This window comes from Loxodonta africana, chromosome 9 (genome assembly GCF_030014295.1).
Source record: "Loxodonta africana isolate mLoxAfr1 chromosome 9, mLoxAfr1.hap2, whole genome shotgun sequence".
NCBI classification, from domain to species: Eukaryota; Metazoa; Chordata; class Mammalia; order Proboscidea; family Elephantidae; genus Loxodonta; species Loxodonta africana.
In genome coordinates this window covers 37931078-38003166 of record NC_087350.1, presented here as the reverse complement: position 1 = coordinate 38003166, position 72089 = coordinate 37931078, and the positions used below count along the sequence as shown (strand labels likewise).

Below are 72089 nucleotides of genomic sequence, written 5' to 3'. Positions count from 1 at the left end.
AGGAGCTTCTCAGGTGCAGGGACCCTAGGTCCAAAGGACACCCTCTGCTCCTGGTGCTGCTTTTTTGGTGGTATGAGGTCCTCAACTCTCTGCCTTGCTTCCCTTTCTTTTCATCTCTTGAGAGATAAAAGGTGGTGCAGGCCACATCCGAGGGAAACTCCCTTTACATTGAATCAGAGATGTGACCTGGTAAGGCTGTTACAATCCCACCTTAATCCTCTTTAACATAAAATTGCAATCAGAAAATGGAGGACAACCACAGAATACTGGGAATAATGGCCTAACCAAATTGATACACACATATCTGGGGGGACTTAATTCAATCCATGACAAAGGGGATACTGAGTGGTTTAAAATCAGGAAAGGTGTGCATCAAGGTTGTAGCCTTTCACCACACTTACTCAATCTGTATGCCGAGCAAAATAATACAAGAAGCTGAACTATATGAAGAAGAATGGGACAACAGGATTGGAGGAAGGCTCATTAACAACCTGCTATGTACAGATGACACAGCCTTCTTGCTGCAAGTGAAGAGGACTTGAAACACTTACTGATGACAATCAAACACTACAGCCTTCAGTATGGATTATACCTCAACATAAAGAAAGAAAAACTGCTCACAACTAGACCAATAAGCAACATCATGATAAACAGAGAAAATATTGAAATTGTCAAGGATTTCATTTTACTTGGATCCACAATCAACACCTGTGGAAGCAGTTGTCAATAAATCAAATGATATATTGCATTGAACAAGTCTGCTACAAATCACCTCTTTAAAGTGTTAAAAAGTAAAGATGTCACCTTGAGGAATAAAATGCTCCTGACCTGACTGATGGTATTCTCAATCACCTCGTATCCATGCAAAAGCTGGACAGTGAACAAAGAAGACTGAAGAAGAATTGATTCCTTGGGATTATAGTGTTTGGCAAGGAATATTGAATGTACCATGGACTGGCAGAACAAACAAATTTGTCTTGGAGGAAGTACAGCCAGAATGCTCCTTAGAAGCAAGGATGGCAAGACTTTGTCTCACGTACTTTGGATATGTTATCAGGAGGAACCTGTCCCTGGAGAAAGACATCATGCTTGGTAAAGTAGAAGGTTAGCAAAAACGAGGAAGACCCTCAGTAAGATGGACTGACACAGTGGCTGCAAAAATGCACTCAAACATAGCAAAGATTATGAGGCTGTCGCAGGACCAGGCAGTATGTTGTCCTGTTGTACATGGGGTCACAATGAGTTGGAATTGACTTGATGGCACCTAACAACAACAACATGCTTTAGTCTACTTTTCCTTTTAGTGTCTTTACTAATCAGTTAGTGTTCTGATTATATCAGATAAGAGGTACATCTGACACATTTTAGCATCACAAAACCAAAAACCCAAACCCACCACTGTAGAGTCGGCTCCGACTCATAGTGATCCTATAGGACAGAATAGAGCTGCCCCGTACGGTTTTCGGGGCTGTAAATCTTATCGGAAGTAGACTGTCTCATCTTTCTGCTGTGGAGCAGCAGGTGGGTTCGAACTGCCGACTTCTTCAGTTAGCAACCAAGCACTTTAACCACTGTTCCTCCAGGGAGCCTTTAGTATCACAAGACAAGGAGAAAAACAGTGATAGAATATGTGAAGAACAGGAGAAACCAGAGGTGAGGAAATTTTGCTGATTGGAGAAGAGCGGCAGATGAACTGTAGTTAGCCCACAAATAGACGTGTTCACATACTTGGCGTCCTCAAATTCTGCCTTCTACCTCCACCTTCGGCACTGACTTGCCAACCAAGCACGGATTCTCTTATCACGTACAAGATTCACTTCATCCAAAGTATTAAAACCCAAGTAGGGAGAAGAGCGACACAGTATCTTCTAAAGTTGTAGTGATTGCGTTCAAAGGGATATATCCATTGCTGGGTTAAAGAGCAGACAGACTAATCCAGCCATGTTTAATGTCACCGGGAAATAGAAGAGTACGAGGAGAGATAGAGGAGATATGACTGAGAGGGACAGAAACTCAACTTCAATAATTTACCGAGGACTTTGAAATCAGGAAAGGTTAAAAAAAAAAAAAAGTTTTTTTTTTTTACATCAGTATACAAGTGGTTGTATTAACAAATTTGAGTTATTTTTATCTCAGTTACTCATGTGGGTGGGAGAAGGTTAGTCCCCGTTATCTTTTCAGCGACTTGTGGTTGATTCACATCCTGGAGAAGTTCCTTGTGAAAGTGAGAGAGTATTTCAACAACAGATAAAGTCATGGTCTATACGTTTCTTGGTAGGATGACAGCTTTCACCATCGAAGGGCTGGAAAATTTCACAGATTCAAGAGATGAATAAACTATTCTCTTATCTCTCTCTCTAAACACGTGTGTGCATATATATAATATATATAAAATATAAATATACCATATATATATATATACACTCGTGTGTGTGTGTGTGGAATTTAGCTTGTCTTTAAGAAGGAAAGGAACATTAAACATTCTTCACCTATTTAACCAATCACTTAACCAGCTGCCACCAATTCATGGTGACCCCATGTGTGTCAGAATGGAATGTGCTCCACACGGTTTTCAATGGCTGATTTCTCAGAAGTAAATTGTCAGAATTTTTGTCCAAGGTGTCTGTGGGTGGACTTGAACTTTCAACATTTCAATTATCAGTCGAGTGTGTTAACCATTTGTACCAACAATTTGTACCTCACCTATTACCCCAAGTTCAAGTTCCAGCCCTTTTATTGGTGCATAATGACTCTGGGTTACAATAAAAATAAACAACTCTTCATCAAATCTTCAAGCATGTGAACCGCTGTGACCCCTGTGCTCTCACAAAGTTTTTTTTCCCCTCTGTAAAGGAAGGGAAGCAATCAGATAAAGGCTTTAGCCCATGCAACTGTTCCCAGGAATATACTCCACGAATAAAGTTCTAGGGACAGGGTGACGCTTACCTCAAAAATTAAATCTCGGGAGGTCATAAAATCATGGTGGTTTGGGGCAGAAAGGCACCCCCTTCAGATGAAGCGAAGGTTAGGGAATTGCTGGTTCTCTAATCCCAGTGCCTTGCCTGTAAAAACTGCCTGGGAAATATTTGTTGAAACGAAATGGGCAGATGTGGTAACCTGTTCCCTAGGCTGCGCCTTTTGCCTACGTTCAATAGTGCCTGGTGTAAGGAAATGGACTTGTCCTTCCATAATTACCCAATAAAATGAGATCAAGGATGAGCATAGAGGGGTGAAACAACATGCCAATTGTATTACAAAGCCTTGAGCTTTCACTGCTTGGGCATCAAAAAGCTAGTGTTTAAATGCAGAAACAACAGTGAAGCTGGGAGGAGAAGAAAGCAGCAAAACACAGCTGTCTGGGCAGGGCCAAAGCACCACTCTGTGAGTTATGTAACAGGTGTTGTGTAATTGTGCATTTAACTCAACATTATGCTGAGCAAAAGGACAAATACTGTATGAGCTCACTTATATAAAAAGACAAAAAAAAAAAAAAAGGCAAATGTACAGAGACCAAAGTTTATTAGTGGTTATCAGGGGCAGGAGGTAGGGGAAAAGGGGGAGTGTTGAAAAAATCACACTGATTAAGGGTAGGGTTACACAACTGATTATTGTAACTGCTATCAATAAGTTGTACGCCTGTAAAAAGTTGAATTGGCAAAAGCTGTGTGATATGTTTACAACAGTGACAAAAAAAAAGTGTAGCTGCTGATGCTGCTTATGTACAACCAAACACCTCATAGGATTCGGTTCCTTGGTTTGGATGTTTATGGTCATGGCTTCCTGGGATATCCCAATTAATTGGTGTAATGATGTATTTAGTGCTTCTATTCTACCCCCTAGCTTGTTGGCATGGTGCCTGGGGTCTTAAAAGCTTTCAAGCAGCCATCCAAGTCACAGTGGTTGGTCTCTATTCACCTGGAGCAACAGAAGAAGAAGGGGAGTCAGGAATAGGAGGAGGATATGAAATACGTGGCTAATTGCGTCCATGAACAACTGCCCCCTTTACCATGAGAGCAGAACTGGGTGGTGCCTGGCTATCTTGACCATTTGGTCAAAGATCCCATAGAAGAATCCTGATCAAGAAGGGACAAAATGTAGAACAGAATTTCAAATCCTTGTAGACTCTCGAATTTCTGGTTAAATGGAGGGTGGATGAACCCCTGAAACTATTGCCCTGAGATAATCTTTAAACCTTAAACCAAAAATATACCCTGAAGCCAAAACACATTTTTGAAAGAGAAAAAAACTAGATTGTCAGAGAGTAAGAGAAAAGGAAAGAAAAGAAGGAAAGAGAGGAAGGAAGGAAGAAGGGAAGGAGAGAGGGAAGGAGGGAGGGAAAGAGAGTGAGAAAGAAAGAAAGAAGCTGCAGTAGAAATAACATGGAAGTTTCTAGCAGGCCTTCATGCATGAGACACAGGAGAATCAAGAACCTGGGGATGGCATTGCCTTAGAATCTAGGGCGGTTGGCAAACTACAGGCCATGGGACAAATCTGGCTTGCTACCTGTTTTTGCAAATAAATACTTATCAGAACATGCCTATACCCATTCATTAACCTATTGTCTATAATTTCATTCACGCTACTGCTGCAGAGTCCAGTAGTTGTATTAGGGACCATTTGGCCCAGAAACCAGAAAAATTTATTATTTGTCCATTTATAGAAAATGTTTGCCAACCCCTGCCTTAAATGAATAAAAGATTAAGCTTAAGTACTTGTGACGGTGACTATTCACTTAGAGACCCAAAGCAGCCAATTCTTGATCCTACTGGGGAATTCTATCATGGAGATGAGGGCAAGGAGAATAAATAGGAATAAGAACCAGAATTTGGAGTCAGAATGGCCTGAGGTCAAATTCTGGTCTTGCACTGACTAGTTCTGTGATTATGAACAACTTCTTTACCCTCCTCACATCTGTAAACTGGGGGTCCCAGGTGAGGATGGACAGAAAAGTCAGGCTCCTGCACCTGAGTTGGAGTAACTATTCAATAAATCTTAGTTCCCCTATTTAAATCCACTATTCAGTGGAGCTGGGTATTTTCACTGGGGGAAAAAATGCTATTCTTAATAAACAGAGTTAAGAGCATCCAAAGTTTTTTTGGCTTTGTTTTCATCTTGTTCCCATTGTACCCTTTTACTTCGATGCAGTAAAATAAAAAAAAAAATATATTGCACATAAAATGAGAGTAATGTAGTTAAAATTTTTTTCTTTTTAATGTTCCCAGCTTGAAGCATTCATTTTAAGAATTTGTATCATTTGGGAATTCTGCTGAAACGCGTTTTTTGTACAGTTGCCTATATCAATAGCAACAAATACACGCAAATTCCGTAACGAGATGACGAGTTTTAACAGATGCTAATTGTGGTAGTTTTGTATGACAGAGCACCTCCGAGTACCCTGGAAATCCTACTGACAGTTGTTATAAAATAAGATATAAAATAAAATTAAGTTAGAGCTTCTGAAATCACAGTAGGTCTGCTTATCTAGCACTGAAATACGCTTCATTGATCTGACTTTTTTTTTTAAGCTGACTTGGGGTAGGGTCTAGAAAGAGGGCCTTTCTTTCCCAGGCAACACCCTGGCCAAGGTCCTGTCTTCATCAGCTTCTTCTGAGAACAAGTGCCCTTTTAGTCTTTTTTAATCCTTATAGTCTCAGATTCCAAGTCTGTCAGAGAATGGAAAGTTACATAGTAGCATGAAAAGACAAAATGAAATAAAATAACAATAATAATAACTGGCCTTGGAGGCCAGTGCAGCTGCACAGCATACCCTTATGGCAGGATTCAGTTTTGTAAATTAATTTGTCTCCAAATAGTGCAGTGTCTCCAGGTGCAGTGTCAGTGCTACAGCGCTGGTTTCTTAAAGGTTTAAGTTTAAAGTCAAAGGCTTCCTGCCCTAGGTGTTACAAATAAGCAGTGTCCTTTGCTTTTAGCTCTAAGTTTGTTCATCCAATCATATCCCAGTATGCAAATTAACCATAGCCCGTTGAGATAAAAAGGAACAAATAAAGCCAAACCCTCCATCAGGACAAATCTCTGAGCCTGCCACCTGTATTCCAAGAACCGGACCAGAAATGCTGTCCTCAGACGTGCCTGACTTACCTGCCCCACTCACCAATTTGAAGATTCAGTACACCAAGGTAAGTGCACTTTACAGTTGCTGCTTTGCCTCGGGTTTATGAAAACTACATTTATTTAAAGCATCAAAGGTCAGTTTAAGTAAACTTGTGTAGAAAAACCTTTGGAAATACAGAAATGAAAGGCTTACAAAATGCAGGTGTAGGTTTTGTGTTTTGCTCAAATAGTGAATTGTAATCATATCAGACAACTTCTCATGAATTCATTTCTTAAAATGTTTCCAAGTGATAGGAATTCTTTTCTGAGTTGAAGGTTCTAGTGCAGGGCTCAGTGGATTTTACTAAGCAGTTCTATTAACTTCGGTGTAGCCTGGGGGACATGTTTGATTAGAGAGGCAAATATTTAATTCATTTGAAAGAGCCACACAAGTAGGAAATAATAAAAAAGAAGAAATACAGCATGCTGTAATAACACGACTTTGTTAGATGCATGATTTAAACTAGCGTCAAAATAGAATGACCTAAGTCTGATAATTGGATGAAAGCTTCTGTTTCCAAAAACCTCAAATGAACTCAAATCGTTTAGTGCATTTTGGGAAAGAAAGCATTCTTATTTAGTTCTTCAGATACCTTTGTTTCCATTGGGTGCAGATGGTGTCATTGTTAACAGATAAATATTTACAGAAACAAGAGCAGGAACCAGGTCCACACTTGCAAATCCACAGCTAGAGAGAACTAGGAAATGGATCCTGCTTGAGGCGTTCTGAGATTATCTCTGAACTTTGCCTCTTTCTCATTGTTGCATGTCTGCCTTCCTGCCAGAATCTAGAACACACACACACACACACACACACACACACAGACACACACACAGACACACACAGACACACACACACACAGACACACACACAGACACACACAGACACACACACACACAGACACACACACACAGACACACACACACACAGACACACACACACACACGTAGCCAGAGTCACTTTATCAAAGTTAGCTTTACGGTCTGATGCAGGAGGCAAGGTAAGACATGAACTGTTGCAACTCAGGAGAGAGCCATTTTGCTTTCTGAATTAAAAAAAAAAAAAAAGCAATGAAAAATCAGGAGCCTTAGGGTTTAATGGTAAAGGAGAAGTCCCCAGTGCTATTTACTCTTTTCCTTACTTGAAAGTGTGGCTGGTTTTGAAAACCTAAGGTCTGTTATATCTTCATTTTCATAAGTGCAGCGAATGTGGAAGTTATTCAGCTGACTGGCTGTTTTCCTCAGGAAAGTGTCAGCAGAGATCAGATTGTGCCTTTAACATGACTGACCAGAGCTACAACGTTTATACAGAGGAATGCTATAAGGTTTATTAGAGGAATGTTTTTCCACTTAATTTGGTTACAAACAGGAACATGAAAAATGAGGTGAGTCCGTACTTCCAAACAAGGAACACTTGGCAAAGGTGTGCCCAAAAGATGACAAGACTCCAGTCTCCCCCACTTGCTTACCCAAGGGTTGTCCTTCATAAGAAATGACAATTTAAAGTACAAACATTTAAATAACATACAAAGATCAAAATTGGTGGCAATGGTTGGATTACTGCATTACTATTATTACGGAGAGTCTTTTTGGGGGGAGGTTATACTGCGTGGGAAGATCTTTGGTAGACTGGACATCACTGTTTTAAAAAATGTGGCTTTGCAGAAGTTTACAACATCTCCTTGCTTGTGCATCTAAGGCACCTTTAATGGGAATATATTTTCTGCTGAATTAAGCCTCATTTAATATTTATTAAGCATGTAATGAACAGTACTAGACCAATAAGATAGTCCTTAAAATTTCACAGGCACATGAATAATGTGGTCCTTTTACACAGAGAGATGTTTTCCAGTTTGAAATCTCCTGTCCACTCAAAAGTCATTGCCCAAGAATGCCCCTCTAGGGAAACTGACTCGCCAAAGTGTTCAAAAGAAGGCAAGATTCAAAGAGCAGGCATTTGCTCTTGATTTTAAGGATATTTCTGGGTAAAAAGACCCAGTGCAAGTCAGTGAATTTTTACTGCTCACATATCTATATAAATGTTTTGCTCAGATAGCATTTTATTGTTTGATTTGTTGGCTTCAGCATTTTCGCACTTGGAAGGCCACCAGTTATTTATGTAATTAAATCTAAACGGTTGAGCTTTTTCAGATGTCAGGCGCTTTGCATTTTCTCTTTACTGTGTCCCACCAAAAGAATTGCTGTGAACTTGCACTTGCAAGACGAGTTGGAAAAGTGATGGTTATTAACTGAGTTTCCTGGTTGCAAACCAAGCAAGCAAGGATTTTAGAGTGTCTAAGAAATTCCCGTTTCTGGTCACCCCCTAAACTAAATCCTAAATTATTTTTCTCTTTTTATTTTAATGTCATTCTTTATTTTTGCTAGAACACAGTTGGTGGACAATGGGGCAGGAAGAGACAAGCAGGATTGAGTAAAAAAAAAATATATATATATATATATATTACAATGGGGTAGAAGAGCTATAGGTTCTCAACTTTAAACTGCTTTTCACCCAAACAAAAGAAGTCATTGGTGCTTTCCTTGGTGTGACTTATTCTCTTTTTTTTTTTTTTTTTTTTACTGTCTCATTATTTCTTTATTGGAGTGGATAAAACAGAGATCAAAGTTTTAAAACACTTTCTAAAATGATACTAGAGTTTTTGACATTTAAAGGCTCAGTGACATCATTATAATCAAGGACGGATTACCCACTAAGCAAGGTATGCGTAGGTTTACTTGTCTTTATTTACTAATCTGTAGTGCGTAATTTCACATGGATTTCACCGCATTTTTGATGTGAAGAACAGGTGAATTTGTGCACTACAGATTAGTAAGTAAGCACAAGAAAATTTGTGCGTACCTCGCTTGTTGGTTAATTCACCCTCCCGATTATAATCCATGTAAACTGGGCTCCATCCCAATCCTTGTTATTTCCCCCATTCCAATTCTAAATGGGGGCTCTGGTGGCACAGTGGCTAAGCGTTTGGCTGCTAACCAAAAGGTTGACAGTTCGAATCCACCAGCTGTTCCTTGAAAACCCTATGGGGAAGTTCTACTCTGTCCTATAAAGGGCCGCTATAAATCGGAATTGACTAAACAACAACAGGTTTGGTTTGGTTTTTTATAATCCTTGTTCTATTTATTTTTCAGAATTCTATCCTGTTTTTCCAGGATTTTGTCTTTTGTCCAACCTTTCCCGGACTGGTTTCCCATAAATGTTCCTCTCGTCTCTCTTCTCCTAATTTTTTGTCACTCTTTCTTGCACAGTCATGTCCTATATAATAAGGATTGCACTGCTGGAGTGAAGTTCCTAAGGTTTAGCCAGGATTTTAGGGATCAAGAATCTTCTCTTACAGGATTTGGTAACTTTATTTATTTTTCATTCTCCCTTTACAACATTGTCTTTTGCCTTAAAAAGAAAAGAAAAGAAATAAGGAAATCCAAGAAGACAAGCTTTCCCAGACAGGGTTCAACCCCTAAAAATGTTAACTCTTTAAACTTAACTCTGAAACTTAACTCATTGAACAATAGTTTGTTCATGCTGGTATAGGTCTTCATCAGCTAATGGCATTTCACACACACACACACACACACACAGGAAATATATTTTGTATTGTAGCTAAAATTCATTGTTTTATTCTGTACCATGGACCACATTAAATTCTTTACAATGATTTTATTTCATCTTCCCAATAACCCTGTGAGGAGGCTGCCATTCCCATTTCATAAATGAGGAAACCGAGGAGCAGAATCGCTTCACCACCAAGGGCTCCTTTGAATACCTAAGTAATTTGTCTAAAGTTGGAGTCCTGGTGGCACAGTGGTTAAGAGCTCGGCTGCTAACCAAAAGGCTGGCAGTTCGAATCCATCAGCTGCTCTTTGGAAACCCTATGGGGTGGTTCTACTCTGTCCTACTCTGTGTCAGAATCGACTCAACGACAATGAGTTTTTTTTTTTATTTTCTTGCTTAGCAAGTCGTTGAATGGCTGTTCTGTGCTAGGACCCATATCAGAAGGCAAATATATCTCTTGCCTCTTGGGGCTTATACCCTAGAAGCATGTAGGGGGAGGCATGGGACAGAAAACAAGCAAGTAAGTGAGTACTTTAATCACATGTTCTGACCCATACTAAAAAGAAGAACATTGAAAGCTTGGAAAATATGAAGGCAAGAGCGTACTGTTGATGAGGTTGTAATGGAGGCTGTCTTTGGGGAAGGGACATTTCAGGTGAAGCTGAGGGATGCAGAAAATAAGATGGTCATGTAGACTGGGGAAAGCCACAAAGACTCAGAGCGGATAATAACACGTGTGAAGACCCTGAGGACAATAGCTTGGTGTGTTCAAGGAACTATCAAAAGGCTAATATGGTTGGAGTGAGTAAGAGAGAGACTGGGTGAGATGAGACTGAAGATGGAGGCAAGGGCCAGGTTAGTTGATGGATTTTATCTGAGGGAAACCACTGAGGAATATCAGGACAGGATTTATGTTCAAGGCAAAGCTGATTGTGCTGGGCACTGCTTTATTTTGGGACACCTTCTCAACTCCCTTCTGAGGGAAGAAAATTCTCTTTGCTTCTGGCTTGGAAACAGTTGAACAAATAGAAGGATGACCGCATGGTGCAGTAGTTTAGTAAGATAAACCTGGCCTTGATTCCCTGCTCTTCTACTTCATGTTATAACCTTGGCTGAGATTATAATCTCCTTGAGTTTCAGCTCTCTTATATGTCACCAGGGAAAAATAATGACTGCATTGGACAGTGGCTGTGAGGATTAGATGAGGTAGTTTGTGGAAAGTGCCTGACTACTACTTCTCTTCTCCCTTTAACCTTCTCCTTCCCAAAATGACTCCATGAATTCTAAAATGATTCGATTCCCAGTGGTAGATGGGACTTGTATTGTCACAGTTCAAAGCTGCTTTCATATAAAGTAAAATCTGTGAAAACGGAACCTGTGTAAGGCCGAAACTTATCAGAGAAGGAAAACTAAAATATTTTCCATTAACTAGAGAGTGATAGAAAAGTGGTGACTGCAGCCTGTCAAAGGCAGAAAGCTTGTGAGACCCAGGAAGACAAGGCAGTCCCATCAAGTTCCACTCTCACAGGTTTCACTGTATTTATCTCATTTGGGGCCCATAATGACCTGCTAGGAGGGAGCTAGAGAAAATGTTATTAGTATCCCATTTTAAAGCTGAGGAAACTGAGCCCAGAGAATGTGAGTGGCTTTGTCAAGTTCACAAAACTCCTAAGAGGGAACTGGATTCTGAATCTTCTCGTTTCAGATCTGATACTTTTCCATGTGATATCATATTTTTTCCCCTAAATACTAAAATTAGTGGTACTGAAATGTCATCAGTTGTCTCTAACGAGGGCTTTCACACCTATTACTTCACTCGTATCATCCATTCCTTACTCTAACTGAGGGAATGAAGTTTGGATGATGGGAGAGAATAAGATGATTTGGGTAGTGGCTCCCCGGACTGGATGGACCAACAGAAGAAGGCACTCTGGAGTAGAACTCACATTTGAATGTACATATGAGCCCTTTAGGGGTCTTGTTGAAATGTAGGTTCTGACTCTGTAGGTCTGGGAGGAGGTCTGAAATTCTGAATTGCTAATTAACTGCTGTAGGTTGTAGGTTTTACTGATGCTACTGAAGAAGTGGTGTGCTCACCAGCAGCAATGGTCTAAAAGTTTGGGGTCAGCCTTTTAATTTTCCTGCAGCGACCACTACCCCGTTATTTAGGGAAATGGTTTCTGGTTCCTCCCAGGAACTCAACCACACGCAGCCAGATTAGGACCATTTACCTTTCCCTTCAGAAAATGCGAGATCATAGTCACAAATGGGAGACCTCTGGAGTCATTCATTGATTTATCTCCTGGGAGATAATTATTCACTATGAATTTAATATTTTAATGATAGAAAAGCCTGTCTGTGATGTAGAATAGTTTTTATTTTAAGGACGAGCCTCTTAGAAGATTTTACATCAACACATATCTGAGGACTGCTGTCTTGGCAAGTTGTTTCGTTCTCAGGGACCTGCCTGGCTTCATGAAAATCTAATCAACAAATATCCTAGAATAAATAACATACATCCTAAGAGAGGGTATCATCCACATTTCATAAGGACTCTGGGTACTAACCGTGTTCAAATGGTTTCTTTAATATGAACTTCTCCCAGGGCTTTGAACTGGCTCATTCTGGTTCAAATCCTGCTGAGAGTTTGCATTTTTACCCCAGGTATACTGAATCAGAATCTACAGTTTAACAAGATCCCCAGGTGATTCTTCTATATACACGTAATAATTTTAACAACATCCCAATTTAAAACAAATTCTTGTTGAAATGTAGATTCTGATTCAGTATATCTGGGGTGGAAATGCAAATTCCCAGCAGAGGTTAGAACTGGAATGAACCGGTTCAGAGCCCTGACTTCACCTAAAAGCTTTGTCACTAACTGCTTGCCAGAATGGGATGGCTGGGAGAGAAAACTCTTCAGAAGAGCGTTAGAAATAACACTTTGGAAGAACGATCCAAAGTTAAGGGTTTTGTTTTTTTTTTTAAGTTGTCGCCAAGTCATTTCCGACTCATTGTGACCCCTTGTGTGCTGTCAGAGGAGGGCTGCGCCCCATAGTTCTCAACGGATGCTGTTTCAGAAGTAGGTCACCAGATCTTCCTTCTGACATGCCTCTGGGTGGACTGACTTCCAACTTTTTCACGGACACATGATTACCGTTTGTGTAATGCCTTACAGAATGGCCTGGTTAGTCTATAGGATGATGTAATACCAGTCAGCATAAAAGAAACCTCATGGATTTCTGATCAGCGCCTGATCTCTAAAATCTACATAATACTGCAAAAACTCAACTGCAAAAGACACATAACCCAATTAAAAAATGGGCAAAAGATATGAATAGACACTTCACTAAAGAAGACATTCAGGTAGCTCACAGATATATGAGGAAATGTTCACAATCATTAGCCATCAGAGAAATGCAGATCAAAACTACAATGAGATTTCATCTCACTCCAACAAGGCTGGCATTAATCCAAAAAGCACAAAATAATAAATGTTGGAGAGGCTGTGGAGAGATCGGAACACTTCCACACTGCTGGTGGGAATGCCAAATGGTACAACCACTTTGGAAATCGATGTGATGCTTCCTTAAAAAGCTAGAAATAGAACTACCATACAATCCAGCAATCCCACTCCTTGGAATATACCCTAGAGAAATAAGAGCCTTTACACGTGCAGATATATGCACACCCATGTTTATTGCAGCACTGTTTACAATAGCAAAAAGATGGAAGCAACCAAGGTGCCCATCAATGGATGAATGGATAAATAATGATATATTCACACAATGGAATACTACGCATTGATAAAGAACAGTGAGGAATCTGTGAAACATTTCATAACATGGAGGAACCTGGAAGGCATTATGCTGAGTGAAATTAGTCAGTTGCAAAAAGACAAATATTGTATAAGACCACTATCATAAGAACTTGACAAATAGTTCAAACTGAGAAGAAAACATTCTTTTGTGGTTATGGGGGTGGGGAGGGAGGGTGGGAGACAGGTATTCACTAACTAGATAGTAGATAAGAACTACTTTGTGTGAAGGGAAGGACAGCACACAGTACAGGGGAGGTCAGCACAATTGGGCTAAGCCAAAAGCAAAGAAGTTTCCTGAATGAACTGAATGCTCTGAGGGCCAGCATAGCGGGGGTAGGGGTCTGGGGACCATGGTTTCAGGGGACATCTTAGACAAATGGCATAATAAAATCTATTAACAAAAAAACATTCTGCATCCCACTTTAAAGGGTGGCATCTGGGGTCTTAAACACTAGCAAGCAGCCGTCTTAGATGCATCAATTGGTCTAAACACACCTGGCTCAAAGGAGAATGAAGAACACCAAGGACACAAGGTGATTATGAGCCCAAAAGACAGAAAGGGCCACATGAACCAACAACTACATCATCCTGAGACCAAAAGAACTAGATGGTGCCCAGCTACAACAGATGACTGCCCTGACAGGGAACACAACAGAGAACCCCTGAGGGAATAGGAGAGCAGTGGGATGCAGACCCCAAAATTCTCATAAGACCAGACTTAATGGTCTGACGGAGACTGGAGGACCCCAGTGGTCATGCCCCCAGACCTTCTGTTGGCCCAGGACAGAACCATTCCTGAAGCCAACTCTTCAGACATGGATTGGACTGGACAATGGGTTGGGGAGGGATGCTGGTGAGGAGTGAGCTTCTTGGATCAGGTTGTCACTTGAGACTATGTTGGCATCTCCTGCCTGGAGGAGAGATGAGAGGGTGGAGAGGGTTAGAAGCTGGTGAAAAGGACATGAAAAGAGAGGGTGGAGGGAGAAAGTAGGCTGTCTCATTAGAGGGAGAGTAATTGGGAGTGCGTAGCAAGGTGTGTATGGGTTTTTGTGTGAGAGACTGACTTGATTTGTAAACTTTCACTTAAAGCACAATAAAAAGTATAAAAAAAAAAAAAGAAAGAAACCTCATGGGAATACAGGCAGATTAGACAGAGCCCTGTTCAAAAGAACTTGAGCAATGATTGCTTCATAATCAAATATTCAATTAAAATTCTCTATTGAAAAAAAGAATAAGAAAATTAAATATTTGCATAAATCTGGATTTTATAACACTGGTATGTTTTGAGTGTGTGTATGGGGTTAGCATCTGACCTCCTCTAACTTCACAAGGGGGAAGGAGAATCAAGATCAACACCCCAAGGCTGATTCCTGTGAGGTGAAAGTCAGACCTAACTCCTCTCTCCACCATCTCTACCAATTCTGACACCAACTGTCCCTCCCACAGCACTCTTTACTTCTCTGCTGGGTTCGATAATTCATTGCAATGGCCCCACAGAACTCACACACCATGCTCACAGTTATGAGGCTTATTACAAAAGTAACCGTCTACAGTTTAGATTCAGAAACACTTAGGATACAGTTCTTTGATCACTACAGCCTCTTCTCACGTGTGCCTCTGGCAGGTATCTGTGTGGCCCTCGGCACCTCGGCCCCTCAGCCAACCTCTACCCTGCTCAGGAAAGTGTTACAAAGCTCTTTTAGCTCTGCCGATAAGTGCCCAGAGGCAACCCACTCCATCAGTAAGCTTCGACCCAGAGTTGCTCAGCTCTAGCTCTGCAGGTTAGCAGGCCTAGCTCTCTCTACCAAGTTCCCGGAAGCACCCTACTCAGCCAGCAAGCCTTCTGTCCCAAGATGTTCAGATTTCTTGTTCTGTGGGCCGGGAAGTCCACTGCACTCTCCTGCTGGTCTCCTACCTCTGCTGCTTGTTGTCTTCGGTGTTACAGCTCTCTCTCAGTCTCCTACTTCCAGGAGCTTCTCAATGCAGGGATCCTGGTTCCAAAGGATGCACTTCACTCCTGTCTCTTCTTTCTTGGTGGTGAAGAGATCCTCCCTTCCTACCTCTGGGATTGCTCATTTTAAGCCTAGAGGGATGGGAAAACTGACCAATCCTTTTGTTAGGGTTTCATATGCCTTATTTGCATGGTCCCACCTCCACAGGGTGCCATGGGCCTTATTTGCATTATTAGCAAGCTATCCAGTCCCCTGGTGGGCCACAAGTACCTCATTTGCATAGTCTCATCCAGTTATTTGGTGGGAGTTACATAGACTATACTAGAAGGGCTATAATTAGTAATTCACTGCACCACAATGTATGTGTCAAAAACTCCCCCAAATTATAGGCATAGATTGTAAAGGATATAAGCTGTTGCTACTATTAGGGTTTCTAATACTGTAATATTTCTATCTGATACTTTTATTATAATGCTGGACTACTTAATGGAAATTTGTTTGGTGGGAATTTGTGCAAATATTGCAGCTCTCAAAACTATCCCTGAACAGCCACCTCCGCCACCTCAGGGCTCATCAGACTATTTCAACTCCTTCTCCAATACTTTGTAAGAAGCTGAAGGAATATAAATAACAAGCAACTGAATTATCCTCTACATTTGACATTTTCATTAGAAGGAAGACAATTTACATGCAAGCTATTGTACTATTGGGTTTTGATACCAGTAAATATTCAATATGCACAGAACTTTCTAGCACTCCTATATCTTACCACTTTGATACAAGGTATATATTTATATTGAATATACCAAAGTTGTTGACAGTTATTCCTGTTATCTGTGGTACAAAGTGAAAATGTGGCTCAGAACTGAAATCCTTTGACATCTTTTCTTTTTCCCTGACTAAGTTGAAAAGGCTGGAGAGGTTCTTCAAACGACAAGAAAAAAAGGGCATACGCTCATATTACTGAAGTCAGGCTATAATATATAATATAAAACAGATATGAAAGGAAAGTTATATTTCTCCTATTTTGTTTGGTCACTCTATCGTTTTGTTTTTATTCCTTTGACTGCCGTTAAATATTTTTCCTCCCATCGGTTATTTCCTCCTTAATTTCCTTTTATATTTCTCTACGTTGAGTCCAGGTGTTTTCCTTAGCTGCCTCAGATTTTGTTGAGAGTAGTTCCAGTGATGTCCAAGGCTGTCCTTCCAAAGATGTCATGGATTGAATTATGTCCCCCCAAAAAGTGTGTATCAATTTATCTGGGCCATGACATCCAGTATTGTGTAGTGTTCCTCCATTTTGTGATGGTAATTTTATGTTAAAGAGTATTAGGTGGATTGGAACACCCTTACCCAGGTCACCTTCCTGATTCAATGTAAAGGGAGTTTCCCTGGAATGTGGCCTGCACCACCTTTTATCTCTCAAGAGATAAAAAAGGAAAAGGAAACAAGTAGAGAGTGGGGGACCTCATACCACCAAGAAAATGCAGGGAGCAGAGCGTGTCCTTGAACTTGAGGTTCCTGCGCTGAGATGCTCCCAGACCAAGGGAAGAGTGATGTATCACAAGGACCTTCCTCCAGAGCCGACAGGGAAAGAAAATCTTCCCTTGGACCAGTGCCCTGAATATGGACTTCTAGCCTACTGGACTGTGAGAGAATGAACTTCTCTTTGCCAAAGCCATCCACTTGGGATATTTCTGTTATAGCAGCACTAGATGACTAAGACAAAAGATATAGCTTTGACTCCTTTAAATGTTTAATACCTTACCTGACTTTTGTTCAGAAATTCTTTTATTATTCGTCTTTCGTTCCCCACCCCCCAGGATCTTTGGCACCTTGGTGGGCTCCTAATGCTGAGAAGAGGAGTCCTGGTGATGCAGTGCTTAAACCGCTTGCCTGCTAAACAAAAGGTTCATGGTTTAAACTCACCAGCCTCTTCTGAGAAAGATGTGGCAGTCTGCTCCCAAAAAGATTTCAGCCTTGGAAACCCTATGGGGCAGTTCTACTCTGTTCTGTAGGGTTCCTATGAGTTGGAATCGACTTGATGGCAATGGATTTTGGGGTTTACACTGAGAAAAGACCTACACATTTACAATACTTACCACTTAGTACCAATGGAGCTCCTGGCTTGTACAAATTGTTAACAAACGTGGCTGCTAACCAAAAAGCTGGAGGTTTGAGTCCAATCAGAGGTGCCTTGAAAGAAAGCCATGCTAATCAACTTGCAAGAAAAGCAGCCATTGAAAATCCTATGGAACGGTTCTACACTGACATACGTAGGATTGCCATGAGTCAGAATCAACTAGATGGCAACTGGCTTTTTTTTGTTTTTCAGTCACCCTCTATTTAGCATCCTGGTCTCTTACGTTTAGAAATTCACATGGGTGACAAAAAAGGGAGAATCTCATCAGGCCCCTTCTCACTTGGCATATCTTAAAAGAAACACTTTGTACATTGAAAATGTGATCTGTGAAGATCTCTCTGCCACCAAGAAAGTGTTAGCTCCTCTTATAGGATCTAGAACAACTGGCCCAGGTGTGGCCCTGTGGAGGTAACGTGAACTTGAGGCTCCCACAGTATCTGTTGGAGGGATTCAAGGATTCTGCTTTTTAGCCAACGGGCTCCAAAATCCAGTATCAGAAGATACAGTCTTTATTTTGCCTGTTAGCCAAATCTAGCTTAATCCAAGCCAGAAATGTTTTGAGGGAAGCGCTTATTTTATTTAGAATTGTAGCTTTATACCAAAGACATTAAGGCATATTAACTTTTACTTTGGAAAGGCTATTTTTTAAAAAAAATTGTGACTTATTCTTGAGCACTAAACTGCAACCAGCAAAGGGCTGCGTGTTTATCAAATGTAATGTGATGCATCTTTTAAAATGCAGCATATCTAAAATTTACAGAGTAAAAATCACTTTTTAAGTTATCCCCACATTCCCATTAATCGTTTTGCAACATAAGAAATGCTTGGAGTCCAAGAATATACAGCCAATTCCAACTCATGGCAGCCGCATGTATGTCAGAGTAGAACTTTGCTCCATATGGTTTTCAAGGGCTTATTTTTCAGAAGTAGATCTCCAGGCCTTTCTTCCAAGATGCCTCTGGGTATACTTAAACTTCCAGTCTTTCCATTAACAGCGAATGTGTTAACCTTTTGCCTGCCTGGGGACACCAAAGTGTGCATAAACCAGTCGCCATTGAGTGGACTTCGACTCATGGGACCCCATGTGTGCTGAGTACAACTGCCCTCCATAGAGTTTTCATGCTTGACCTTTCAGAAGCGGGTTGCCAAGCCTTTCTTCTGAGGTGCCTCTTGGAGGCTTTGAACCACTGAGCTTTCAGTCAGTAGCCAAGAGCTGAAGTATTTGTGCCACCCAGGGACTCCTAGAGTATGCATAAATCCACTGCCATTGAGTCAATTTCTGACTCACAGAGACCTATAGGACAGAATGGAACTTCACCACAGGATTTCCAAGGAGCGCCTGGTGGATTTGAACTGCAGATCTCTTGGTTACGAGCTATAGCACTTAACCACAATGCCACCAGGGTTTCCCCTATAGGCATAATGCATCTATAATTTCAGATCGATACTGTGAACTTTAAATTCATGTCTATTGTAAATGGGTAATATTCAAAAGCATCCTAGGTCCAAAATTCATAATTAGAATATAATCAATATAATGACTAAAAAGGACAGAAGAATTTTTGGTTTTATAGTTCAGTGTCTTTTCCCCAAAACTCAAAGGCAAACAGCAGATAGAAAATGAATGTTGTCACCAGTGTAGATCATTCCCCAGGGCCTAAAACAGGTTTTACAATTATTATCATAAACATCTGTTAGCCTACACTTCTCCATGTAACCATTTTATATGACTACAGTAACGATGATTATCAAAAACATTGGGTTGCATGGTTAGCTGGAAGACAGATACCAAAAGTGAAGCTAATAAAATTAAAACAGAAAAAGAAAATTAAGGTAGTTTCAACCAATAAATTCTCTATAAGAAAGAAAAGAAAAGAAAAGAGCAACACTTGCCATTCTAGCTCAGTATGTGTGCTGAGCTGTGTTTTTATGCTGAAAGCTTTCTGTTTGTGGGAGAACATACCACACTTTGTGATTTGAAGACTGCGGTCCTGTGTCTCTCTAAAGCCTTCTTCCCTCATGGCTGGATTATTAAAATTGTCTGCAGACAAACCTCCTGAACTCCTTCACATCAATTTTGGGTACTTTTTCTGTACTCCTGAAACACTTATTTGATTGTTTTACTCTCTTACTGTGTCCAGAATTAAGTAAGCCTAAACTTCTCACTATGGGAGTCAACATCCACCACAAACTGACTTTGTTTTCTTTGTCTGACCTTATCTAAAACTTTCTTCCACTGGAACTTTGTCTTTAGGGCTTATCTTTGACTGTGTTACAAATATCCTAAAATTGTTCTCTTCCTTTGCTCATTGTTCTTTTCCACTAATCCAAATCCCATTCTGCAGGCTGCATTCTCCCAACCCACATCTCTCTCTTCCATGAGTTCCTCTACACAATGAATTGACTGAATTACTGCCTCAGTCGTTTTAGTCTACAACCTTCTATTCTTTTACAGGTTGGTCTTGATAGAAACATGTTCTTCTCTTAGACTGTAAGCCCCTGGAGAACAGCCATGGCTAATTAATCTTGACATTTCCCTTGGTACCGTCTTGAGTACATCTCCTATTTCCCATCGATTGATACACAACTTTCTGATAACACAAAAGTGACCGTGTGGGATTATGTGAACATAAGCACAAATTCAAACAAAAGCTAGGTATCAGTGTTGTATATTAAAGGTTAAAATTAAATAATGCAAAACAGTTCCTGGTAATTTGGAATCCTTTGCAACCAATTTTTTCAGTTACCTTAAGGCTTGCCTTAATAATAATAATAACCTTGCCTTATTACTTTTGGTTAATGTTCATTTGCAAAACCTTCACTAGTGTTCATCTGAGGGGGGGTTATAGGTACAGTTTAGATGCAAGATTAATAATGAAGATAGATAGTGTGTACATATTGTAATGTAACTAGCCATTTTTTTTCTAAGCAAGTTTCTTTTTAAATTCTCCTCAAAGTTTCCTTCAAGCAGTGAAATAAAGTACCAGAAAACAGTCACTTATGATACCAAATTATTCAGTAGCCCTAAATGAGCCTGTTCAGAATCTGAAGTGGAAACTAGAGAAAGTGATTCATAAGTATCCAGGCCTCCAAACTTTGACTCTTGCCTCAAATTTATGGCTATTTCAGATAAAAGCAACTTATTTGAGATTATTTCCTTCAGTCTGTATTTTCAAGTACTGAAATAATCTCATACTTTAATGAAACTTAAAAGTGTTACCTTATTTCAGTGTATGTGAGTGTGTGCACGCGTGCCCGCATGTGTGTGTGTGTGTGTGTGTAAGTAAAATGTCTTCAACTACCAAACACAATTGGGGAGAAAGGGAAGAAGTTGTAATGCTTGGGTTTGTTAAAAAAACAGTTGCGTCAAGTTGATTCCTGCTCATGGGGACCCACGTGTGTCAGAGGAGAACTGCGCTCTGCAGGGTTTTCAATGGCTGGTTTCTCAGAAGCAGGTCACCAGAACTTTCTTCCAAGGTGCTGTGGGGTAGACTTGAACCTCCGACGTTTCAGTTAGCAGCGGAGACTATTAACCATTTGCACCATCCAGGGACTCCTGTGGCTTGTTAGACATTTTGTGATGCTAGCTCTGTAAACCATTTTAAAATAGCTCGCATATTTAAATTCCTTTCTATTTATTTTCTCTCCTCCTGGCAGATCTTCATAAACAATGAATGGCATAATTCAGTGAGTGGCAAGAAATTTCCCGTCTTCAATCCAGCAACCGAGGAAAAACTCTGTGATGTAGAAGAAGGGGATAAGGTGAGTTTCCTAGCACTGGTTCCATTTTATGCCAGGTTTCTTTGTCTCTCTCCATCCTGAGGCCCCAAGCTCCACTACCAGTTTAAGTAGGCATGTCATTTAAAATATGGCTTCTGGGGCTGTCTAAAGAAATTTTCTAAATTGTGCTTGGAGCATAGAGGGCCCTCAGTAGCCATTTAATGGTGATGAGCCTATGTTCTGGGGTGCTCCGTTTGATTCTTTTAGTGCTCATTTTTCTTGCTGGTTTTTTGATTGAAAGAGTATCCAGGTTCACTGTACCAACTGCACAAGAAATGACTAATCATAGATTTCAAAAGAAACCCTTTATTCCTATTAAATTGTTCTTTTTAAGTTGCTAGATGGAACTGAAACCAAAAGTTAACATGGGATTTTAAAAAGAATATATTGCTAAAATTATTTCATTAAAATCATTGAATTCATACTGATCAATACCTTTAAAACTGCATTTGAAATGATTTAAAATAAATAAGAAGTGTTGTCGTTCTCTAGCTAACAATAATAACAAAAACCAACTTCTGTTTAGTAATAGCTAAAAAACAAAACAAAAAAGCTCTAAATACTGTTTTAATTTAATTCTCAAAAAAAAAAAAAATTCTCAAAGCAACCCTAAAAAGAAGATACTATTCTTTACACTTTTTAGGAATGATGAAGAAAAAGCAGAATAGAAGGGTTGCTTACCTCACTCAAGGTGACTGTTAATAAGTAATGAAATCAGCATTCAAATGCTTCCTTCTGACACCAGAGCCTGTGCCTGGCAGGGCTACTGGCTTACCTTGTGATTACTGTAGAAATAAGGTCATATTAAATGACCTCTGGGGAAAGGCAAGTAAAAGTCTACAGAAATTTTATCTGAAACATACCTTAAAAGTGTATGTGTTCCTAAATCTAACTTAATATATTTTTTCTAGCTTTTAGTTATCCAGATGTTACCAAGCGTCAAGTCGCCACAACATAAAATACGGTCAGGTCAATTTCTTTTTTGTGTGTGAAAAGACCATTGGAAGATGAAGTCAGCAAAGCCTAAGGATCATACCATTCATTACACTATGTTTTAATTCGTTGTAGCAGTCACATGTTCTGGGCCTGTCTCTATTGTTTTCACTACTGTCCCCCCAATAATGAAACTACTAATTTTAATGCGAGGAGCACTGGGGTGGCCCAAACAGTTAAGTGCTTGGCTGCTAACTGAAAGGTTGGTGGCTCCAACTCATCCAGCGGCTCCCAGAAAGAAAGTCCTAGTCATCTGATTTGGGAAGATTCCAGCCTTGAAAACCCTGCGGGGCGGTTCTACCCTGTCACCTGGGGTTGCTATGAGTCCACGCACCTAACAACAACAATCTTCATGCATTAAGCCATACAGACCTATTCCGTGATAGCAATAGACCAAAGGAGCTCTTCTGGGTTTGGGGAAGGCCACCAGATTCATGGTGCAGTATGATCAGAATGAAGTAAGACTGATTTCTGAGGGGGCAGGAGTGCAGAGTTCAGCCGCAAGAGTCAACAGATGGAGAAACAGAAACAAAATAGAATTGAGTCAAGTGTCACTTGCTTACATACTTCATTTTTTGTATATACCAAAGAGTTCATCAGGGCATAAATTCTTCAAGGGTTTCTCACTACTTTCAGAAAAAAAAAAAAAATCCATGTGCAGTGTTCCTTATAATATTATTCAACCCTTGTCCCATCCACACCCCGCCAATCTGAGGTCCAGCTGCACCCTGTCCAGTGCTGTCCCCCAAACATTGCATGCTGGTCATCACCTCTCTGCTAGGTGCCCTGCACGGTCCTCAAGGCCTAGTTCATATCATCATCTGTAGTAAGAAAACAGAGGTCCCACATTTTTACTTACCCCCTTTCAGTTTCTGTCCCTTTTCGTGTAAAATGAGGACATAGGAAAACTTTGGGAAGTAAATAAAAAATATGCAGAAGTCTTTAACAGTGCTGAGCACGTAAGAAAGCCTCAATCATTACCGGGTCTTACGTTTCTAAAGCCATCTTTAATATTCCCAGTTAGAATTGTTCTGCTTTGTAACATTATAGAACATGTCGTTGGCCTCTATTATAACCCTTGTATTTCATAGCTATTGGCTAATTTGACTGAGGCAGTATGCTTTGTATGGCGATCAACACTAAAAACAGTTATCATCAACCCCAACTCATGTCAACCCCACGAGTGTCAGGGCAGAACTGTGCGCCAAAGAATTTTCGATGGCTTATTTTTCAGAAGTACATGGCTGAACCTTTCTTCTGAGGTGCTTCTGGGTAGACTGGAACCTCCAACGTTTTGGTTAGCAGCTGAGCATATTAATCATTTGCACCACCCAGAGATCAACACTACACCTCACATTTATGTCCTCAGTACTTGGTGCACTATAGATTCTGAATCAATGTAACATTCTTCTCCACCAAGCTTTGAATTTCCATACACCCCACACACTTGGGAAGACACTTCGGAATCCAGTACAAAACTTACTATTAACTAAGGCAGTGACTGTCAAAATTTAGCTTGCATCAGAACCTCTTAGAAAGCTTGTTAAAACACAGTTCACTGTACTCCACCCTCAGAGTTTGTTTTAATAATTGTTGAATGGGACCCCAAATTTTCACTTCTAACAAATTCTCAAGCGATGCAGATGTTTCTGGGTGGGAGGGGACTATACTCTGAGAAGCAGTGAACTGAGATATTGAGCCACACGTTGAATCTCTTCTCAAATGCTAGCATTTCATAAGGTTTATGGACTTTAACAAGGAAGGAAGTTGATGACCAGAAAATGTTATGGCAGTAACTCTGCACCTCTATGAAAGGTTCTAAGCCCAAACTTGGGCAGAAAAATATTGCTCATACCTGGCAAAATGACATAAGAAATGCAGAAACTTGTGTCCTACAAGCCATTGCCAAAAATAAGAAAAATAAATAAATAAATAAACCAAACCCGTGCTGTCGAGTTGATTCCGACTCAGAGCGACCCTATAGGACAGAGTAGAACTGCGCCATAGTGTTTCCAAGGATCGCCGGGTGGATTCAAACTGCCAACCTTTTGGTTAGCAGCCATAGCTCTTAACCAGGGTTTCCACCAAGAATAAGAGGAACATTTATTCTTCACATTCAACCTTTTATCAGGGACTTGTAGAGATCCACACATTACATGAGCTCAAATGTCCCTCTAGTTTCTTGAGTGGCTCTGGCAAGCCTGGGAAATATGTGGGAAGCTTTAATAAAGGGCAAGGTGAGGACAGAGTAAGACACTGACAGGTGTCTGCTCTTTCCACTCAGGAGGGAGCCTGTGGATCTCTTTTCAGTTTGCAACTAAAAGAAAAAAATATTCTTAATGTTTGAACTCAGGGGTCTTGAGCACCTAGCTCTGCCACTGGCTTCGGGGATTAGTTTCATCAGTGAAAGGACTCTGAGCCTGGAGTTTCAGATGAAATCATGGAAGGTAGCACGAGGACATCGTTGACACTTAGGGGATCTGCCTCCTTTCTCAAGGGTAGAAAGGAAAAGCTGATGATCGCACCCGAAGCTTCGAAATGTTTGTCATTTATTTGCTCTGTGCTTATTGACAAATTATTCCTGCTCAGAAAAGAGCAGGGCTGTCTGCCCAAATGTAAATTAAGCACACTCATTTATATACCGTAAAGCTACGGTTGGCAGGATATTTGATCACTGGGATTAAATTGCTCACGGTATAAACTGCCCATGGAAAGCCACAGTGTGCTTAACATTCGGCACTCCTGTTGCAGCCCGTTCCTTTTGGAGTGATCTACTAACTGTTCTTTTCAAATAATCGTTGCTGTTCTCACAGTTTTGCCGACAAATGTGCAGTAACCTCCAACAACGCTGCTCAGTGAAAGGTACAAATCTTGTAAATTACATGGTCACAGTAAACCCGATATTCTAGAACTGACGCTTAGAGAATGAGCCAAGAGGGTTTAGGGATTTAATTTAGGAGTAGAATGGTGCGAACAATGGGCTGTATACCGCCTTTCAGTGGTATTAGAAAGAAAGGAGGAGGGGCAAGAACAAATGGAGGTTACAAAGCAAAGCCCAGATGTGGGTGGGAACTGTTTTCTTTTCACTTCAGTGATTCTTTTAGGCTATATTGACTAATCCTGAAAACTGCTTTTAATACCAAAGCATGACCTAGCAAATGATGGTTGGGATTAAAAGCAAGAGTCCATTTAAGTAAGTGCCTATGACAGGTGTAAAACTAAAACTGGTCTGATAGCTACTTTCTCCATTTCTGAATGAATTTAATATGGAAGTGTACAATCTAGGAGTAACTGAATAGTTAAGTAAGTGGTACTTTCTTCGTTATGCTTCAAAGGCATTGGGTGTTTCATCATCGTTTGAATTGTCTTCATACATTCAAGCTTGTGGTTCCTTACTTAAAAAAAAAAAAAGTTTTAAACATTATAAGGCAAAAGTGTTATTGATGATGGAAAATCTGAGTTAATGTACCTGATTGTTTTCTGGTTAATTCACAAATTGTTATCCCTGGAAATACCAGACCTGAAATAAAAATGTTAGTTCTAGAATAATAAAAAAAAAACCCTTATACCTAATAATTTTGATTAATATAAAAACTCTTTGTCATATAATGGAATATATTAAAATAAAATTTGCTATATAAATATCAATATGATTTATATCACCTTTATTATAATCATATAAAGTCAATGAGTTTATAAGATAGTAAACAAAATTATTAAGTGTTTATTACCTGCTATTTTTAGGCCCAGAACAGTGAGAAATATTATAGCTTATAACACAGACAGCAGTAAATATTCCCTGCAAAGAAGAGATCATTGTTAGGAAACAACCTTGCACAGCTGTAAGAGCTGGATTTTGGGATCAGATATAGGATCACACCCTGACTCTACCAGCTACTCGCTCAGACATTCAATATCAATGAGCCACAGTTTATTCACCACGAAATAAGATCCATAGTACTTAACTATAGTGGTAACTTTGGGATTTGATGAGCTAATAGCTGTAAAGAGCTTAGCTTAGTGGCTGGAGCTTAGTAGACCCTCAACTAGTAGCTATTATCAAGCTGGATTAGTTTGGAAAGAGTTTAGGTAGATTGTAATATTTGAGGTGGGTCTTGAACAACGTGTAGGATTTTGAAAGGAAAGCGGTACACTGGAAGAGACTTCTAGGGAAGGAGAATTATGGGAACATAAACCGAAAACCAAACCCACTGGCATCGAGTCAATTCCAACTCATAGCAACCCTATAGAACAGAGTAGAACTGCTCCATAGAGTTTCCAAGGAGTGCCTGGCAGATTCGAACTGCTGACCTTTTGGTTAGCAGCAGTCGCACTTAACCACTACGCCACCAGGGTTGCCCATGGGAACATACGGGAGAATAAGCTTTGGTAGGTGAGGTGGGGCCCAGACACCTTGAAGTTTGCCTGGAATTCTTGGTGTCCCAATCTCCAAAGAGTAGTGGTGAGAGAGCAAGGGCTCTACACAAACTCAGTTCTGCTACGTTTACCTATTGACCTTGGGCAAATCTCTTCTCTCCCTTGCTTCAGTTTCTTCATCTGTAAAATAAGGAGCATATTATCTCATAAAACTATTGAGAATTAAATGAGTTGATGTATAGGGAGTTATTACAACATTATTGGACACATAGTAAGCACTCCACTGATAAGCAGCTATTAAAAATAATTATTTGTTCTAGGAAATCAACCGCAGCCTGCATTCATGGGCTCATCATTCTATAGATAAGGCATTGGGCTTAATTTCAACATACTGACTTTGTAAATGTGCTAGACTTTGGCCTAATGAAGATACAGTGACCACTTATAAGACGCTCCAGTCTATTTTATAGGGTCATTGCCATTGGATTTGCTGATACGTTTAGCCTACTGAATTGAATTACCATTTTTCTTCCAGGCAGATGTTGACAAAGCAGTGAAGGCTGCAAGACAAGCTTTTCAGATTGGCTCTCCATGGCGTACTATGGATGCTTCCGAAAGGGGACGGCTACTATGCAAGTTGGCTGATTTAATTGAAAGGGATCGTCTGCTGTTGGCAGTGAGTATTAGCCACGTTAGACAGGTAGTAAGAGCTTTAGAAAACATTTACTGTTCGAATTGGAAAGTCATTAGGTTTTTGTGGTTACTGTGTGTGCTGTACAAACAAAATATAAAACATTTCAACTTCTAGATTTTATACAGAAACGGTAATATTGAGCTTATTCTCAAATAATAATCTGTACTCTAGGGTGATGTAGTTTCTGCCTCCATAATAGATTGCAGAGTCCAAACTCTGCAAACACTGAGTTAAACCAAATTTCACAGGTGTCTTTCCTTTACTCTAGAACTTGTCAGAGCCTTTAACAAAGTCATGTGCTGTGTGAAACGCTTAGACTGATACCCTGGGTTTCTCAGACTTGCTTGATCACTGACCTCTTTTAGTGGAAAACCTCCTGGGGTTTGTTAAGATTTCCCAGAATAGTTTTCTAAAATAAATCTTATTTCTCCCTAGTCTATCCCACTAAGACAGTTAATACTGACTACTTTTTCCCTTCTGAAAATGTATCTGTTCATTTGATTAACTTAGGATCTTTTTACAGGTAGAAAAAAGGCAAAGAATAAGTTAAAAAGTCTGATTATTTATGTGCTTTTAAAAGTTATGTTTTTGTATATACTCCTCTTAAAAATATATATTTTACCAGATAGATGAGTCAGCATTTAATATGGGAGGTGTGTGCTTCCTTGTTTTCTTTTTCTCAGTTGTGTGTTATAGGGAAATCAACTGAACTACAAACCAATACTAAGATCCAGTTTCATAATAAATGTTTATTATCTTTAGAATCTTAAACAGGCAGTAAAGAAGAGGCCTACAATCTTTTTTAATCAGCAGTAAAAGCAAACAAACAAAATAAACCCATTGCCATCAAGTCAATTCCGAATCCTAGTGACCTTATAGGGCAGAGTAGAACTGCCCTGTAGGGTTTCCAAGGAGTGCCTGGTGGATTTGAACTGCCAACCTTTTGGTTAACAGCCAAACTCTTAACCACTAAAATACCATCTCCTACACAAGGATTTAGCATAATTCAAAGTATGCAAAAATACAGAGCCAGAAACTATGTGCAATAAAACTACATTAACCAAAATTTCCTGCAGGAAGAAAGCAGGATTTACTAAAACTTGGCTTCTCTCATTTATCTAATCTATGGATAACAGAGTGTTGAATGCCTCTGTCAGCACAAGTTTCTAAGGGAAAAAATAGCAGACATACAGAAATCATGTTTGATTTAATTTTGAGATGATAAACAGTATAATACAAAGACAGAAGATGGTATAACAGAACATGTCACTCCCTCAGCTGCAGATTCCTGCCAGGTAACCACCCCAGCAGAATATTAGGTCTCAAAGAGCTCTTTAAAGTTCTGCTGAATAAAAGAAGGAAAAGAGAAGACAGGATATTCTATAATGTTTAGTGCACCAGACTAGAAAAGGTTCAACTTAACAGCTTGGCCACTCAAATGATAATTATGACAATAGCAAAATTGAGAGTATCACGATTAAAAGAAAAAAAAAGTCTAATTTTGTGAAGAAAATTCTGTGTATGTAACAATTTGAATAATCATAAAAATAACCACATTTGAAACATTTCAATTCATCTTAATTCATTTCTAATTTATAATCTAAACACGATGGCTCTTATTCTAGACTGGAGCATTCAGGGATGAAAGGTCTAGGTGTTACTCAAGTTTGTGTGACTAGACTGGTTATATCCAGAGAGAAAGCAAAAATTAAAAAATAATTATTGAAGCATCATTAATAGTCACTGGCACTAAATTGTCACCCTCAGTTGGATTATACAATAAGTAAAACCCTGTTGGAACTCGGATCTGCCTAAGGAGACTTGTCCATAGTTTGTACAATAGACTTTTCCACATCTTTAAGTTTTGTTTCATTTTGCACAGTTCGTTTTTAAGTGCATTTCTTTCTTCTCGCATTTTTACTATGAGCGTCAAGGAGAAACCACGTGGCAATATTTAAATTTTGCTTAGAAACATCATCAGCCAAAACCACTTCCACATTTTTGGCATCTGTTAGAGCAGCACCCCACTTCCAGTACCAAATTCCTTCTTAGTTATCTAGTGCTGCTAAAACTGAAATACCACAAGTGGATGGCTTTAAAAGACAGAAATTTATTCTTTCATAGTGTAGGAGCCTAGTAGTCCCAATTCAGGACACCAACTCTAGGGGAAGGCTTTCTCTCTGTCTCAGCTCTGGGAGAAGGTTCTTGTCTGCTTTCAACATCTGTGTGCTCAGCATTCCTTGGAGATCTCCATGTGTCTTGGCTTCAATCTTCCTCTGGGTCTAGTAGGTTCTCAGTTTAGGGACCCCAGGTCCAGAGGATATGCTCCACTCTCAGCTCTTCTTTCTCAGTGGTAATGATGTTCCACACCTCTCACTCGTTTCTCACTGGGCAGCTAACTGAAAGGTAGGTGGTTTAAACACACCAGCAGCTCTGTGGGAGAAAGTCTGCTTCTGTCCTATAGGGTTGCTATGAGTTGGAATCAACTCAATGGCAAGAGGTTAAGATAAAAGATGTGATTCAAGCAAGGGCATGACCTAAGTAAGGGTGTGATTTGAGTCAGAAACCCTGGTGGTGCAGTGATTAAGTGCTACGGCTGCTAACAAAAAGGTCAGCCGTTCGAATCCACCAGGCGCTCCTTGGAAACTCTATGGGGCAGTTCTGCTCTGTCTTATAGGGTCGCTATGAGTCAGAATCACTTGACGGCAATGGGTTACAGGTAATTTGAGTATACCCTCTTGTAAGGCTGTGACTCGAGATATACCCCACACTTATCTTGCCTCACTAACATATAGAGGCTAGGATTTATAACACATCAGAAAATGGGGGATAATTATATCAGATGACAAAATGGAGGACAACCACACGATACTGGGAATCATGGCCTAGCCAAGTTGACACATATTTGGGGGACACAATTCAATCTATAACAGTTGGTTTTCTGGAGCACACTCATAATATGATAGGAGGACCACTATGGTTTAGAAACCAGAATCCAATTACTATTTCTGCCTGGATCTTGCAACAAGACCTTAAGCAAGTTATTTTAACTTTTTTTTTTTTTTTTATTTCTTCTCTTTTTAAATGAGGTTAGACAAGATAAGGTGACTTATTTATTCCATACCCAAATTTCTGTTAAAGGAAAAGCCAAACCCATTGCCATCAAGTTGATTCTGACTTAAAGCGACTCTATAGGACAGAGTAGAAATGGTTTCCAAGGTTGTAGTCTTTACAGAAGCAGACTGCCACACCTTTTTCCAGTGGAGCAGCTGATGGGTTGCAACTACTGATCTTTCAGTTAGCAACCAAGCGCTTTTACCACTGTGCTACCAGGGCTCCTACCAAAATTCTATAACACATAATTATTCAAAATATTGGCAATACATATATTCACAAGGAGCCATAGTGGTGCAACAGTTAAAGCACTCAGCTGCTAACAGAATGTTTGGTGGTGGGAACCCATCAGGTGCTCCAGGGAAGGAAGATGTGGCGCTCTGCTTCAATAAAGATTACAGCCTTGGAAACCCTATGGGGTGGTTCTACTCTCTGTTGTAGTTTCGCTATGAGTTGGAATTGACTTGATAACAATGGGTTTGGTCTTGGGTATATATTTTCATATATATTCTTTAATCTAGAAATTTTCTGAAAGTTGAGATTTGACATTTGATCTCTTTTTCAGACACTAGAGTCAATGAATGCTGGAAAACTCTTTGCCAGTTCGTATATGGTAGATGTAGGAAGCTCCATAAAAACACTACGCTACTGTGCAGCCTGGGCTGACAAGATCCAGGGTCGAACAATACCAATTGGTAAGTAGCTTTGAGAAACCACCAGGGATGGGGTAGGGCAGGGGAAATTACTACAGAGATGAATAATTCCAAACTCTTCTTTTAAAAATGCCAACCAAACAAAGCAAATTTATTTTCTCCTTGACTTGGAGAAAATTCAGTTCTGAACCTGAAAGCTCTGTTAAGATTTATCAAATGGCTTTTAAAATTGTTTCAGCAAAATCCCACTGAATATTTTAGCAAACACTGAAGTAAGCACATTCTTTTGGCCACAACTACTGATTTAAGACAACTGGCTCTCTAAGGACCCGAACTTTTCAAAGGTGGTCTCTGAACTTATATATTTGGGTTGTATTCCAATAGTGACATTTATAACTATCTATAATGTAATTATTTAAGCCTCCTTTCTTGTTACAGAATGAGTCTGTTATAGTCATCCGTACCTGGTCTAACTCAGTGTAATCAGACCAGGGTAATTCAACAAAATAATTCACGCTGATTTGTTTCAAATAGCTTTAGTCAGAACAAGATGGCACTGGGTTTATAGCTGACTTAAGAAGTCATGTGTGTGAATATGTGCGTATGTCTCATTTTAGTGAAGGCATGGGCACACTGAGATAGAAATGTGAAAAAGCACCAACTTGGAAGACAGTATGGGTGGAGTTTAATCCATATAAACTTATTGACTGTAGGATTGCAACCACCTCCAGTCTGGTCCTGATGTGCACTTCCAGACTAATGGGAGCATCCAGTACGTTTGAAGTGGTATCTGGGAAGTTAAAAGGGGAGAGTGAGGCCATGGTGGTCCCAAGGAATTTGGTTCTTTCAGTAACTGTTTATTTATCCTTTGACAAATGGGAAGTGCCATTTCAAGTACAAACAGACCTTGATAAGGAGAGTTCTTGCTGTGACGGCCAGGAGGCATCTGTGGGAACTAGAGCAGAACAGAAAATAAAGCGCAGTGTAATGCCCAGGTCGACCACATCAAACTCTGAGGCGTGTGACTCAGTCAAGTTCAGGTTGAAAGAAGTATCTTTTTTTTCTGGCTTTTAATTTTATTTTTTCATGAATTAGGAGTGTTTGCTTCTGCTGTTCAGTAGGTACAAAAAGAACATTTTAGAACAAGCTACTAAAAAAAAAAAGCCACTAGGAAAGGCTACATATCTCATTGCTTTAGGGACTTTTTTTTTTTTCCTACCATTTTCTAACTTTAGTATTTTTTAAGTTCTATTACTTTTTTCTTTTTTTTAAAGCTTATTACTTTTAAAAGTTATAGCTGTCTTAAATACATTTTATCATGGTTCTTAGTCACACACCTACTTCCTTTCTCTATAAAAGTTTGAGAATAGAATAATATCGAAAGCAGCCCTCTTACTCAGTGAGAAATAGAATCAATTACCTTTCAGATCTGTACGAATAACTTCAGATATAAGAATCAGCACATAGTCAATTCCTATGAAGCAGAGGTCAGACATACCTTCACCTTCAGCCTTCATTACCAATTCTGACACCAGCCGTCTCTCCCACAGCACTCTCTGAGTCTCTTCTGGATTCAATAATATGTAGCAATGACCACACAGAACTCACGGACCATACTAACGGTTAAGTGGTTTATTAAGGAACAGGGTACAATTAGGAATCAGGATCAACAGGCTAGAACTCAGGGTCAGGGTTAGGAAGCATGTAGGCAAAGTCTCCCTTCAGTGCAGGATAGCTCTCTCAGCTCTTCTTGACCTTGCAGGCCTCCTCTTGGTCCTTTCAGAAAGGCTCCTCTCACCCCACTCGGGACAGGCTCCTCTTGGCTGTGCCATTTATCAGTGCTGGCTCTGCCTCTGGGCCCCTTCTGGGCCTGTTGGTGTCTTCGGTGTTATAGCCCATGACCACGTTACAGCTCCGTTAGAGGTTCCTTGCCTCCTCTCTCTCTGCTTCTTCTCTCTTTTCTCTTCTGCTCCTTCTTGCTACTTCTCTTCCTTCTTCTTTCTGTCTCAAAAACCTCCGTGAGCTTGGCTGCTTATATACTCCTTGTCGATTTCAAGGCATGGCCCCTCTCAGCGGGGGCCACAAACTGGCCAATTCCTTTTTGGTAGGGCACAGACACTTCATTTGCATAGTCAGGCTATATAGTCACTGCATTTTCATAATCTATTGACTAAGACCTGTAAGATGCATACCAATCACAGGGCAGACTGTGGCCCAGGACCAGGAAAAAAATGTATCAAACCTGTCTGCAGCTTCCCCAGGAAATGTCAATCAACCTGTAGAAAAGTAATAAACTGTCTGGGGTAGAAACCCAGGGCAAAGGTAATTCCTTAGGGCTGAGGGGAAAAAATCTCTCAAGCTGTTTTTCCAAAGAACCAAGGCAAACGCTACATAAAGGGACTCATTTCACCACAAGATATTTTCAAGTTTTAAGCATCTTTGCTTTGACCTAACTCAGTCTCACAATTCCAGTCATTCCAAATTACTACTTAGGGGCTCAAATTTTCATTTTGTAAGTACTGGGAGATATATATATATATTTTACTTTTTGCCTACACCTTCCTCTCACATAAGCCTTAAATCATCATTTCATGAATGTCAAATATATTTGTCTAAATATGATTCTGTGTATATTTTATTTTCCAGATGGAAACTTTTTTACTTACACAAGACATGAGCCTATTGGTGTGTGTGGTCAAATCATTCCTGTAAGTTGGTCTCCTGTATAATTTTCAATCTTAATAATAAAATTCTAAGTAGTTGTAAATCTATTCAATTGAGCAATGAAGCTTTCTCCAACACAAATGGATCCCTATGTATTTGCTAAATTCAGAGCAAATTGTACGACATGTTGAACCTGAGTCTCCCTGTGACTCAATTTTCTGGATATGAACTTGGTTGTCCAGAAACAGTGGCGTCACTAAGCTTGGTGTGACCCAGTGCTGAAACTCCTGGTGTCCACCCCACAGGGACCTCTACCCATACTAGACCATACAGAATCCTTAGTAATGTTTACTATCAATTTTACTCACAGGATAATATGTGATAAACATAGTTTTAAATAGCTTAAATGTAATATTCTTAGATTATATGAATACTAACAACAAAACTGTTGTATACAGTCTTTCTACGTTGAATTACAACATTATCAGTTACGTTATTAGTCATTGAGCAAAAGCTTTTTTAATTTTTCTCCTTCTTAATTGCTACTTCATTCTCAAAAAAGTTATTGGTATAAGTTCACAGATTGTGATTACTACAATATTGTAGCTAAAGCCCCAGAGAATTTGGCAAAATCCGTGACTAGAAAACCCCGAGTAGCAACAGAAACAACAGCGAGGGCTTGCAGCGCGTGCAGACGAAACCACGTGATTCAAAACATGGTTGTAATGCGATAATAATGACAGCTCTGACCTGAGTGCGTTAGAAAGTTGAAAAGGTAAATTAGCATAGAGCTTTAGCCTTGTAGGTATATTGATACATGTAAACTGGGCTTTCGAAAAATGTTTTGTTAGTACAACTATTTTTATTAAAAAAATCAATTTCTGCTGAAGTACAGCAAAAAAATTTTACAAACAGTCATTTTGGTGTCACCCCGTCTGACAGTGTCACCCAGTATGGTCCACACTCTCTAGAGACAACACTGTCCAGAAACCTCTCTGTATCTTAATATATCCCTGGAGTGTGTTTGAATATTAACAGCATCGACAAACCATAACGTTTTACTCTATGGGCTCTTTTGAAAAGCAAGTCATATTGCATATTCTTTGTAAGATCCATGCTTTTCATGCATGTGGCAAAATGGCCATCGCCAGCCCATCTGCCGCAGGACACCATTTTAGGGAAATGTCCTAGGCCCTACTACTCTCCAACACATTTTGTCTCCATGTTGGGACTTTGCATCATGGAGAATAGTAGCAGTCAGATTGTTCAAATCCTAAAAGAATATCATTTTTCAATTTAAAATTCAAGAAAAAGTGCCAGAGGTATTTGGAGCACTATAGGGAACATATCCTGCCCTTAGATAAGAAGCTCTGATGCTCCACATTCCTCTCAGAGAAGTTAGGATTCTAAGGCATCAGGACGATTTCCTTTGAACCCCAACAAACGAGAACATCTAAATGATTTCACTTTGGCTGGCATATCCAAAAGTGCCAAATGAAAAGATTATGAAGGGTCCGGAAGCTGAATCTCTTGCTACAATGATTTTGGAAAAAATCAGCATTTTGAATGATTCATTAGTTCAAAAATATCGATAAAAGCTACATAATCCTGAATACTAATAATAGCTAATATTTATTGTACTATGGTGAATGGCGAAGCCCTGCCGGTGCAGTAGTTCAGAGCTAGCTTGACTGCTAACCAAAGGTCAACAGTTTGAAGCCACCAGCCGCTCCTTAGAAGCCTTGTGGAGCAGCTCTACTCCGTCCTATAGGGTTGCTATGGGTCCGAATCAACCTGACAGCAATGGGTTTTATGGTGAACTAGTCAGTGACTGTTCACTGTTCATAAGCACTTGGCCTACGTTCTCGATTAATTCTCAGGACAGCCTTCTGAGGTAGAGAGGACTGTTTTCAGCATTTACAGCTTGACAACACACAGAGAGCAAATAACTTGTGTGAGTTCACATGGCTGGCCAGGGATCGAGCCAAGCCTAGACTTCTTGGTTTTTTAACAACAGTTTAGTCTTAAAAATAAGTGCTATTTAATAATACTGTTGGGTAAAGAATTACAGTAAATGACCTACTAGAAGAAAGGAATAATTATACTTTTTAAATGCAGGTAACTTACAGTATGTTTAATAGTAAGGGTGGACTCTCAAGCCATGCAGTGGTATTTTTCATAATGGGAAAAGAACTCAAAACAACAGGAGTTGAATAATTTCAGAACTCTTTCCTGCTCCTTCCCCATACCTAATTTATTTAGAGCTTTTAGCATTCACAATTTGCTTTTAGCAATGAATTTAAGTAAGTAAACTATTCAAGATGATTACACAAAACTACTACAATTACTATTTAACATCTACAAGGTGTGTAAAATGTAAAAGTTTGATTAGCAAATGTGCTTTCCAGCACTAAAAAGACTCTATTGTTCTATATTCATCATAGTGGAATTTCCCATTGATTATGCTCATTTGGAAGATAGGACCTGCCCTTAGTTGTGGAAACACCGTGATTGTCAAACCAGCAGAGCAAACCCCTCTCACGGCTCTTCATGTGGCATCTTTAATAAAAGAGGTAAGTGTCCTGAAATTGAAATAGACACAGGAACTCAGGAGTCCTAATTTATAATGGAAAGACCTCAGTTGGTGCTACAGTAAACTACATTCTCAGCAAATGGATCCTGTCCGATGGTGGGGACGTCTTTAGCGTTGTTACTGGCTTGGATTTCTGGCAGTCAACCCAAATGAGCCGCTGCTCAGAGATGCCAAACTCCAAGGCTCAGTGTCACACAGTCATCTTATGATCACTTTTCTTTTTCTTTTGCACATCTCTTGTGAACACAAATTCGTGTTGAAATTCATTTGGCTTCCTTTCAAATGTTAAAGTGTAAGTTGGTTTGTAACTGCCATGAATGCTCTGCAAAGTTGTTTAAACTAGTCCATCCAAGGAGTCTCTGGGTAGTGCAGAGTTAACCGTTATTTGCTCTGCTGCTCATTGAAAAATTGGTGGTTAGAGGCCACTCAGAGGCACTTCACAAGAAAGACCTGGCAATCTACTTCCAAAAATCAGCCGTTAAAAACGCTGTGAAGTACAGTTCTGCTCTGACACACATGGAGTCACCATGAGTCAGCATCAGCTCGATGACAGCTGATTAGACCACCCAGACGCTCCCTGGTTTGCAGCTGCAGCATCACATGGCATTCTTCCTCTGTCTCTCTGCCTCTGTATATCTTCTCCTCCTCTTTTATAAAGACACCAGTCCTATAGGACCAGGACCCAACCTGCTCCAGTATGACCATGTCACCCTAATTAATAACATCTTCAAAGACCCTATTTCCAAAAAGAATCACACTCACAGGTACAGGAGGTAAGATTTCAACGAATCTTTTTGGGAGATAAAATTCAATTCATAACACAGACACACCATCTTTTTGAGTTACTATTATGAGATTAAGGAGCCCTGTCAGTGCAATGGTTAAGCACTTAGTTACTAACTGAGAGGTCGGCACTTTGAACCCACCTGTGGCTCCAGGTTAGAAAAGACCTGGCAATCTGCTCCTGAAAAGATCACAGCATAGGAAACCCTATGGGGCAGTTCTACCCTGTCCTGTAGGGAGCTGTGAGTTGGAATTGACTCAAGGCCCACCACCACCACCGCCACGTTCTGAAATTTGAGACAGCTGTCATTCGGACAATGCCTAAGTCAAACGTGGGTTTATCATGAGGAGAAACGGTCTCTTGATACTGAACATTTGAAGTTATTTTATGTGGACTAAGAAATTAAATAACAGTAATAAAACTCCTTAAGTGAATTTTTCTTAGTAGGTGGTACAGTGGTTAAGCACCTGGCTGTAAGCCAAATGGTGGTAGTTTGAACCCAGCAGCCACTCTACAGGAGAAAGTTGTGACAGTCTGTTCCCATAAACTTTGCAGCCTTGGAAGCTCTGTGGGAGAGCACTACTCTGTCCTCTAGGGTCACTAGGGGTAGGAGTTGACTTAAGGCTAGTGGGTTTCAGAGGAAAATTTACAAGATTCGCATAGAGACAGCCTCAATCTCATAACCTCCTCTTCTTTCATAGTATTAAATTCTCTCTTCTGCTGTAAGTTTTTTGCTTTATGCCTTTTAGGCAGGGTTTCCTCCAGGGGTGGTGAATATTGTGCCCGGTTATGGGCCCACCGCAGGAGCAGCCATTTCATCCCACATGGACATTGACAAAGTGGCGTTCACAGGATCAACAGAGGTGAGATCATTTACTCAGGCTGGCAATAATGAATGCCAGCCTCTCCAGCGGTCAGAAGCATGCTTTGCGTAACAATTTTTGAGCCGACCCTTCCTTAAAAAGAAAGTCCCCTCTAGTGATTTGTTCCTGATTCTCACCTTCACGTATGTTTATAGAACATAAGCAGCTGTGGTTTGGAGGAGATCAAATATCTGTCACGAACTCAGGAGAACTAGGGTAAATGGTTCTTAGCGTGTTTATTATCTTCTCTGCCAGTTAGGCCTTGGTGTATGATTAGTAAGGTTTACGGTAGAAAATATAAATTAGGCCACAGTGATTTGTATGAATGAACGTAATTTTATTATTGTGTAGGTTCTGAAAATTAAATAGCAGAGCCTGACCCTCAGCTCCTTATTTGGGGGCTCTCACTTCCCTGGACATCCTGAAAGGGAGCCAGAAGCCCAGCTGCCCTGGATGTTCCTTTGGGCCCAGCCTCACTTCTCTGCCTTCTTTCTGGCTCCAGCTTGATCATCCAGAACTTGAAAGAACCCAGCCATGGGCACTGCGAGGAAAGACAGGAGGAACAAAGAGAGAACAGTTTCTTTCTCTGTTTGGGGAATGAGTTCCTATCTATTGAGATGATTTTCTGTCCTAAGAAAAGGAATGGGGTGAAAGCACAGTGTTATCAAGCAGAAACATTCTTGAGCCATTCTATTAGAGCATGTGGCACTGCTAAATATTCAGTGCAAGAAATAACGCATGCTTCTTTTTGTATGGAGGATGAGGGGTGAGAGTACCCCCATCTCATACAGCTGCTAACACAAATCAGAAGGCACACAGCGCTGGTAGGGGGTTCACAGGATGGAATGATAATGTCTAATTGGGTGCTAAAAATTTCTCTGGGTTTCAAAAAATGATTCAGACGACATCTCTCCAGTGCAAATCTATGTTTAATCTACTTTTCTTAATCGACTTCTAGGGGTTTGATCTATTTACATGAAACCTTTAGAAAAGATGAAAGCATTAGTAGATTAATTAATACTTTTTTTTTTTTTAATGCACAATATAATTATAATGCACAATAGCAGGAACCCTGGTGATGTAATGGTTAAGTGCTCAGCTACTAACTGAAAGGTCGGTGGTTCGAACCCACCAGCTGCTCTGCGGGAGAAAGAGGTGGTTGTCTAATTCCCTAAAGATTGCAGCTCGGAAACTCTATGAGGCAGTTCTACTCTGTCCTATAGGGTCGCTATGGGTCGAAATCAACTTGACGGCAATTTTTTAAAATTTTTTTATTGTGCTTTAAGCGACAGTTTACATATCAAGTCAGGCTCTCCTACAAAAATTTATAAACACCATTCTATATACTCCTAGTTGCTCTCCCTCTAATAAGACAGCACACTCCTTCCCTCCACTCTCTATATTCTGTCCATCCGGCCAGCTTCTGACCCTCTCTGCATCTCATCTCCCCTCCAGACAGGAGATGCCAACTTAGTCTCATGTGTCTACATGATCCAAGAAGCTCATTCTTCACCAGTATCATTTTTTATCCCATAGTCCAGCCCAATCCCTGTCCGAAGAGTTAGCTTTAGGAATGGTTCCTGTCTTGGGCTAACAGAAGGTCTGGGGACCATGACTTCCGGGGTCATTCTAGTCTCAGTCAGACCGTTGAGTCTGGTCTTTTTATGAGAATTTGTGGTCTGCATCCCACTGCTCTCCTGCTCCCTCGGGGTTCTTTGTTGTGTCCCCTTTCAGGAAAGTCATTAGTTATAGCCAGGTACCATCTAGTTCTTCTGGTCTCAGGCTGATGTAGTCTCTGCTTTATGTGGCCCTTTCTGTCTCTTGGGCTCATAATTACCCTGCGTCTTTGGTGTTCTTCATTCTCATTTGCCCCAGGTGGGTTGAGACCAATTGATGCGTCTTAGATGGCCACCTGCTAGTGTTTAAGACCCCAGGCGCCAATCTCCAAAGTGGTATGCAGAATGTTTTCTTAATAGATTTTATTATGCCAATTGACTTAGATGTCCCCTGAAACCATGGTCCCCAAACCCCCACCCCTGCTATGCTGGCCTTTGAAGCATTCAGTTTATTCAGGAGACTTCTTTGCTTTTGGTTCAGTCCAGTTGCTCTGACCTCTCCTGTATTGTGTATTGCTTTTCCCTTCACCTAAAACAGTTCTTATCTGCTATCTAATTAGTGAAAACCCTGCACCCTCCCCCTTCCATCCCCCATCTCGTAACCATCAAAGGATAGTCTCTTCTCTGTTTAAACTATTTCTCAAATTCTTATAATAGTGGTCTTATAAAACATTTGTACTTTTGCAGCACAGTAATTTCACTCTGCATAATGCCTTCCAGATACCTCCATATTATGAAATGTTTCACAGATTCATCATTGTTCTTTATTGATGCATAATATTCCATTGCGTGAATACACCATAATTTATTTATCCATTAATCCATTGATGGGCACCTTGGTTGCTTCCATCTTTTTGCTATTGTAAACAGTGCTACAGTGAATATGCGTGTGCATATTATCCGTTTGTGTAAAGGCTCTTATTTCTCTAGGATATGTTCCAAGGAGTGGGATTGCTGGATTGTACGGTAGTTCTATTTCAAGTTTTTTAAGGAAGTGCCAAGTCGATTTCCAAAGTGGTTGTACCATTTTACATTCCCACCAGCAGTGTATAAGTGTTCCAGTCTCTCCACAACCTCTCCAACATTTGTTATTTTGTGTTTTTTGGATGGATGCCAGCCTCATTAGAGTAAGATGGAATCTCACTGAGATGAAATCTCAAGAAAACTACTGAGACTAACAGAAGAGCACAGCAGGATATCAGGATACAAGATAAACACACAAAAATCAGTTGGATTCCTCTACACCAAAAAAAAGAACATCGAGGAGGAAATCACCAAGTCAATACCGTTTACAGTAGCCCCAAGAAGATAAAATACTTAGGAATAAATCTTACCAGAGATGTAAAAGACCTATACACAGAAAACTACAAGACACTGCTGCAGGAAACCAAAAGAGACCTACATAAGTAGAAAAACATACATTGCTCATGGAGAGAAGACTTAACATTGTAAAAATGTCCATTTTACCAAAGGCAATCTATAGATACAATGCAATTCTGATCCAAATTCCAACGACATTTTTTCATGCGATGGTGAAACAAATCACCAACTTCATATGGAAGGGAAAGAGGCCCCAGATAAGTAAAGCATTAGTGAAAAAGAACAAAGTGGGAGGCCTCGCTGTACCTGATTTTAGAACATATTATACCACCACAGTAGTCAAAACAGCCTGGTACTGGTACAACAACAGATACATAGACAAATGGAACAGAATTGAGAATCCAGATATAAATCCATCCACATATGAGCAGCTGATATTTGACAAAGACCCCAAGTCTGTTAAATGGGGAAAAGACAGTGTTTTTAACAAATGGTGCTGGCATAACTGGATGTCCATCTGCAAAAAAAATGAAACAAGACGTATACCTCACACCATGCACAAAAATGAACTCAAAATGGATCAAAGACCTAAATACAAAATCTAAAACAATAAAGGTCATGGAATTAAAAATAGGGACAATGCTAGGAGCTCTAATACACGGCATAAACAGTATACAAAACATTACTAACAATGCAGAAGAGAAAGTAGATAATTGGGAGTTCCTAAAAATCAAACATCTATGCTCATCCAAAGACTTCACCAAAAGAATAAAAAGATTACCTATAGACTGGGAAAAAGTTTAGCTATGACATTTCAGATCAGCATCTAATCTCTAAAATCTACATGATACTATAAAAACTCAACTACAAAAAGACAAATAATCCAATTAAAAAATGGGCAAAGGAAATGAACAGGCACTTCACTAAAGAAGCCATTCAGGTGGCTAACAGGTACATGAGGAAATGGTCACAATCATTAGCCATTAGAGAAATGCAAATCAAAACTACAATGAGTTTTTTTTTTTTCTTAAATACACAGTAGCAGGTAGTTAAATAACCACATAAAATTTAAACACATTCAGTAGGCCTGTACTAATCTTTTGTTTAGTCTGGATGGAAACTTTTTATGAAGATCTGATATAGAGTTAGGAGTTTCTATGTTAATGGGTTCCTATGTTCTTAAGCAAGTCTAATCTGAAAAACATTTTGCTGCATTACCTGAATGAAAACAAAAAATGCCACCCTCTTCATTTCGGTTGTTACACAACAAGTTTATGCAGCTGAAATCCCCATCTTTAGCCTTTGAGAAATCCTAATACTTGTTCTGTTGTATAGTAAAAACAACCCAAAGAATAAAAGAGTCAAAATGAATCATCTTAAAAAAAAGTAAAGATCATTTTAGTGGATTGAGGTTTCAACAAAAATAATGAAGGATAATTCATTATAAAACAGGCCAAGTTTTAGAGATGAAAAAACAAAAACACTACAGAAAATAACCTTGAATGTAGGAGATCCACAAAGGAAGAAAAACAAAAAATTTTAGAAACAATGTCTTTCTCTGAAGAGAGGCAACTAGCATTAAAGAAAAATCTAGAACAGTAGATTCCAGCCAACTGAGATAGCAGCACAGAGTACAGATTCAATTTCTTTCTTCTAGCTATACTGTTCAAAGATATAGCATGAGAGAGAGAAGTGTGTCAGCCACCACAGAAGGGAGCCCACAGTGGTAGATCCTATTGAGGAAAGGTAGGTGGTGGTAGGACATTGTCACTGCTACCAAGGAGGTAACAATCTGTTGGGAAACTTTTGTATATGCAAATGACACGAACTGAGACAGACTCTGAAGTAGTCCTTACAAAGGTGCCAGATCTTGAAAATTTCCATTTTGAATGGTTTTCCCAAATGAAATTTAACTGTGGCACACATTTCCTATAAATTTCAAACACTAAATGAACCTGTCTTCATGAAAGCAGATTAAACCCCTCTTTGTCTCGCTCCATTTCAGGTTGGCAAAATGATCAAAGAAGCTGCCGGGAAAAGCAATCTGAAGAGGGTGACCCTGGAGCTGGGTGGAAAGAGCCCCTGCATTGTGTTTGCTGATGCTGACTGTAGGTATCAGCCGCTGGGCTAACTTTTCACCTGGCGTCTTTGGTGATATCTGATAGTGCTGTACAGTGCGCTTGAATTTTACAAAGCAGTTTGCTCTGAACATCAAAGTGTAAGGCATGAATCAGAGTCCAAAATTACTCTTGAAAAATCTCATACATTGTCCTAAAGTTATAGCCTAAAGGCAGGTCTAACATATACACCCTTACTCCCTGGTTTGGAAGAGATTACTAATTTCCTCAGCGGAACCCCAAAGTAGATGGTTTGCATTTAGGGGTTGTATTAGTTTCCTAGAGCTACCTTATCAAAGAATTGTATACTGGTGGGTTAAAACCATAGAGACATGTTCTGTGACAGCGCTAGAGGATAGAAGTCTGAAATCAAGGGGCACAGGGCCATGGCCGCTCCCAAAGCCTCTGGGAGAAGATCCTTCCCTGCCTCTTCCAGCTTCTGCTGGCCCCACGTGTCCACTGGCTTATGGCAGCACAACTCCATTCTCTGTCACTGCGGTCACACAGCCATCTTTTCCCTGTGTCTGTGTCTCTGCGTCCTTTCTCCTCTTCTTGTAAGGGCACCAGTCATTATGGGTCAAGGTCCATCGTAATGACCTCATCTTCTGCTTTACTACATCTGCAAAGACCCTGTTTCCAAATAAGGTCACATTCACAGGTACCAGGGATTAGGATGTCCACATATCTTTTGAGGGGACAAAATTTAACCCACAATAGGGGCCACGATGTTTGTTTGGTCTTTAATTCTGTGCTGTTACTTATTAGCACGCATTAAGCACAATGGGATAGACGCCCATCCTCAGACATATTGAACTGGGACCAAATGTGGAGACAGCCGCTGCACATTTGTCATCTCCCTTCACTCTGGGCCAGACACTCATTAGATGAAACGGCCAGAAGAAGACGGCTCGTACTATTTAAATAATTTCCCCCTTTTTTTTTTCTAGCAAGCATAATTGAATTTACATGTGTTAAATCTACAGCTATAATGGCGCTCCACTATGCAATAATATCCTAGGTTCATTCTGATTATAGTACCAAGTGGACCCCCAAAATTCTCTCCTAAATCGGAGTCAATAGCAGTCAATAGACTATCAAACATTCATCCAATCGTTTCTGTAACGCCTGCATTATCAGCATGAGGCTGTAAATACAATGGTTCACGGAATTGCCAGTGTTGCTGCTGTGGCCTTAACTGAATATTTCTTTTCTCTTAGAAAATATTACCTTATTATGTTTTCTACAAACATAGCAAGATTCCTGATTTTACCACTTTTCTGTAAGATGCATCTGCTACAACTTAAGCAGGTGTGACTAGTTCACAAAATAACTAAAACCATAATACCCAGCTGCTACTAAATCTTCAGTATTTAAAGAATTAAATGCAATGATTTTTTTTTTTTTTTCCTTCTTTAGGATCTAATGAAGCAATCTAAATCTTTCTTTTAAGGAATATTTTTCACCATCTCAAAAACTGGATAAGAAGAGTTTATAGGCATAAACAAAATAATATGGCATTCTTTAATAGTAGGTTTTGAAAACATCTTTCCTAGATAAAGTTGTAAGGTGGGGGAGAGACTATTAGATTTTTTTTTTTCATATATATATATCACTTGTTATATTGATTAGTGTATTTAAGAATGCTCTAAATTATTTAATGTAATTAAACCTTTCAGATTTTCTTTGTTACCTAATTAAAACCTGAGGCTGGAAACAAACATATACATAAAAATATACAATCTTTAGAAAATATCTCTTCTTTAACATGATGTCTTCTTTGCAGTGGACAGTGCAGTTGAATTTGCACATCAGGGAGTATTCTTCCACCAGGGCCAAATGTGTGTAGCTGCATCCAGACTTTTTGTGGAAGAATCAATTTACGATGAGTTTGTTCGAAGAAGTATTGAGAGGACTAAGAAGTATGTTTTTGGAAATCCTCTGACCCCAGGAGTAAATCAAGGCCCTCAGGTGGGTATAAAATAGGAGGAATTCCATTTATCAGGAGACAAGAATAAAGTACAGGCAGCCCCAGGGTTATCAACATCCGACTTACGGACAATTAGCCAAAAAAACCCAAACCCGTTGCCAACAAGTTGATTCTGACTCACAGTGGCCCTTTAGGACAGAGTAGAACTGCCCCATAGGGTTTCCAAGGAGCAGCTGGTGGATTCAAACTGCCGACCTTTTGGTTGGCAGCCATAGCTCTCAACTCCTGTGCCACCAGGTCTCCCAGGGCAACTCTTACTTTCTTTTTAATGTTATGTAAATTTGCCTTCACTTCGAAAGGATTGAACCAGCCCCTACTCACAACAAATTCCTCATCGCACTCACCTTCACTAGTTGCATGTGTAGCTTTTCAATCATTGAAATGGCTTAGAGCCTTTTCCTGCGCTAAAGTAAGGCTGGATAAGACCCTAATGCACCTGTTACCAACTTACAAATGTGACTTAAAGGCACAGTTAGGAACAGGTCTCATTGATAACCCGGGGTCTGCCTGTATCCTCTTTTCCTTCTTTCTTTGGCCTATTTTTTTACTGAGTAAGATTACTTCATGTCTCCACATCTTTTTAGGTAAAAATTCTGTACCGATCTGGTAATTAAAAACAATGCATCTATCATGCAACAGTAAAGGAAGCATCTGGCTTTTCCGTTGCCCAGTTTCATGCCTAGGAACAATTTGAGGCATGCTGGGAATTAAAGGTGTGAGGAAAAATAAAAGAATGCTCTAAATGGCTTGTTTTCCTCAATCTTCACCCCTCCTGATCCCTGTACACAGTTGTCTAACCACTGGAAGGTGGGGGCACCGGTAGTTCCGTGGGAGGACTCTCGCCTTCCGTGCTGGGGGTCCCCTGGATTCCTGCTAATGCGCCTCCTGAGCGGCCACCACCCGTCTGTCGATGGACACTCGCGTGTTAGTCTCTAAATCCTCTCCAAAGTCTTCAGTTATTCTGGCCTTCTTATGGTATGATGGGTATCCTAAAGGATCTCAGTTCCTGGGTTTGAGGCAAACTTCTCATTTTACTTGTTAAAAAAAAAAAAGCTAACCAAACCCAGTGTCTTCGAGTTGATTCTGACTCATAGCAACCCTCTAAGACGGAGTAGAACTGCCTCATAAAGTTTCCAAGGAGCGCCTCGTGGATTTGAACTGCCGATCCTTTGGTTCGCAGCTGTAGCACATAACCATTACACCACCAGGGTTTCCTTGTACTTGTTAAAGCCCAGTTATTCCTTAGGGCTTCCGGGTTTTTTTTATGTTTATTAGTATCTGTAAGGGTGTTTCCTTCTTACCCAACTATCACTTTTCCTTCTTTCTCACACAGCTCTCTGTTCTATGTCTGTTATTCAAGCTCCTGGACCTTTGGTCTGAATTCTCTCCTGCCCTTTGGAGTCCTGCTCTAGAGCAGTGGTTCTTAATGTAGGGTAATTTGGGCCTCCAGGGAATGTTAAGCAATGTCAATAGATTGAAAGAGAAATATATATAAGGAGAGGGGAGGGGAGAGAAGGGCAGAGGAGGGAAAGCAACATCTAAATTATTGCTTACCCAACATTCAGTGGTATTATAATACATTCCTCTTATAGAGCACCTGCACAATTCAACCAGAAGCTCAAAAGTTGAACTAGAATACCTCATTACTCCTAAGAGAATAGAGTTAAATTACACTTTAAAAAAAAATTCCAATCCATAGGATTCTTAAGTACATAATCCAGTGATCTAACTGCTTAATAGAAGATTTTAATATATAAATTAATTGATTTTTATCATGGGTTGGACTGAATAGGTAGGTATGTTAGGATTTTGAGAACTAAGGACTGTGAAAAGCCCCCAGGGCTTCTTTAGCCTTGAAAATACTCGTCCCTTGTTAGGAGAAAGAGCTTCTGGAAAAGAGGCTCCCCCTTCACTGAGCTTTAGCCCGTTGCTTCACCCACTGGTGGAGGAGCAAACTGGGGCTTTTTAAATATATTCAAAATCTTCCTCATTGTAACAAAACATTGCAGAGAAAATAATCACCGATGATATTTGTTTGGGAAAGAAAAATTTAAAGAAGTTTGTTTTATTTTTCTTTTGAAGTTTGCAATCTTAAAGTATTTGGGAATTAGAATAATGCAAATATATGTATATTTGTATGTGTGCGTATATGACATATATACACATATACACATACATGTATGTTTGTGCATGTATATGTATGTCGCCAGGTATCTACTCTGGTCACATGCAGAGAAAAGTTATGACTTAGGGAACACACATTGAACAAAAACCCAAAGTCATGATTTGGTGGACGCAGTGAGATTAATGTCTTAGAATAGACCAGGGAAGCCTCACGGGGAGGTACGTGGATTCTTGACTGTTTTCTGACAAACCAGAATATCTTAACTGGCCTGAGAGCACCTAACACCAACCTCTTATTCTGAGTGTATGAAGAATTGCACAATAGATTAAATATAACTTCTCATTAAACTAAAACCATTTGTCCTGGAGTCAGTCCCGACTCAGGGTGACCCCACGTGTGTCAGAGTAGAACAGCATGCTCCACAGGGTTTTCAGTGGCTGATTTTTCAGAAGTAGCCAAGTATGGTGCCCAGTTATAGAAAATGTTTTCTGGTTTCAAGCAGCACTTAATACAGTTTGAATATGGGAGCTGGGAGCTAGGCGTGTGCATTTAGGAATAACTTTATGGAACCTTTCTCTGGGCCTTGGAAAATGGGGGAAGTGTGCAGAAGACAATGAAGATGGTGAAAATCACCTGTTTAAGTCGCGAGACGGAGTAAACTGGCAAGAGTCCCCCACCTTTACCTCTTGGATCTCCTGATTTTTTTTTTTTTTTTATCTTTAATCCTTAACACCATCACACCTGAGACAAAAAGCCAGCTTTCACCAGGGAATTGGAGTCAGGGAGTCACACAATCTTTCAATCTCCCAAAGTAAGAATTGGGACAATGGTGGTCATTGTTGTTGTTTTTAGGTGCCCTAGAGCCAGTAAGGAAACCCTGGTGGCATAGTGGTTAAGTGCTATGGCTCATAACCAAAAGGTCAGCAGTTCGAATGTGCCAGCTGCTCCTTGGAAACTCTATGGGGCAGTTCTACTCTGTCCTATAGGGTTGCTATGAGCCGGAATCGACTCGACAGCAATGTGTTTGGTTTTTGGTTTAGAGTCAATAACAGGAACCCTGGTGGCGCAGTGGCTAAGAGCTACAACTGCTAACCGAAAGGTTGACAGTTCAGATCCACCAATAGCTCCTTGGAAACCCTATAGGGTAATTCCATTCTGTCCTATAGGGTACCTATGACTCAGAATTGACTGGAAAGCAATGGGGTTTAGAGTCAATTCTGACTCATACTGACCCTATAGAACAGGTTGAAACTACCCCGTAGGATTTTCAAGGCTGAAATCTTTACTGGAGCACCTCACCAGGTCTTCTGCAGAGCCACTGGAGTGTTCGACCTTTCAGTTAGCAGCCAAGTGTTTTATCCATTGTACCACCAGGGCTCCTTTGAGGCAATGGGTGGCCCCCAATTCCAGTGCATGGGGAGAGAGGTATATGTTCCTAGCTTTCCCAGCTGAAAATCTGGACCCATTTTTTCCTCATAAAAACATTGTTTAACAAACCATTTCAGTGCTGTAACACTTGCCATACATTTAGATTTAAAGCATTAAGATGGTGACAATCAGGTCAGGCCAGAAACTGGAAACATATCTCCTGACAGTTCCAGAGGGACCTGAACCAAAGGAGGATGGGCAGGTTGTGGTCAGAACTTGCCATCGAAGGGCATGGACCAGGCCAGAGGTCAGGGTTCAGGGACAGAACCTGAATTCAGTCCTGTAGTTTTGGCTTTTATTGACAAATAGTTGTCTGATGAGATCTGAAGTTGTATATCTTGATTAATTCTTAAAATCCAAAAGGATTTGATTTCCAAATGCTGTATCTGATTAAACCCAGTACTGATGTTCCAGTTTTCTTCTTTCACTCCTTTTATTTAAGTTAGGACTACAGTGTCCAGGGAAATGTATTGGAATATTAACAGGCATTTATTCTAGAGTAAATAAGTGACAGCTGTGTGAAAAGTTTTATCCACTTGCTTTTCTTACATAAAAAAAAAAAACAAAACACTGTAAACAAATGCTAACTACAAATATCTTTCAGGTTCCTTTCCAGAAAAATCATGAGAATAAAATACATTCAAAGAATGAATCACAACCTCTGTCAGCTGTTTTTATTCCACATTTGACATAATAACAATAGTCTAGCATTTTTGAACCCTACATTAACGGACCAGACAATGTGTTATCCTCACAAGTTGCTAATCTCTCTCCTCTCCCCCTTTTCTGGTGATTTTTTTCAAATAGATTGACAAGGAGCAATATGATAAAATACTTGACCTCATTGAGAGTGGGAAGAAAGAAGGAGCCAAACTGGAATGTGGAGGAGGCCCGTGGGGGAATAAAGGCTATTTTATCCAGCCCACAGTTTTCTCTAATGTTACAGATGAGATGCGTATTGCCAAAGAGGAGGTAAATGGTTTCTTCCTTTTCTGTTCCCTTGTTGTGGTGTTTTGTCTACATGTGTGTATACAAAGTGTCCCTTTGAAATTCTCAGCTCTTTGAATATCTTTTCAGGAAATGTTACTCTTCATTTCTGTTATTGATAAAGGTTTAAGGTATTTGGGATCAAGACTAAATATAGTAAAGATTCCATTTAGCTGGCCAAGAATTTCCAGCCAAAGATGGATCAGGATGGGTAACACTTTCTAGGTGTTTTTTTCACAGCGTTAAGGTAATGAAAAGACAATTCCATCTTCATGTGGCTTTTTCTTTTGAGATAACATATTTGAAAATAATTTAAAAGGATAAAGGGATGTACAGTTACAGTTTTTTAACTTTGTATGATAATTGTAGGTTCACAGGCTTTGAGTAATATAGAAAGGTCTCCTGTAATCTCCGCCACACTGTTCTCCTTTACAGCCCCAGCCAATGGCCAGCTGGTGTCTTTAAACACCTGCAATAGATAGCTCACTATTTCTTGAGAATGTTCCATGTTGGGACAGTATTGGTTACTAGAAAGTTTTGCCTCTGGCTGTCTAGACTTCCACCTCTTATATTCTTCCTGCTGTTCCCATATTTACCTTCTGCGCTTTTTCCTCATACTAGCCATTCATATATTCGAAAAGAACATTCATCCTCTTTATCACTCCCCACCTTCCATGTACTCTTGGCCCCATATTTTTTAGCTCTTATACTTTCTAATTTTCCTAGGCAAATACATTGTAGTTTAATATTGGGTGATCACAAACTATTTAACATCAGAAAAAAAAAAAAAAGATCCAGAGATATGATAAACAACTAGGAAAAGACAGCTTGCATTTAGAAGTTATAAATAATCTACCCCATGGGCACTAGGGGGTTTTAATAAATGCATAGATTGATTTACTGGCTTTGGGCCATGAAGGTGATAAAATAAGAAGGCACTGACAACTCGGACACATTGAATTATAACCCTTTCATTCGTTAAACTTGTGTTTAGCATCTCTGATACGGTAGAAGACCTGGGAGGGTTATCTTCCTTGCCCAGACATTGACATCATATGAGGGAAAAAGTGCAGAATCAGGTTTGTGAACAGGAAAAAGAAAAGTAAAAGCAAATGCATATGGATAATCAAGCGTACTTTGTTTCTCAATGTGAATTCAGTCCTGTAGTTTTGGCTTTTATTGACAAATAGTTGTCTGAGGAGATCTGAAGTTGTATATCTTGATTAATTTTAGAAAAAAAACTAAGGGAAAAATCTTCGATGAAGGAAACATTCGTTGTATTCTTACAATGTACATAGTAGGACAGTTTGCTTGCTACTTCATAGTAGCCTGGTACCATGCGATGTGTTCGATTTAAATTTTGTAAGCTGTTATGCTACTTATTGCAGTAGCTGCTGTATATCTGGTTCTCAGGTTGTAATATAAAGATTAGATTTACAACTTTTGGATTTTTACTTGACTCCATTGACTGACAGCCCTTACTGCTATGACTCTTCAATCAATGCTGAAAACCAAAAAAAAAAATTTCTCTTTTCTGGTTTTTGCCTTCCCTCATTCGTATTTCCCAGAAGACCCTGTTCAGTCAGTAACACTCAGAAAGCCCTCTTGGTTTTAAATTTTAATAATTGGTTTAGAGAAATTTAATATAGGAATTTAATTTTTAAAGGAAAATCCAGTTCTTTTTCTCCCACTTGGGCCTGAGTTGGGCTGCGCTAATTAATTCAAGATCTGGTGAAAGTGAAAGAGTGGTAGAAGCTGGAATAAGCCAAGTGTGATTTCTGTTTTCTGTTCCGTGATTACAGTCGTTGCCAATGAACTCATGCTTTGATTAGTACAGGGTGACTGGGGATTTAAGCCCTTGTAGTAAGGAGCCATTCCTTTGGTATATGAGAGTTGCACAAGATTTGAGTACAGAGTAGCATCAGAACAAAAATTCATGTTGTCTCACTAACTTGGTTTCCCCCAACACTCTGGTTTCTCTGGCACCTAGCTAATTATGGAAAGATCTAAGTCCAATAGACTGTATCAATCCATCACTGGTACACTGATATTTAAAACACAGCATTATTAATCATTGCCTATGTAATTGTTTATCCAGTAGAACAATCATTGCTTTCTCTGGATTACTGTTTGTGTAGTAATTTGGAAGATGAGGAAAACTTGGGAGAGAATTAAAAATGTTCCTAAACAGGAAAGAATTTCTGAAGCTAATGGTTTAATGTACCACCGTAAGTTCTTGGAAGCCTTAATTCCAACATCCAGAAAATGAATATTGCCATTTTTGTTTATACCCACCCTGTTCCAAAGAGGATGTAACACATGACTTACTAGCAATCTGGCAGTTACCTACTTTGATTGTTACGCACAAACTTGAAATAAGTAGGAAACTCTTGATCATTTTAGGACAGTTTGCAGTGGAAATAAATCTACAATATAATTAAAAATATTTAGTCTTAACCTATTTGATTCATTTCCTGTGGTGTAGATATTTGGACCAGTCCAGCAAATCATGAAGTTTAAATCTTTAGATGATGTGATCAAGAGAGCAAACAACACTTTCTACGGTTTAGGGGCAGGAATCTTTACCAATGACATTGATAAAGCTCTGACAGTCTCCTGTGCGCTGCAGGCTGGAACAGTGTGGTAAGTGAACCCTAAGTAACACAGTCTTCTCTCTGGTAACCACATTAACAGGTTACCTTGAGCCTCTTCAGAGCTGGATTTTTCATTTGGAATCACGTAACCTGCTGGAAACTCAGTTGCTGCTTTAAAAAAAAAAAAGAAAGCAAGAAACCCCTCACATCCAGTGTCCTGAAATTGCTTGCCCAAAATATTTTATTGATGAGATTTTCCTAGCCAACGGAAGAAAATCAAAGGAGAATCAACATTTGTTAATATTGACTCTGTGCTAGGCACTGGACTTTGTATTTTTTACATTCATTAGCCCATTTTATCTTACAATTTACCATTATTGTGAGATAACATATAATCTCAACATGTTATCGCAAATTTATAGACAAAAAAAATGGAAGTTTATTGCAGTTAAGTAATTTATCAGGATCACACAGTAAATGGCAGAGCAGAGACTCAGAACTTTTTCAGACTCCAAAGCAGTGGTTCTCCACCCTACTTCCACATCAGAATCACTGAGGAGCTTTTAAAAATATTTTTTAAATAAAAGACCCAAGCCCAGCCTCGACCATAGAGATTGATACGATCCGTGTGTTGTATGCATTCCTTCTTTAGTCCCAAATCAGTTTACATTATTTTTAATGATTCTACTGGTTCCTGGTTCTTTCTACAATAAGATGGTTCTTTCAGGAAATTTTAAATAAAAACAAGCAAGTTATTAAATAATCAGCATGGCTAGTGATTCATATAGAGTTCTCCTCCATGAAAAAACCATTAATAAAATTCAGCATTGCTTTTATATGTATATATGTATGTATGTATGTTATTTCCACTTACTGAAGCCTTACCATGTACCAAGCACTGGGACAAACACATTTTATACACATCCTTGCTTAGGCTTTAAAACAACCCTACTGAGCATTATCTCCATTGTGCAGAGGAGGAAACATAGGCTCAGAGAGGCTAGGTGGCTTTCCCAAGATCACACAGCTACTAAGGGGCAGATGCAAGGTTTGCACCCAGAGGACTTCCCTTCTTTACCACAAGGAAGAAGGATCACAGAAGAGTCAGGGCTGATCATTTTGATCTTACAATTTGCTCTCACTGGATATTTCTCAGCTCTCTGTTTACCGGCACTGAAGTAGTTTCATTTTCATTGTAGAGCAAAAAGAGCAAACTCTTTTTTTGTTCTTATTTAACAAAGATAAGTATCTTTTTTTTTTTTTTTTGGAATAACACAATGTTGTATGACCATATGATAGAGTCAATTCTGACTCATAGCAACCATACGATAAAGTAGCTTATCATGACATCATTCTACTGAGCGTCTTGGGAATCCTGTCAGAAATATCTACACTATCAAAGCGGAGGGGCCCATAGTCCCATCCAGTTATGTCCTAGAATGTAATTACATTCTGGCATTGTCCCAGAATATGATAGCTCTTTGGGGTTTTCAAGGCAACTATTTAATTCCTGAGTGACTGAGATTTTACCCAGTAATTTCAAAAGTAAAGATCTTATTTTGCAGTATAAAGAACAATTAAACAAAGTTAGATAACATGCCTCTTTTTAAAAAATAGGGTTTATGTCTTTTTGGTGAAAGTTTACACAGCAAATTAGGTTCCCATTTAACAATGTCTGTGGTTATTGTTCGGCAACATTGGTTATGTTTTTCACAATGTGTCAGCATTCTCATTATTTCCATTCTGTTTGTTCTTTTTCCATTTATCTAGCTGCCCTCCCCCCTGTCCCTTCTCACCTTTTCTTTAGGGTTCATGTTGACCGTTTGGTCTTATATAGATGATTACCTGAAGAAGCATAGTATTCACAGGCAATATTGTTTATTTTATGAGCCAATCTGTTATTTGGCTGAAAGGTGACATCCAGGAATGGTTCCTCCAATTCCAAGTTTAAAGGGTGTCTCAGGGTGATAGTCTTGGGGCTTTTTCTAGTTTTTACCAGTCTGGTAAGTCTGGACTTTCTTAGGAATTTGAGTTTTGTTCTACATTTTCCTCCTATTCTGTCACTTTCTATTGTATCCCCAGTCAGAGTGGTCAGTAGTGGTAGCTGGGCACCATCTAGATCTTCTGGTCTTAGGACAGATGAGGCTGTGGTGCCTGCGGGCTATTAGTCCTGTAGATAGTTTCTTCTTTGAGTCTTTGGTTTCCTTCTTTTTTGTTCCGGATGAGTACAGACCAATAGTTGTAAACTGTCTTTTTCAAATGTACATTTATTTAAGTGACTATCTTCCTAATGGAAAGACATGGATAAGATGTACTTCAGGAGAGTAAATGCTTTAACTGAGAAAATGCTGGAATATTATCTTAGCACTAAAGTAATGACCAAACTCTTCTAAGCATAATACACTTGATCTGGAAGTCGCACCTCTTCTACCAGTGTGAAAGGAGGAAAAAGTATTAAAAGATAACATTTTGCTCCTTTAAAAATATTTTTCCTCTTTTCTACAATGAGAATCATGTTGTTAATTAGATGTTACTGTTCACAATGGCCACCAGGAAATTTAAAGAACAAGAAATTGTTCATGACCCTCATAACTGCATTCTAACTTCCCCCCTAGTTTTGATCTTCTATCATAACTTTTTTCTTTGATTCAAAATATTCAAGTGCTCATAATTATATGTACTCAAACAAACACCTTTAAACACTTTCTGAAGTATGTTAGGGTGTAAAGAAATTACTAATCAAATCCAATTCCTACCAAGGCCTCTGTTGAAGCAATTTATTGAAACAAATAATTAGAAAAATGAACTAAGTAATGTGACGTATGTTGCAATTGCAAAAGAAAATTCATTCTAGCCTGTTAAATACCCAAGCCTCAAGAGAATTATTAAGCTTTTTGAGTGTAGAGAGTAAAGAACACCTATCCAACAGCCTCAAGTCTCTAGCAAACTGTATTCTTTCTCTTATGACTTATTGACTATTCTTTCTTTTATAATCCTGACTACTGCTTCCCAGGGACGTGATTCACTACCAGAATGGCTATTCACACTTATAGGTGTACCAGCTTATTTGTTTCTAGAGAGTATATACACACATACTTCTACTTCTGCATTCTAATTTACAGTGATACTTTCTTATTGCACTGAATGTGGTATATTCAAATTAATGGAATTCTTAAGACGCTCTTTGAATTTCTTTAAAATTCCAAATTTAGGAGTTATTTCATAGGTTAAGTGTTTTTTATAATGGACCTCCTTTCTTTCAGGGTAAATTGCTATGGCGTGGGATCTGCCCAGTGCCCCTTTGGGGGATTCAAGATGTCTGGAAATGGCCGAGAAATGTAAGAATAGCTTTCTGTTAAGATAAGCACTTATCTTCATAAAAATGCATGCCACTCTTAGGGAATTAATCCAGAGTCATCTCCTTAAATAAAATTTGCCTTTATTCTATTTTGGAGATCCAGACCACCAAATAGTTTTATTAGATGCTGGTTTTAGCCAATGGATTCAGAAAGGTGATGGTAGAAGGGAAATATAAATTATTAAAAAAAAAAAAATTTTTTTTTTTTAATCTCCTACTTTTTGTAAGTGACCACATTAGGCACTTTACATGAGTAATTAAAAGATGTTTCTGCTTTTAGAACTGTTTGTTGTATATATGAATGTAAATCTATTTGGAAAATATTTCCAGAAAAGAGACTGAAACTATAAACTGACGATTATAAGAAGTGTGCAAATATAAGTGCATTCTAGTTATTAAGTAGAACTCTTGAATAAGTAAATTAAAAAAAAAATTCAAGTTGATTCCAACTCATAACCTCATATGACCCTATTAAAAAAAAAAACAAAGAAAACATTGTTCGAGTCAATTCTGACTCATAGCGTCCCTATAGGACAGAGTAGAACTGCCCCATAGAGTTTCCAAGGAGCGCCTGGTGGATTCGAACTGCCGACCTGACCTTTTGATTAGCAGCTGTAGTTCTTAACCACTATGCATGACCCTATAAAAAAAACCTAGCACAGAGTAAAACTGCCCAATAGGGTTTCCAAGGAGCCACTGGTGGATTTAAACTGCTGACCTTTTAGTTAACAGCTGAGCTCTTAGCCACTGTGCCCTCAGGGCTCCAAATAAGCAAATCAGGTTGCTTTGAGTCAGAATCGAACTCAAGGACACTGGATTTGTTTTTTTTTCAAAAAAAATTTCAGTGTAAGGCAAGTGATTCTTGTTTGTTGAAATATTATTGATGTTTATTCACAAATTTTTAATTATCTGAATGAATCATTTTTGGTACTAAAGTCTAAAGTAAAATTTTACTAAGGAAAGCAATATATTTTATAGGCATGACTAGACTGAAGATATATATATAAATGCATTTATAAGCTTTCAGTTGCTTTTGAAACCAGGATATATAGATATTTTTTAATGTGCACTGAAACCAAAAAACCAAATCCATTGCCGTTGAGTGCAGAAGGCAGGCCATATCCTTGGTTAATTTTGTTCACTGAATTTTGGCCGTTTTATTTATTTATTTATTTATATTTTTATAATTTTTATTGTGCTTTAACTGAGTTTACAAATCAAGTCTGTTTCTCACAAAAACTTGCTACACACTCTCAGTTACTCTCCCCCTAATGAGACAGCCCGCTCTCTCCCTCTTTTCATCCCCATTTCATCAGCTTCTAACCCCCTCCACCCTTTCATCTCCCCTCCAGGCAGGAGATGCCAACACAGTTTCAAGTGTCCACCTAATCCAAGAAGCTCACTCCTCACCAGCATCCCTCTCCAACTCATTGTCCAGTACAATCCATATCTGAAGAGTTGGCATTAGGAGTGGTTCTTGTCCTGGGCCAACAGAAGGTCTGGGGGCCATGACTACCAGGGCCCTTCTAGTCTTAGTCAGACCATTAAGTTTGGTCTTTTTATGAGAATTTGGGGTCTGCATCCCACTGTTGTCCTGCTCCCTCAGGGGTTCTCTGTTGTGTTCCCTGTCAGGGCAATCATCAGTTGTAGCTGGGCACCATCTAGTTCTCCTGGTTTCAGGATGATGTAGTATCTGGTTCATGTGGCCCTTTCTGTCTCTTGAACTCATAATTGCCTTGTGTCCTTGGTGTTCTTCATTCTCCTTTGATCCAGGTGTGTTGAGACCAATTGATGCATTTTAGATGGCTGCTTGCTAGTGTTTAAGACCCCAGACACCACTCTTCAAAGTAGAATGCAGAATGTTTTCTTAATAGATTTTATTATGCCAATTGACTTAGATGCCCCCTGAAACCATGGTCCCCAGACCCCTGCCCCTGCTACACTGGCCTTTGAAGCATTCAATTTATTCAGGAAACTGCTTTGCTTTTGGTTTAGTCCAGTTCTGCTGACCTCCCCTGTATTGTGTGCTGTCGGCCATTTTATTTTTTAAAGCTTTTCTTTTACTTACTGATACATTAAGAAGCCATGAAGAAAAAGACATATCATGTACAAACTGTAGAATCAAACATACTGAAGCTGCCTGTTTCTTAAATAGCAAACAAAAAGGTGGCTTTCTCAAGTTTCCAAAGGTCATGAATGCATTAATTAGCCATGTACTTCATTATTTATCTTAATATCAACAAAATTATCATGAAACAAGTATCTTTGTGAAGCCAGTGGAAAGGAGGAATGATAAGATGAACCAACCTCTTCTTTAATATACATTTATTAAGTACTTGCTATTATATATGGTCCTAGGAACTCTGGAAAGGAGCCCTAGTGGGTAGTGGTTAAATACTCAGCTGCTAACCGAAAGGTTGGCAGTTCAAACCCACCAGCTGTTACACAGGAGAAAGATATGGCAGTCTGCTTCTGTAAAAATTACAGCCTTGGAAACTTTATGGGGTGTTTCTGTGCTGTCCTATAGGGTCACTGCGAACTCGACGGCAATGGGTAGAAACCCTAGAAATATAATACCTATGAAACTGTGGTGGCAGGAGGAATATGTAAAAAGGATAGTACCAAAAAAACGTGCAGTAACTATGAAATATGTAGTAACTCATTGCTGTCTAGTCAATTTCGATTCATAGCAACTCTATAGGACATAGTAGAACTTCCCCACAGGGTTTCTAAGGCTATAATCTTTATGGAAGCAGGCTGCCACATGTTTCTCCCACAGAGTGGTTGATGGGTTTGAACTGCCGACCTTTCGGCTAGCAGCCAAACAGTTTAACCACTACACCACCAGGGCTCCTTGAAATATGTAGTAACAGACCAAAAATCCATACCTCATGGAAGCAGAAAAGCAATTAAACTGTAGTGCAAGTACTGAAGGACAGAAAACCTAGGCATTATCTGAGCATAACATTAAGTGTGACATCCCTCTGACCCTCAGTGTTCATTAGTCAGGCAAGGTCAGGGATTGTGGGTGGAGATGTGTAGTGGAGAAACAAGTAGAAGGCCTCTAGGCTCCTTTCTAGGTTTTAAGATTCTATGGTCCTAACCCAGTGAGAATTTAGTGGATAAAAACTAAATGGCAGTTAATAAAGAGAAGACCCCACAGAGGGGTTGGGACTTGATCTAGGACTTTAATAAGTAGGGAAGAGGGCATTCTTAGAAGGAACATTACTTATGGTATGTTGAGGGGACTAGTGGATTTGGTTGGTTGGTTGGATCTATGGATGTGGGAAGTATGATTTCAGAGTTAAATATGAAACAGATTAAGAAGTTAATTAGTTGGCATTTTATTAGTGGTACAGTGAAAAGCCATGGCTATCTTTAAAATGTTGGTGGGGAGGTGGAGAGTGGCAAATGATCAGGCCATAAAAAGTACATGATATTGTGGAGGTAATAAGCTTTGGAGTCTCACACAGCTGAATTTGACTCCTGGTTCCCCCACTTGCTTAACACACAACCCAGTTCAAGTTACCTAAAACTGGAGTCTCTGTTTCTCCACGTTCAAAATGGAGATGTTGACACTTCTCTTGAGATGACTGTGAGTTAAATGACATAATGCATGGAATTACAACAAAGTGGAGAGTCCTTCCTTATTTCCTTTTCTTTATAATGTTCGTTGTTGGAGAGTCCCTTGGCTGAACTAAGTACTTTGCACAAAAAGCTAGAACAAAGGTCAGATCTCTGTGAAGGGCTGTTTGTTGTTATCTAACGACTATCTTACAATTTTATCTGGGAGTACTAAAAGTAAAATAATCAAAAGGACTAAATAACTAAAGTAGGCCACATGTCAGTTGGGTTGAGTAAAATTTGGTCAAGCTTTAACTTTGAGGCACAAGGAAATCAAAAAGAAAGCCTGAAAACAGAATTCAGCCATCAGTAATTTCCTAAACATCTGGACTGTAGGTATTGATCATTCTCTTCTTTAAGATACAAAGGAAAATGTTATGCTGCAATTTTTTACTTCGGTAATTCCAGCTGAGAGTCCTGAAACCAAATTTGACAAACTTAATAAACACGTCATTTATTGCAAGATGTTCAAAGAGAATCACTGAAGCGCTAACCTCAACTGATCCCCAAGAGTTCAATTACAATTTGTCCTCAAAGGTAGAAAGGCAGAATAGATCAGCTGGGAGCAGAATCCTGAAACAGCCACAGAGGGTGATGTGCAGACCCCAAATGGGTTTGGTGGTGACACAGTGCCCAAAACTGGATTTTTTGTCTCTGGTCATGGTGCTGGCACTGGAACTAGTTCAAGGGCAGAGATTCCTCTTTTTGAGTGACTGACCTAATTTTCACTTAGATTAACGTAAGATACTTGAGACTCTGCTAGTATGCCATTTCAAGCTGAATTTATTCTCAGAACCTCACAAGATCCCTTTTTCCTGCTGCTCCTTTCAGAAAAGGAGAGTATAGAAGTTTTAAGAACAACTGGGCTTATAGAGAAAACTCAAATGAGTATTTTTTTCCTGATTGTATTTGCCAGGTCAATTCAGGGCACATTATTTCTGTGCCCACGTAATTAGTGCCAGGCTCAGTGCTGGGTACAGAATGTAACTTAATGCCAGGTTCCCAGTGTGGTCCCTGGTTGAGAAACAAGGGCATCACCTGGGAGTTTGTTAGCAATCCAGAGTCTCAGACTTCGCCCCAATCCTGCTGAATCCGAATCTTCATCTTAATAAGATCCCAGGTGATTTATGCACTGAAGATTCTAGAAACACTGATCTAGTAACCATTCACTTGTAAAAGAAAGAAAAATGCAAATGAGTGTTTTTGTATCATATCGTAGATATATATACATAGGAATACCAAGGAGCAGGACCAATTTCAACCCAAGTATGACAATAATCACACTTATTACTCTTTTGAGAGTTTCAAGTGTCCGTTAACTCAAAGTACAGTAAAAAACCTATTGGCAAAATTCATAAGTTAATTTAGCTATCTTGTTGAGATAAAATACTTACTAAATATTATACTTTAATGGGCTTCAGTCAACTGAGGCTAAGCCCCTTAATCACTTTAGAGAGCATGCTCATGGCAGCTTTTAGAAGGCATTTGCAGCAGTTCAATTGGCCAAGAAACTACTCAGTGTAGGAGGATTAGGTTACCCAGGAGAAAAGGTGTCTTCTGCATACCTGTCTGCATCACAAGGAGGGAGGGGTAAAAAGGATTAAGATCTTTTTCTTCTTTAAGCCTACATGTGCATGGGTTTGATTATTTTAGGAGTACATTTATATACAGTAATTTGATCCTCTCATCAAAACAATAAAGAGAATAATTTAGCCCAATCCTTTTTATCTCCTTCACAAAGGGAAAATTGAAGTCAGTTTCTGAAACTGGTAGGAGGTCCCCATAAAGATAATTGCTAACAAGGTGCCGGAGTTCAAATTAGTTGACTTGGATTAAACCCTGATCGCTCGGTTGGACTTAAAAGTTATATAAGCGAATGGCAGGGAATTGAAGAGGTTCTATGAAGAGGAAGGAAAATCTAAACACTGCAAAAAGCCCAAAGGTTCTGAATTTAAGCCAATCTATTAGCAAAATAATACTCATCATCATCGTAATATTTTTTAAAGCTAACAATAAAGGTCAGGGTTTTTTGTTTTTTTTTTTGGCCAAAAATAAAATATATTGTTAAAATGACAGCTAGAAAACATATTTTTGAAGCCATAAGAGGGCAGACTGGCACTCCTGAGCAGGAAAAGAGAAGCAAGGTCCATTTTCCACCATCTCACAACTTCTGTGCCCATCACACATGGTACCTATAAGCCGTACTTGAGCGTAGAGTTTTACTGTACTTCTCTTAGGTGATTATATATTACCACTTCTCCTCTTGTACTATATCTGTCTTATTTATTTGAACCTAAATAGAAATTAGAGAATTCTTGTTGGACTGAACCATCTTTCATGGCTAACTTCAGTGGTCAGCTCTTTCATAGTCAAGTAGAACAATGTAAGGAACGGGTGATTTCTGTGACAGTCAACTCAGTCCATGATTATTTAAAATGCAAGAATGTTCCTCACAGAAGGATTTCTGTAAGGCCAGATATCTTATGGTTGACTAGTCACTATTTCAAATGCCTCTGTGCTCAGCATATATTTTCTGTTGACTCTAGCCAGATAAGCAGGAACTAACTCGTACCAAATCACGGACTACAAAGTACATTTGTTTGCTGTGCTAAATTCTCTCTATGTCCCCCCGCCTCTCTCTAGGGGAGAATATGGCATATATGCATACACAGAAGTCAAGACAGTCACGATGAAAATTTCCCAGAAAAATTCATAAAGAAAACAAGAGCAGAGAGAAGAAATTTCAACTGCTAAGCATCTTCCTACAGTCGCTAATACAGTGGATTTTATGTCTAAAATTGTCCTTTCCTTGATTTGTTTTTAAATAAGTAAATCATGTTAGCATTAATACCACACATGGAAAACTTGACATTAGCTTCTTCTGAAAGAATCGTTTGCCTTGTGATATGGGACCCTAACTCCTGTCCTAGATAAGTAGGATGGATTTGTATAAAAGATCTCTCTAGCTCTGTAATCATCTGAATAGCTCTTTTCTTTGTAGCTACTTGTCCAGGATAATCACTTTCTAGAGGAGGACCAGTTGTCATTTAGCATCTTTTCCTTAACAATCCCTTGAAGTACTTAACATACACGTTAACTGCGAGAAGGGGTTAAGGGTGCTCTGTGCTCAGTAGTTGAGAAATCATTGCTGTCTCTTGAAATGTTTCCTAGAATGTGCTGTCTGTCTGTCAAGAGAAGTAATGCCAGAAATACTTAGCTGTAATCTGAATATAAACCTCAATAAAAAACAAAATTGCATGATTCTTGTTAAGTCTGAATTCTTTAAGCAGAGTTCTGGTTTTGGTGATTTATTTTCCCTGTCACTCAAAAGTGGTATTACAGTTAAATTGAGCATAAGGATGCCTTTAAAAATAAAGGCCTAATCCACCCATTCTCCAAAGGGTGAAGACACATATTTTACTTTCCTGAGGAAACATATTTCACTTTTCTGAGGAACTCTGGAAGACCCTTGTTTTCACATTTGAGATGAGATAAGTATCTTATTGAGTACCTATGAGTTCTGGAGGCTATGTTAGGTGTTGTACCAAACAGATGACAGTGGATGGTCTGTTATCTCAAAATGCTTTCATGGTGAAGAAATACACAGTCCAAAAAAGGAGAGGAAGGCAGTAGAATGGAAATGAGAATTCTAAGAACAATATGAGCCCGGTAATATACCAACAGGGTAGTAATGAAATCTAACTGTGGAAATAGGGAATGACCTTGTGAAGGAAATTTGACTGAATAGGAGCCTTACTGATGACCAGGTATGAGGAGAATAATGAACATAAATCCAAATCCCCACTTTCTATTTCTCTGCCACAAACTGCCCCTGTAGCCCTTCTTCCTCTGATCAGAAGCCCTTACATCTAGGTCAGATCTCACAAGTTAAAAGACATAAACCTCCAGACTGTAAGTAGGCCCAAGACTTCATACCCCAGCTGCAGTTTTGGGAGTCCCAATGGCACCCTCGCTTCTGACCTTCTGGCTTCAAATTTGGGGTTTTCCTACTATCCCCTTCAGGATACCTGCTGTAAACTTGGGGATCCTCAGCACTCCCTCACTTCTGAACAGTTTGCTCCACTACTCTCTTGGGTTCAATAGTTCACTAAAACAACTCACAGGACTCATGAAAAGTACCATACTTCCAGTTATAATTTTATTATAGGAAAAGCGATCCAAACGAAGACACACATGGCAGGATCTGGGAGGGTTCCCAATGCAAAGCTTCATGTCCGAAAAAGGACGCACGACTCTCCTACTCACATGGACATCTTTCACCAACCAAAGCCCATGGAGCTTCCATGTCGAAGCGTTTATTAGGGCCTCATTATGTATTCATAATTGATTGACTCAACCTACCACCCCTGAGGTTTGTCAGCTCATAGCATATGGTGGTCTTTTTGGCTGGTCAGCCCCTGAGTCAGTTCCTTAGGGTAAACACTCAGGGGTAGTCTGGAGGCTTATAGAGAACAAAGGCACCTCAATTACTCAGGAAATACCAAGGGTTTAGAGTTATCTCTCAGGAAAAAAGGACAAAGACCAAATTACTTTGGGTAAAGGTAATATAAACCCACAGCAGGTTTACAATAAACAAAAAGAGTCTCTCAGCAGAGTCTTTCAGGACATCTTCCATTAGGAGGAAATCAACAACAACAAAAATTGGAAAGTCCTATATATACTCCTTCTTGAAATATCAAATTGCATATTAACATAGCCAAGGTTCTGAGAAGCCCTGCAACTTGGTTTGGTTTGTTTGACAGAGTGTTTCCTGAATGTATTTGACCAGAGAACTTGCCTTTCCCCATCCTCGCTGAACACCAATTGACATTAAGAAACCCACATGGGAAAATACTACTCTATACAATGAGGTATCATTGACTTTTCTGAGGAGAAAGCTGGGCATCAAAAGGAAAGAGTCAGAAAAATGCCCTTTTTGTGAAATTGGCTGGCCCATACTTACATACTCATGTCCTCATACAAAGAGGATCTGTTGGTGCTCCCAACACTTCCTTTATGAAGTGACGAGCCCGAGTGAAATCAAGTATATTTGTGTATTTCCATACCTGTTGCCATCCAGTCAATTCCGACTGATAATGACCCTGTAATTGTAAAACTGCCCCATAGGGTTTCCAAGGCTGTAATCTTTACAGAAGCAGACTACTACACTTTTCTCCCATAGAGTGGCTGGTGAGTTCTAACCACTGACCTTTTCATTAGCAGCCAATTGCTTAACCACTGCACCACCAGGGTACCTATTTGTGTATTACTATATATATTCTGGAAACCCTGGTGATGTAGTGGTTAAGTGCTACGGCTGCTAACCAAGAGGTCAGCAGTTCAAATCCACCGGGTGCTCCTTGGAAACTCCATGGGGAAGTTCTACTCTGTCCTATAGGGTTGGTATGAGTTGGAATCAACTCAACAGCAAAGGGTTTGTTTTTTTGTTTTTATATATATTCTAAAACAGTCTTAGATCATTAATGTAAAATTTAACCCAGTTAATTTTTGGGATATAGGAGATCATTGGTTCGGTAGTAGAATTCTCACCTTCCATGTATGAGACTTAAGTTCAATTCCTGGTCAATGCACTACATGCAATCTACCACTCACCTGTCAGCGGGGCTTGCATGTTGTTATGATGCTGAGCAGGTTTCGGTAGAGCTTGCAGACTAAGATGGACTAGGAAGAAAGGCCTGGCAATCTACTGCTGAAAATCAGCCAGCAAAAACCCTGTGGGTGACAACTGCCTGATCCAAAACCAATCACGGGGATGGCACAAGACCAAGTAGTGTTTTGTTCCATTGTGCACAGGGTTGCTATGAGTTAGGGGCCAGGTGGCAGTTAATAACAGCAATTTTTAGCATAACTTTTTTTTTCAGATTCAGCTTTGTATAAAAATAATCAAGTTTGTTGTTTCACATTAGCAGACACTTCAGTGCTAGTGCTGTTAGAACACAACGTTAGCAGTCACAGTCGAGTACCGTCATCTGAGAACAAAGTAAATTCACTAGAAAATGAAATTCATTAGCTTCTTTGACCTTAAATAATTATAACTCTAATTGAAAGAGCTTCTCAAACTTGTCTTAGCCTATAACTTTTGCAGTCTGAACTATCTTATTAGATGGAGAACATAATTACTATTTTGAAAGCTGGAGGAATCGCAATCTTAGAGGAAAAATGATAGACGTTTGGGTGTTGAGAAAGAAAAATATCCAAATACAGAAGAGGGTTGGTTTTCCTAAAACTAGACCACGTCCACCTTTTTCAAAGATTTTTTTAAAATCATGCATAAGTAAATTAATAAGCAGACAAGTTAATATCGTAATGGCATCCCACCGAAACAGTTTTAAATGTATAACAGAGCCAAAGCAGAGCAAGACAAAAGCCAGAAACAAGTTTAAATGTTTAAAAACAAAATCCCCCTTGTATAAACAAGGAATTCCAGAATTAAACAGAAAATTATCTGTTTTATATTGGCTCGTTCTGAACCTCTTGACATCTGTATTTCTCTACCTCCAACTTATGAAGCCATATTGGCAAAAAATCATAAAACCTTGATTTTTTTTTTTAGTAAGTTAGAGTATCTTTTTTTTTTTTAATTTTTATTGTGCTTTAAGTGAAAGTTTACAAATCAAGTCAGTCTCTCATACAAAAATTTATACATGCCTTGCTATGTACTCCTAGTTGCTCTCCCCCTAATGAGACAGCACACTCCTTCCCTCCACTCTCTATATTCATATCCATCCGGCCAGCTTCTGACCCTCTCTGCATCTCATCTCCCCTCCAGACAGGAGATGCCAACTTAGTCTCATGTGTCTACTTGATCCAAGAAGCTCATTCTTCACCAGTATCATTTTCTAACCCATAGTCTAGTCCAATCCCTGTCTGAAGAGTTAGCTTTAGGAATGGTTCCTGTCTTCGGCTAACAGAAGTTCTGGGGACGATGACCTCGGGGGTCCTTCTAGTCTCAGTCAGACCATTAAGCCTGGACTTTTTACAAGAATTTGGGGTCTGCATCTCACTGCTTTCCTGCTCCCTTTGGGGTTCTCTGTTGTGTTTCTTGTCAAAGCAGTCATCAGTTGTAGCCAGGCACCATCTAGTTCTTCTGGTCTCAAGTTGATGTAGCCTTTGATTTATGTGGTCCTTTCTCTCTCTTGAGCTCATAATTACTTTGTATCTTTGGTGTTCTTCATTCTCCTTTGCTCCAGGTGAGTTGAGACCCATTCATGCATCTCAGATGGCTGCTGGCTCGTGTTTAAGACCCCAGACCCCATTCTCCAAAGTGGGATGCAGAATGTTTTCTTAATAGATTTGATTATGCCACCTGACTTAGATGTCCCCTGAAACCATGGTCCCCAAGCCCCTAACCCTGCTACGCTGGCCTTTGAAAGTTTCAGCTTATTCAGGAAACACTTTTGTTTTTAGTTTAGTCCAGTTGTGCTGACCTCTCCTGTATTGTGTGTTGTCTTTCCCTTCACATAAAATAGTTCTTACCTACTATCTATTTAGTGAAAACTCCTCTCCATCCCTCCGTCCCTCCCCACTCTCATAACCATCAAAGACTATTTTCTTCTTTCTTTAAACTACTTCTTGAGTTCTTATAATAGTGATCTTATACAATATTTGTACTTTTGCAGCTAATTTCACTCAGCATAATGCCTTCCAGATTCCTCCATGTTATGACATGTTTCACAGATTCATCATTGTTCTTTATCGATGCAAGGTATTCCATTGTATGAATATACCATAATTTATTTATCCATTCATCCACTGATGGGCACCTTGGTTGCTTCCATCTTTTTGCTATTATAAACAGTGCTGCAGTGAACATGGATGTGCATATATCTGTCTGTGTAAAGGCTCTTATATCTCTAGGGTATATTCCAAGGAGTGGGACTGCTGGATCCTTTGGGAGATCTATTTCTAGTTTTTTAAGAAAGCGCAGAATCAAATTCCAAAGTGGTTGTACCATTTTCCATTCCCACCAGCAGTGTATGAGTGTTCCAGTCTCTCCACAACCTCTCCAACATTTATTATTTTGTGTTTTTTGGATTAATACCAGTCTTGTTGGAGTGAGATGGAATCTCATTGTAGTTTTGATTCGCATTTCTCTAATGGCTAATGATGGTGAGCATTTCGTCATGTATCTGTTAGCTACCTGAATGTCTTCTTTAGTGAAGTGCTTGTTCATAGCTTTTGTCCATTTTTTAATTGGGTTATTTGTCTTTTTGTAGTTAAGTTTTTGCAGTATCATACAGTTTTTAGAGATTAGGAACTGATCGGAAATGTCATAGCTAAAAACTTTTTCCCAGTCTGTAGGTAATCTTTTAACTCTTTGGATAAGCACAGGTGTTTGATTTTTAGGAGCTCCCAGTTATCTAGTTTCTCTTCTGCATTGTTAGTAATCTTTTTTATAGTGTTTATGCAACGTACTAGAGCTCCTAGCATTGTCCCTATTTTTTCTTCCATGATCATTATCGTTCTAGGTTTTATATTTAGGTCTTTGATCCATTCTGAGTTTGTTTTTGTGCATAGTGTGAGGTATGGGCCTTGTTTCATTTTTTTGCAGATAGATATCTAGTTATGCCAGCACCACTTGTTAAAAAGGCTTTCTTTTCTCCATTTAACTGACTTTGAGCTTTCATCAAAAATCAGCTGCTCATATGTGGATGGATTTATGTCTGGACTCTCAATTCTGTTCCATTAGTCTATGTATCTGTTGTTGTACCAGTACCAGGCTGTTTTCACTACTGTGGTGGTATAATAGGTTCTAAAATCAAGTAGAGTAAGGCCTCCCACTTTGTTCTTTTTCAGTAATGCTTTACTTATCTGGGGCCTCTTTCCATTTCATGTGAAGTTGGTGATTTGTTTCTCCATCTCATTAAAAAATGTCATTGGAATTTGGATCGGAATTGCATTGTATCTATAGATCGCTTTTGGTAGAATAGACATTTTTACAATGTTAAGCCTTCCTATCCGTGAGCAAGGTATGTTTTCCCACGTACGAAGGTCTCTTTTGGTTTCTTGCAGTAGTGTCTTATACTTTTCTTTGTATAGGTCTTTTACATTTCTGGTAAGATTTATTCCTAAGTATTTTATCTTCTTGGGGGTTACTGTAAATGACATTGATTTGGTGATTTCCTCCTCGATGTTCTTTTTGTTGGTATAGAGGAATCCAACTGAATTTTGTATGTTTATCTTATATCATGATTCTCTGATGAACTGTTCTATTAGTTTCAGTATTTTTCTTGAGGATTCTTTAGGGTTTTCTGTGTATAAAATCATGTCACCTGCAAAAAGAGATATTTTTATTCTCCTTACCAATCTGGATGCCCTTTATTTCTTTACCCAGCCTAATTGCTCTGGCTAGAACCTCCAGCACAATGGTAAATATGAGTGGTGATAAGGGCATCCTTGTCTTGTTCCTGATCTCAAGGGGAATGCTTTCAGACTCTCTCCATTTAGGGTGATGTTGGCTGTTGATTCTGTATAAATGTCCTTTATTATGTTGAGAAATTTTCCTTCTATTACTATTTTGCTAAGAGTTTTTATCATGAATGGGTGTTGAACTTTTTCAAATGCCTTTTCTGCATCAATTATAATATCACGTGGTTCTTGTCTTTTTTTTTATTTGTGTGATGGATTACATTAAATGTTTTCTAATGTCGAACCATCCCTGCATACCTGGTATGAATTCCTCTGGGTCATGGTGACTTATTTTTTGATATGTTGTTGAATTCTATTGGCTAGAGTTTTGTTGAGGATTTTTGCATCTAAGTTCAGGAGGGATATTAAAAAAAAAAAAAAACCCATTGCCATTGAGTCAATTCTGACTCATAGTGACCCTATAGGACAGAGTAGAGCTGCCCTATAGAGTTTCCAAGGAGCGCCTAGTGGGTTTGAACTGCCAACCTCTTGGTCAGCAGCCGTAGCACTTAACCACTATGCCACCAGGGTTTCCATGAGGGATATAGGTCTGTAATTTTCTTTTTTTGGTGGTGTCTTTAATCTGTTGTGATTCTTATAATTTCAGTTGGGTTTGTTGTAAAATTGCGCATCTCTTTTCTTATTCAGGTTGTTTGCTTCCTCTCCTGTTTTTCTTTTGTCATTTTGGCCAATGGTTTATTAATTTTGTTAATTTTTTCAAAGAACCAGCTTTTGCTCTTATTAAGCCTTTCAATTGTTTTTCTGTTTTCTATTTCATTTAATTCTGCTCTAATTTTTATTATTTGCCTTCTTCTGGTGCCTGAGGGTTTCTGTTGTTGCTCTTTTTCTATTTGTTCAAATTGTAGAGAAAACTCTTTGATTTTGACCATTTCTTTTTTTTGTATGTTTGCATTTATTGATATAAATTGACCTTTGAGCACTGCTTTTGCTGTGTCCCAAAGGTTCTGATAGGAAGTGTTTTCATTCTCATTGGATTCTCTGAATTTCTGTATTCCATCCTTCATGTCTTCTATAATCCAGTCATTTTTGAGCAGGGCATTGTTCAGTTTCCAAGTGTTTGATTTCTTTTCCCTGCTTTTTCTGTTATTGATTTCTACTTTTATGGCCTTATGGTCAGAGAAGATGCTTTGTAACATTTCGATGTTTTGGATTCTGCTAAGGATTGCTTTATGACCTAGTATGTGGTCTATTCTAGAGAATGTTCCATCTGCATTGGAAAAGAAAGTATACTGGGCTGCTGTTGGGTGGAGTGTTCTGTATATTTCTATGAGGTCATGTTGGTTGATTGTGGCAATTAGGTCTTCCGTGTCTTTATTGAGCTTCTTTCTGTATATTCTGTCCTTCCCCGAAAGTAGTGTGTTGATGTCTCCTCCTGTAATTGTGGAGCTGTCTATCTCACTTTTCAATGCTGTTAGAGTTTGTTTTACGTATCTTTTAGCTGTGTCATTGGGTGCATAAACATTTAATATGGTTCTATCTTCCTGGTATATTGTTCCTTTAATCATATAGTGTCCTTCCTTATCCTTGTGGTAGATTTAACTTTAAAGTCTATTTTGTCAGAAATTAGTATTACCACTCCTGGTCTTTTTTGATTGTTGCTTGCTTGATATATATTTTTCCATCTTTTAAGTTTTAGTTTTTTTCTGTCTCTAAGTCTGTGGTGTGTCTCTTGTAGGCAGCATATAGAGGGATCATATTTTTTTAATCCATTTTGCCACTCCCTAGCTCTTTATTTGTGCATTTAGTCCATTTACATTCAGCATAATTACGGATATGTATGAGTTTAGTGCTGTCATTTTGATGTCTTTTTTTGTGTGTTGTTGACAGTTACTTTTTCTCACTTAATTTTTTGTGCTGAGTAGTTTATATATTGTCTTTTCCTCTTATTCATTGTTGTCGATTTTGTTTCTGCTGAGTCTGTATTTTTCTCTTGTATTTCATTTCGATGAGTAGGATTGTTAGTCTCCTTTGTGATTACCTTAGTATTTACCCCTATGTTTCTAAGTTTAACCTAACTTTTATTTCTTTATATTGCCTTGTCTTCCTCTCTGTATGAAAGATCTATGACCACATTTCTTAATTCCTACTTATTGTTTTAATGTTGTCTTCTTTTATACAGAAACATCTCTGTTTCCCTGTTTTGAACATTTCTTTATCTGAATTTATTTTTGTGATTTTCCTATCTGAGTTGACATCTGATTGCTCCGTCCAGTGTTCTAGTCTTGGGCTAATACCTGATATTATTGATTTTCTAACCAGAGAACTCCCTTTAGTATTTCTTGCAGTTTTGGTTTGGTTTTTATGAAATCCCTAAACTTCTGTTTATCTGGAAATGCCCTAATTTCACCTTCGTATTTGCAAGACAGTTTTGTTGGATATATGACTCTTTGTTGGGAATTTTTTTCCTTCAATGCTTTATGTAAGTCATCGCATTGCTTTCTTGCCAGTATGATTTCTGCTGAGTACCCCAAGCTTAGTGTTATTGACTCTACTTTGTAGGTGAGTTTTCATTTATCCCTGGCTGCTCTTAAAATTCTCTCTTTATCTTTGGTTTTGGCCAGTTTGATTATAATATGCCTTGGTAACTTGCTTTTAAGATCTACCTTATGTGGAGTTCAATGAGTATCTTGGATAGATATCATCTCATCTTTTACAATATCAGGGAAGTTTTCTGCCAGCAAATCTTCAACAATTCTCTCTGTATTTTCTGTTATCCCTCCCTGTTCTGGTACTCCCATCACTTGTAGGTTATTTCTCTTGATAGAGTCCCACATGATTCTAAGATTTCTTCATTTTTTAAAATTTTTTATCTGATTTTTCTTCAAATATATTGGTGCCAAGTGCTTTATTTTCAATCTCACCAGTTCTGCCTTCCCCTTGCTCAATTCTGCTTACCTTACTCTACCGAGTTGTCTACTTCAGTAATTTTGTTGTTAATCATCTGAATTTTTTATTGCTGTCTCTCTATGGATTCTTGCAGCTTATTAAATGTTTCACTATGTTTTTGAATAGCCTTTTTCTTTTCTTCAACTGCTTTATCTGTGTGTTCCTTGGCTCGTTCTGCATATTGCCTGATCTCATTCCTGATGTCTTGAAAAATTCTGTATATTAACCTTTTGTATTCTGCATCCAGTAACTGCAGGAAGGCACCTTCATCCAGAACATCCCTTGATTCTTTTTTTGAGAGCTTGTTGACACAATCATGGTCTGCTTCTTTATGTGATTTGATATTGACTGTTGTCTCCAAGCCATCTATAAGTTATTGTATTAGTTTATTTCATGATGACTTACTACATCCTGGAAACACTAATGGCGTAGTGGTTAAGTGCTATGGCTGCTAACCAAGAGGTCGGCAGTTCAAATCCCCCAGG

General features: G+C 39.2%; 1 protein-coding gene across 1 annotated transcript; it reads left to right on the top strand.

Moving 5' to 3' along the window:
* The first annotated feature begins 20439 nt into the window (after positions 1 to 20439).
* On the top strand, positions 20440 to 61984 carry LOC100662556 (aldehyde dehydrogenase 1A1). Its single transcript, XM_010587509.3, has 13 exons — positions 20440 to 20663; positions 21255 to 21359; positions 27283 to 27423; positions 31121 to 31250; positions 33855 to 33916; positions 36317 to 36445; positions 37999 to 38112; positions 43054 to 43156; positions 44949 to 45133; positions 49513 to 49677; positions 52178 to 52335; positions 55550 to 55624; positions 61912 to 61984. The coding sequence occupies exons 1-13, from the start codon at positions 20598 to 20600 to the stop codon at positions 61982 to 61984; spliced, it is 1506 nt and encodes a 501-aa protein (XP_010585811.2). The 5' UTR covers positions 20440 to 20597.
* The last annotated feature ends 10105 nt before the right edge of the window (positions 61985 to 72089 follow it).

Bases quoted from the DNA above. Each gene is read 5' to 3' on its own strand.
- LOC100662556 (XM_010587509.3), top strand. From the start codon at position 20,598: ATGATACCAAATTATTCAGTAGCCCTAAATGAGCCTGTTCAGAATCTG. The intron at 21,360-27,282 runs GTGAGTTTCCTA...TTTTTCTTCCAG, and splicing joins ATGTAGAAGAAGGGGATAAG to GCAGATGTTGACAAAGCAGT. The intron at 33,917-36,316 runs GTAAGTTGGTCT...TATTCATCATAG, and splicing joins TGTGTGGTCAAATCATTCCT to TGGAATTTCCCATTGATTAT.